We start from the raw sequence: 72,089 nt of genomic DNA, 5'->3' as shown, positions 1-72,089 counted from the left end.
TTCCTGCCTAGACTTGCTGTGAAGCTCAATCCTCAGATCTCAGCCTCCTGAGTGGCTAGGATTACAGTCGTGAGCCACTAGTTCTCACACTGGCCTTTGACCTTAGAGACCTGCAGAGCAGACTTACTCTGCCAGCCACAGTAGAGAGAATACAAGTGAGATCATTGGCCAAGTTTCAGTTCTGGGGGAGTAGCCACCCCAGGGATGGAAGGGGTCACAGGCTGGAAGGAGACTGAGCGCAAAGAAAACATATACAGTGGTAGTTATTAGTGCTTGAAACACTGCAATGCATAGCTTTGGAAGAAATTCAACAGTGCCCAGCCTTGGCCAAGCCAGCAGCCCTGAGGCCTGGGGCAAGTATCTGGCGTCTCTGGGTGGCAGAGAGAACGTCACCCGTCCTGTCTCCAGTGGAGGGTTAGCTTCAGGGTCAGATGAGATAAAGAAAGAGAAAGTGCTTTGCACACATGATATTCTAAGAGGCCAGTGCTAACTGAGCCTCATTCCCCTGCCCTGTCTGCCTGGGGCCCTGGCTTGGTACATGCCAGCTTCTGCCCCCCAGCCAGAGCTAGACCAAGGATGCCACACAGGCACTGGCCTGCACCCAGAGCGGGAACTTAGAGGGGAAGAAATCACCTCAGAATCCATTCAACTTGCTTATGTACACAGAAAATAATCACATTCCTTCAAGAAGTCTTTCAAGAGTAGGAAAGCTCCATGATTCCTTTCCAAACTTTGGGAATCCTGCAAAAGGAATGGAAAAAATGGAGCTGTGTGTTCATAGAGCTCTGAAGTCTCTTGTGTGCCTGTGTGAGGGTACTGGGGCTTGAACTCGGGGCCTGGGAACTGTCTCTTAGTTTTTTCAATCAAGGCTGATGATCTACCACTTGAGTCACAGCTCTGCTTCTGGCTTTTTGGTGGTGAATTGGAGATAAGAGACTCATGGACTTTACTTTCCAGACTGGCTTTGAATCATGATCTTCAGATCTCAGCCTCCTGTGAGCCTAGGATTACAGGTGTGAGACATTGACTTTTCTTTTTTTCTTTCTTTTGTACATTTTTTATTGTAAAAATGCTGTACAGAGGGGTTACAGTTACATGAGCCCGGTAATGAGTACATTTCCTATTGAGCACTGTTGCCTCCTCCTTTGTTTTCCCTACCATCCCTTCCCTCCCACCTCCACAACTACACTCACCCTCACCCCTCACCCCCTCCACTGAAGTTGTTAAGTTCCTCTTCAACATAGTGTTTTGTACATCTCATTTTTACAATGGGTCAACCTGTATCCTTTAAGCATTTTGTTTTTCCCTTCCCCTCCCCAAATTAGAGAAGTGTATATACAAGATGCAGGACACCAATATCAAATACAGTGAAAACGGGGGAGGGGGGGAGAAGGGAGGAACATACACAGAAACAAAAAAAATCACATGGTATAATATAAATACACTAGAAACAATAGCAAGAAAGAAAAAAGATATTTATGTCCTTATCTTGGGGTTCATTTCGCTTAACATCATCTTATATGGTCATATGTGCATAGCTTTTGGCCTTTTCTGCTTGTCTTACACATACATCATTATTGCAAATAAGGGAAACCATGGGACCTATGTTTCTTTGGGCCTGGCTTACTTCACTTAATATAGTTTTTCCAAGTCTTTCATTTCCTAACAAATGGGGCAATGTCATTCTTTCTGATGGAGGCATAGAATTCCATTATATGTATATATATCACATTTTCTTGATCCATTCCTCCACTGAGGAGCATCTGGGTTAGTTTCATATCTTAGCTAAGGTTAATAATGCTGCAATAAACATAGTTGTGCTAGTAGCCTTAGTATGTCCTTGTTTGTGATCGTTTGGGCAAATGCCCAAAAGTGGGATTGCTGGGTCATAAGGGAGCTCTATGTGGAGTCTTCTGAGGAACCTCCATATTACTTTCCAAACTGGTTGAACAAGTTTACACTCCCACCAACAATGCAGTAGGGTTCCCTTCTGGCCACATCCCTTCCAGCATCTGTTGTTATTAGAGTTCTTGATTGTAACCATTCTAACTGGGGTAGGGTGGAATCTCAATGTTGGTTTGATTTGTATTTCTTTTATGACTAGAGAGGTTGAGCATTTCTTCATGTGTCTATTGGACATTCTTATTTCCTCTTCAAAGGAGTTTCTCTCTAAGTCTTTAGCGCACTGATTTATAGAGTAGTTGTTTCTTTGAGGATTTGTTGTTGGGGGATTTAATTTTTATTTCTAAGTATATTTTAGATATGAGACCTTTGTCCATTGTATGGCCAGTGAAGATCTCTCAATCCCTGATCTTTCTACTGATCTTGCTAGCTATGTCCTTTGCCATGCAGAAGCTCTGCAATTTCATGCAATTCCATTTGTCCAACCTTTCTTTGATCTGTTGTTTCTGGGTCTCTATTAAGAAAATTTTGGGGCTGGGAAGGTGGCTCAGTGGTAGAGCGCATGCCTAGCATGCCAGAGGCCCTGGGTTCGATTCCTCAGCACCACATAAGCAAAATAAAAGAAAAAAGCTGGAAGTGGCACTGTGGCTCAAGTGGAAGAGTGCTAGCCTTGAGCTGAAGAGCTGAGGGACAGTGCCCGGGCCCAGAGTTCAGGCCCCATGACCAGACCCAAAAAAAAAAAAAAAGAAAAGAAAATTTTGGCCAGTGCCAAGAAGACCTAGGGTTTCTCCTATTCCTTCCTGTAATGTTTTCAAGGTGTTTGCTCTGACTCCGAGGTCTTTGATCCATTAGGAGCTGATTCTGATGCAGGGTGATATATAAGGGTCTAGCTTTAGTTTTCTATAGGTGATTAACCAGTTTTACCAGCACCATTTACTGAAGAGGCTGTCTTTCTTCCATTCTGTTTTTTTTAGCTCCTTTATTGAAGATAGGTGGCTATAGGTCTGTGGGTTCATTTCTGTGTTTTCAGTTCTATTCCATTGATCCTGAGGTCTGTTCTTGTGCCAGTACCAAGCTGTTTTGATTACTAAGCCATTGACTTTTCTAAAGTCTCTTTTGTCAGCCAAACTTAAAGTCTCAGTAACTTTGTATCTTTTATTTTGTTTTAATTACTCACATTAAAAAAGAAGCTTCCTCTCAAAAAAAATTTAAAAATCAAAATGCTTAACTATTTTCCTCTAAGGCAGGAATGTAAATGTCTGTCTTGGGGTGACAATTGGTGAAACACAAGCTAATCTGGGACCCCCAGGTATTCACTTCCATGACCCAGCATTTTTCACCTACTCTGATATACTCTGAAGCAGCTGGGAATCACATTCAAACAGAGCATCCCAACTCAAGTACCAATTCACCATCTTTAAAATGTATCTCTGAAACAGGAGATTGTCACTAATGAATATCTAAAACCACATGTATCCAGAACACCTCTTGTTACAACTGCTTTCAGAGGAAGAATTGAGGTGGAGCTTGGTGCCAGTGGCTCTCATCTGTAACCCTAGTTACTCAGGAGGCTGAGATGTGAAGGTTGTAATTCAATGGCAGCCTGAGCAAGAAAATCCATGAGACTCTTATCTCTAATGAACCACCAAAAATCTGGAAGTGGAGCTGTGATTCAAGTAGTAAAGTGCTAACCTTGAGCACAAAAGCATAGGGATAGTCCTGAGTTCAAGCCCCAGGACTGGTACACACATACCATTAAGTAGTAAAAAACAGGCTGTAGGTATAGTTTAGTGGTATTGTACCAGCCTAGCAAACACAAGACCCTGAGTTCAAGTACTGCAAAAAGGGAGAGAAAAATCTGTGTGGGAGCCAGATACCATCTTTACCCTGACTTAAAAATTATCATCATCATCATCATCATCATCAATCATCATTCTTATTGTTATAAAGGTGATGTGATGCAAAGAGGTGTAACAGTTACATAAGTCAGGTAAACAGCACATTTCTTTGGGGACAATGTCACCCTCTCTACTCTGACTTTTGACATTCTTTTAATCATGTATTTCTTGTATTAATATTTTTTAACTGTTGCATTAAAATATGATACATTTTGATCATTTGGACTTGCCTTTTTCTTGAGAAGTTTGTAGCTTCTCACCACTCGGAAAGAGAGGACAGGCTTCCATAGTCACTGTTAGGTCTCCAGTCCTGCTAACTCATTATCTGAAAGGAAGAATGGTGGGAGCAAGGCTTACGTACCATTTCAATTCCTTCCTGGTTTTAACTTCTGGGTCTGGTCCTTTTGATACTTGTTGAGGCGAATACAATTTCCCTGTCTCTTCCTCTGTCTATTTGGCCCCATCTTTTGCCTTTGCCTCTGGGTTAGATTTCCCTGAAGTATCTTAAGCTGGAGCAGAAGATTCTTAATCTCAGCTGGAAATTTCCACCTTCTGAAAAGCAACCAGGGCAGTGGAGCAGCCTCTTCCTGAAGTCTTTGTTCAAAGGAGCCTGAGCCTCCTTTTCCCCACATGCTGAGGAGCCCAGACCCAACAAGGATCTTCCCATTGACATCAGCTGACCCCGGAGACCCATCTCTCCCCAACCATGGACAGGAACAGTGGCCAGGTGAGTGAGTTCAGAATCAGGGATGGGCTGGAGACAGGTGGGGCCCTGAACCTCTGTACCTTCACTGTGGGGAAACTGCCCAACTGGAAGTTATTTAGGATTCAGATTTCTCTGGAAGGAGCTCCTGGGAGGGAAAGCAGATGAATTTTGGGGTCTAGTCAGTAAGCACCCCAGGGCTGAGTGCTGAATCTTGCTTTATGGTTTGTGAACACTGACCAGTGCTGCTAAGTGATCATGATGCTTCACTGTAGGAGAATGTCATCTAATTCAATCTAATTTGAAATCTAGCCTAGGTTTGGCCAGTTTGAGAACCAGAATATTCTAGTTGATCTTCACAGTCACCTTGTCCAACCTGTTAGTCTCTTAAGCCTTCCCAGAAAAACGTGATTTTCTATGTGAACTTAAAATTTTCAAGGATCCTCCGTTCCTCTCCCCCCAAACGCCCCCCCCCCCAGCCAACTTTACTTTTAGGCTTTTTCAAAATTTCTTTATGTTTTTGTGCTGAATCACAGGAGTCACATGACATGAGGAGGCTTGGAATCAGGTGAAGTGGGTCACATGAGATCAGGTGGCTGGGAATCATGTGAGGGGGGATCATGTGACTGGGGTCATGTGACAGGAGTTTTGTAACTGGGAATCATGTGACAGTGTATCACCTGATCTTGGGGTCATGTGACATGTGATTACATGACATGGGGCCATGTGATGAGCTGAGGGGATCATGTGATGGGGGGTCACAAGATATGAGTCACATGACATGAGATCATGTGACAAGGGGTCCCATGACAGGGCTACTGCAATATTGTGAGTATCTAGCACAGCACATATGGCCTTGAATTTTATATATGTTACAATGCACTGGTAAGATTCTCATTCAACCGTATCAATGTCAGGCAAAAACAAACAACGCAAAGGAGAAATACAAATATAAGAAGCTGAGGTTTCCTTTTTTTAATTGTTTTTTTTGTCACTTAAACTCAAGACCTTCTCCTTTTTCACTCAATGCTGGTATTCTTTAATTCATACCTCCACTTCCAAGAGGCTCTAAGAGATGGGAAAGGGTCTCATTAAATAATATATGCTTTCTTGAGCTTTATACTACCACTAAGAATTTCTAAACTTTGCAAAATAGCAGCCATATCTCAAACACTACAAATAGAGAAGGTAAACAACTCTCCAGTGCTTAATGGCAAAATCAACCTCTTGTTGGTTTCATCCATCTTTCCAACTTCTCCCTAGACTGGAACTGACAGACTGATGATTCTTTTCTACTTGCTCTTCCAAGAGATCTACTCTCCACCCTGCTTTGTGTTCCAGTGCTACAGGGTTCCTTTTCCCTGACTTCCCCCTGGAATCAGCCAGCAGAAGGAAGCAATAAGACTGGAGGAAAAGACTGGAGGAATAAGTGAGTTAGGCAGTTCTCCCTTGGGTCCCCCTTGCCTAATCTCAAGTTAAGGCATCTGTCTCCAGACAACTACATTGTCTAGATTTGGGAGAACATAACTCACCTGAGGCATTTTATAGAAATGTAACCATGTCAGGCTTTTATCATTATCCTATTAAGACAGAATGAGAGTTTCCCCACAAAGGACATTTCCTATTGTCAATCATCCTAACAAAAGCTATACAGAAGGAGAGAGGGGAAAGGAGTCGAGATATTAAGAATTATTAAGATAGTGGGAGAAAAACAAAGGAGAGGGTAACAATGCTCGACAAGAAATGTACTCATTACCTTACTGATGTAACTGTAACCTCTCTGTACAGCATCTTTACAAGAAAATAACATTTTAAGAAAAGAATTATTAAGAATTATCTGGTATAAAACCCTTTCCTTTTGTCTATGATGTTTCAGTAATGCCTAAACAATAACTATCATTTCAGCTTTAGTGTGATAATTAAGAAAGATCCAGTGCATTCATTTTATGGAAAATAAGATACAAATGGAAGAAGTTTATTTTCTTAGAGTCCAGAGAAAATATGTGTAAGGGTTAGGAAGAGAAATAGAGTGGGGACAGTGGAAAAATACAATAATGCCAGGTAGAGTGGCTGGTTCAGAAAGACCAGTGGTCAGGAAGAAAGATACAGAGATCACATGTGAGGAAACATGAATAGAAGACACTCAGAGTTTGTGCCTGAATACATGAGAAGCAAAATTCAGGAGATAGCTAGAAACAGCTGACATTCATTTTGATGAAACTCATTTCCTGACAATGAAGTCAATGGGAGGTTTATCAGAACAATTTGTGTATAAAGATAATGTTTGCTTTAAAGATTTAATAACAGATTTAGTAACTTGAGGCTCCATTTTACATAGAGTAACCATCTGCCCTTTGTCCAAGTCTGTCCCAATTTATGCCTATTTTTCCAGTGTAATTATGGAAATAAAACATTCATTTTCACTACCAAATATTCCAGATTGAATGGCAGAAAATGTGGTCATGCTATCTAATCACTGCAAAACAACACAGGAAAGAAACACAAATTCAGATAGGGAGATACCAATGAATGATGAAGATTGGGTCTAAAATGTGTCTTGGAAAAGAGCTAACCTTAAAAAACAAAATTAATGACTTTATAAGAAACATATATAAAAACATATATAAAAATAAATTCAAAGACATTTGACTTTTTCTGATACATACTGAATTTTACCCTGTGTCGTGTACAGTTGTCCATGTTTTCATGTGGGTTAACACTTTGTACTTCCTTAGATATCACTATGAGATAGGTACTATTAACTAGTCAATTACTAGTCAATTGGGAAATTTTAATTAATCAGTTAAGCTTATCATAGAATAAGGAGGTTATGGAGCAAAGGTGAAATACAAGCAGTCTATCTCCTCCACAGTTCCCTTCCTGACTTATTCGTCTAAACTTTTTGATAAGTTAATAATGGAAGATAAAGTTGACAAGATGGATGAAAGGGTGCAATACTGCCTTGATACACCATTTATATTTCATTCTTTAATGTAGAGCTAATAAAAGGTTTGAGGAATTTATTTTAGCAGGGCTTTTTTAAAAAAGATTTATGTTTTGAGAATTGCATACAAAAGGGAAGAAAAGAGGGGTGACGTTGCTTTAATCACACCAGTTTATCATCTCTGATTCATTTTGTTTCACCTGCTGTGCACAGTTTATGAACATACCTGATGGCTTTAGAGAATGAGTTCAACTATAACATGGAAACTATGATTAACAATCAGAATTGGGAATGGGAATAACCAAGAAGCATGGTGTGCCTGTATACTGGTACATGCAATCAATGTTTTTTGTTTACAGACATATCTCAAACAAAGCCTGGAATTGGAATACAAAAGCCTGTAAAAAAGGACTGAGTAAAGATGAAAGGGAAAGGAATTGTAGGGCTATGAAATGAGGTCAGTGTTACAGGAAACATAATGTTTACTGCTTCTTGGGAAAACAAGGATGATGGATAGAATCTGAAGTTTTGGTTTAGAAAAGAAAGAATTTCCTGGGTACCAGTGGCTTATGACTGTAACCCTAGTTGTTCAGGAAGCTGAGATCTGAGAATAAAGGTTCAAATCCAGCCTGGGCAGGAAAGTCATGAAACTCTTATCTCCAATTAACCAACAAAAAGCCAGAAGTGTAACTGTTGGAAGTGGTAGAGCACCAGCCTTAATCAAAAAAGCTCTAGGACGGTACCCACGCCCTGGGTTCAAGCAGGAAAGAAGGAAGGAAGGAAGGAAGGAAGGAAGGAAGGAAGGAAGGAAGGAAGGAAGGAAGGAAGGAAGGAAGGAAGGAAGGAAGGAAGGAAGGGGAATCTTCAAACAATTACACTATGAGGTTAAATTGATGGTGTGATTAAATATTATTCCAAGTGTCTCTAGTTTAAATTTAAATTTAATCTATTAAATGTTAAATAAAAATATCAGTGTAGTTGATCCACTGTGTACATAGAAAAAAAATGATACCTGTTACTGTTTGAATATGAAATGCACACACACTCACACACACACACACACACACACACACACACACACACACTCCTGGACTGAAGGATTGGTTCCCAACTGATGGTGCCATTTTAGAAGGTTCGGAAGGCAGGAGGTAACTTGCTTAGAGGCATTTCTTTGGGCAGTTATCTTGCCCTATATCTGCTTGTCTCTTGTACTTCCCTTCTGTCTCTCCTACTTCCTTCCTGTCTATCATAGTGTAAACTGCTTTCCTCTGGCAATCCTTTTTCCATGTTATTTCTACCTTGTTACAGCTAAAAGTAAAGGATCCAGATAACCACTGAAACCTCTGAAACCAGGAATCAAAAATTAAATCCTTCCTCAGTTGTTGTCTCAGATACTTGTCAAAACGATTCAAAAGCCTAACATATATTTATCAAGTAACAAAGAAGGATCCATTGCATAGTGCTGTGGGAGCTTAGGAAGAGATAGATGAATGAATTGGCAAAATACACTAGTAGATATTTTAGCTGGATAGATGAATATATGAACAGACAGGAACCAATATTACATTGCTTTAGAAAATTTTCCAGCAAGACATGGCAGTCACAATCTGAACAAAAGCTGTACTTGAATAATGATTCACATGTGTGTAAGCTATTAAATGAGAAAAGGGAAATGTTTAAAATCTTTAGTGCTTATTTCTAACTTCTTGGTTGAGACAGTTTTTGTTCTTGAAGTTGAAATTGTGTATTTTTTAATGTTTTTTATTGTGAAAATACTGCACAGAGGGGTTACAATCACATGAACAAGGTAATGAGTACATTTCTTATCAAGCATTGTTGCCTCCTCCTTTGTTTTTCCCTTACCTGTGTATTGTTTTATATTCTTTAAAAGTCTACTGAGTACTGGAGATTGGGGAGAAAGTGTTTTTCCCTTAAAAGTAAAAAAAAGCAATACCGGACTGTGGCTCAAGTGGTAGGGTGCTAGCCTTGAACACAGGGAGACTCAGGGATATTACTCAGGCCCTGAGTTCAAGCCCCAGGACTGGCAAAAAAATACTTTTTAAAAAAATATCTGAATGCATTCTTTCTCTACATGTCTTGGGATGGCATGTGCTACCTTCAGACCTGTCAGTATTTGGGACATTCTACATCCAATACACTGGGTCAGGTTTTGCTTTTCATTCTTTTCATGCATTGCTATCATATTTCTGTTAGTATAATTGATAGAATAATTGATCATTCATATGAAATAATAGAAAACCCACAATAGCAAAAATAATCCTTAACAGGAAGAACAGTGCTGGAGGAATATCAATAGCAAACTTCAAACTCTATTATAAAGCCATAGTAATAAAAAAAATAACTTGGTACTGGCACATGAACAGGCTTGAGGACCAATATAATAGAACTGAAGACCCAGAAATGCACCCACAGACCTATGGACAACTAATCTTAGATAAGAGAACTAAAAACACAGGATGGAAGAAAGACAGCCTTTTCAACAAGTGGTGCTGGCAGAATTGACTATACATGTGTAGAATATTCAAGTTATATTTTTATATGTTTTTATTGTAAAAATACTGTACAGAGGTGTTACAGTTACATGTGTAAGGTAATGAGTACATTTCCTATCAAGCATTGTTACCTCCTCCTTTGTTTTCCCCCCACCATCCCTTCTCTCCCCACCTCCTTGACTCCTCCCCACTCCCCAAGTTGTAAAGTTTCTTTTCAACATAGTGTCTTTTATATCTCATTGTTACTGTATCCTTATTTAAGCATTTTGTTATTTCCCTTCCCCTCCCCAAATTAGAAAAATGTATATACAAGATGTAGGGCACCGACATCAAATACAGTGAAAACAGGGATTATATTGTGGGGGGAGAACATACAAGAGAAACAAAAAAATCACATAGTACATTTTAAATACATTAAAAACAATAGCAAAAAAGAAAAAACCACTTGTGTCCCTATCTTGGGGTTCATTTCACTTAATATCATTTTATATAGTCATATGTACATAGCTTTTGAACTTTTCTGCTTGTCCTAAACTTATACTAGTTATTGCAAATAAGGGAAATAATGGGACTTACATTTTTTGGGGTCAAGTTAGATTTTTTTCATATCACCCTTCACCAGAATTAATTACAAATGGACTGAAGACCTCAGTGTAAGACCGGAAACTCTGAAAATATTACAGGAAGGGACAAGGGAAATACTAGAGCTCCTTGGCACGGGTCAAAACTTTGTAAGTAAAGATTCAGAAATATATCAAATCAAAGAAAGGCCAGATAAATGGGACCATGCATTTTACTACACAGGTTCTGCATGACAGAGGATATAGTTAGTAGGATAAGTAGAAAGCCTACAGATTGGGAGAAGATCTTGACTAGCTATGCATTAGATAAGAGCCTCATATCTAAAATATCCTTAGAGTTCAAAAAACTAAACCCCCAAAAAACAAGTAGTCAAAGAAACAACCCTATTAATAAGTGGGCTAAAGATTTAAAGAGAGACCTCTCTGAAAAAGAAACAAGAATAGCCAACAGATACATCAAGAAATGTTCAACATCTCTGGCCTTAAAAGAAATGCAAATCAAAACAACATTAAGATTCCACCCTACCGCTATTAGAATGGCCATTATCAAGAAAACTAATAATAACAGATTCTGGCAGTGATGCGGCCAACAGGGAATACTACTAAACTGTTGGTGGGAATATAAACTTGTTCAAACAGTCTGGAAAGCAGTATAGAGATTCCTTAAAAGACTAAACATAGAGCCCTCTATGACCCAGCAATCCCACTCCTGGAAATTTGCCCAAATAACCACAAACAAGGCCACACCAAAGCTACTAGCACAGCCATCTTTGTTGCAGCATTATTTACCATACGTAAGAAATGGAATCAACCCAAATGTGCCTCAGTAGATGATTGGATCAAGAAAATGTGGTGTATATGCACAATGGAATTCTGGGCTTCTATCAGAAAGAAAGACATTGCCCCACTTCTAAGAAAATGGAAAGGCTTGGAAAAAATTAAACAAAGCCAGACCCAAAGAAACATAGGCTCCATGGTTTCCCTCATTTGTAATAACTAGAATATGTCAGAATATTCTTACCAGAGGACCTCAGTGACTCAGTAGTAATGTGGACATAGCCATATAAAAAGATGCTTATTGAAATGAACTCCAAGAAATGAGAGCAAGAGGGGCTTTGCTGTTTACAGTTATTTTTTTCTCCTCCCACTTTAATTTATTCCCTGTTGTCACTGATTTTTAGTTCTATACCATTGTTTTGTATATAAGTTTATCTGATTTGGGGAAGAGAAAGGAAAATCACAGAAATGGCTGTACAAAGGGTGAACCAATGCAACAGTGACACTAGACACTGTTGGAAATAAATTTACAACTTGGAGAAGGAGGAGAATGGGCCAAAGGGTGAGGGGGAGTGGGAGAATGAGAGAGGAGGTAACACTTTTCAAAAAGAAATGTACTTACTGCCTTACTTATGTAACTATAACCCCTCTGTACACCACCTTTGTAATAAATTTTAATGCACTTTATACTCACAAAAGTATAAATTATACTAAATTGCAAATTTTTATATTGTAAAGGAGATGTAAAGAGAGATGAAGAGATTATTCTCTCCCTCCCCAATCTCACCAGCTCCCCAAACCCCTCAACTTGTAAAGTTCATTTCCAACATCGTGAGTATCGCTGTTGCATTGGTTCACCCTTTGTCCTTTGTCTCACCATTTTTGTGATTCCCCTTCCCATCCCCAAATCAGATAAACGTATATACAATACAAAGCGTACTGAAATAAAAAACAGTGACAAAAGTGGGTAAACCAAAGTGGAGGAATAAAAGGAAACAATAACTGCCTACAGTACACTAAGAAAAAAATCCTTGCTTCCATATCTTGTAGTTCATTTCAATTAGCATCATTTTATAAGATCATATGTACAATAGCTATTGAGCTATTGTGATCCTCTGCTAGAACTATCCTAGAAATATATTAATTATTTTTAAATGAGGGGGAAACAGCCTATATTTCTTTGGATCTGGCTTATTTCACTTAATGTGATTTTTTTCCCAAGTTTTTCCATTTCCTTATGAATAGGTCAATGTTATTCTTTCTAATGGAAACATAGAATTCCATTGTGTATAAACACCACATTTTCTTGATCCATTCATCCACTGTGGGTCCAGATGCCCCTCTGTGGATGAATGGATCAAGTAAATTGCAAATTTTTAAGTAATTTATTGAAATTTCTATGCAATGAATGAAAATAAAATTGCATTTTATTATTTATAATAAAATATAATAATTATTATATTAATAATTTCATTTGCATAAGTAGTTTATATATAATTGTGGCCTAGATAAAAATATCATTGTGGCCTAGATAAAAATAACAGTAAAGAATAAGACACCTGTCTTCTAATGCCAACATATTGTTTTAAGAAACAATTCTTTAGATAAACAATAAAAATGTTTTCATTTGTAAATCATTCATTTCTGCAGAAAACTAACAGGTTTGTAAGTTATATTTTTAGTCTACATAATGAGATCATTATTTTCAGAGAATAATTTCTTTTTCCAATTGCCTGAAACCACCACCATGGTAATTTGATTTAGATTGGAAAAAGACAATCAGTCTCTTTTCAATTAAAAGACATATTTCATTTTCCAATATCTCATTCTCTTCATTCCTTCTAAAACTCATTACACTGAACAATTTTTATTCACTACCAACAACTTCAAAAGAAAACAGTCAATGGTAACTGTACAATTGTGAAGTTTAAAGTTGTCCAACCTTTTGGAAAGACATTTAACATCAACAGGTTAAACTGCAGAATTTTGCCATGTTTCCTAAAAGCACTACCTTTTTCATGGAAGCAGAGAAACTACTGCTTATCTTCATAATTAATAACAATATAACACTGCCAAAAGAATTTTTGTAAGACCTAAATATATCAAGAAACATAATAATTATTATTATGTGGTTACATAGGGGGGAAATGCAAGGAAAGTTCAAAAACACTGTACATAATGCCAGAGGTATAAATTTTTAGTCAGCAAATCAAAATGCCTTCCTCCAAATATGTATGCCACTAAATTCAAACTATAATTTTAGAAGAAATTCTATTCTTCTGAAAATTTGCTAGTGAAGCAGGATTTTATAATAAAATGTATTGGACTAAAATAGAGCTTAGAAGTAAAATATTTAAATAAAATTTAATGAAGGAAAGAAAAAAAGTAACTACAACTTGTAATTTCAAGTGTTTCATCAAGCCCAAGGCCATTACTCCATGTACAATTCTTTTCTTTATGATTTTCAACTATCTAGAATGATTAATCTTTGCCTTATTTTTATTATTCTTAAGTAGTTATACAAAGGGGTTTCATTCAGCGTGTCAGTTTATGAGTGCAATGTATCATGGTCAAGTTGCTCCTTTCATAATTCTTCCCCTTCTCTCCCAAATCCATTCCCTTCTCTCCTATCCAATGCCCTAATGATAGATAAGGAATATGATGCCTCACAAGTAATTTATCCAAGATCACATCACTACTTAAGGGAAGTTTAAGAATTCTAGACCAATGTCAATGAATAATCCCTCCTCTACTGACATGATACTTCTTTCGCCCACTGTGCTATACCTTCCTAAAGTCAATCACATCAGAGTCAACCATGCCATCCTCTGATAAGGATGTACAAATAATGTAGAAGAATATCTATATACCCATTTTAGAGAACATTTGCCAATATCTATTATTATTTTGAGGGATCATATTTTTAACCAGTAAATTACTTTTAGGAATAAAAATTCTTGCTATGCCCAATTATTTCATTCCAGCATTGCTTATTATTATAACAAAAACTAGGAACAACATCATACCCACAAATATGTGAATATTTAGAGTGCAGCATCACAAAATCACATAAATGTGGTAAATCTCTATGTATTGACATAGAAAGACCTCTAAGATATTTTTAGGAGTAAAATCAAAATGCAGTTCTAAAAATAAGATGATTTCATTTGTGTAATTATGTTGGAAATACAAGTTTATAATAAATGATAGAAGACAGCCAGTCTGGAAACATCATCTTATGAAGCCTCTGGAGAAGGAGAACAGAACAAAAAGGAGAAATCAAGAAGTAGAGTAGAAGAGGAAGATAGAGGGAGAGAAGGGAAAAGAAGGATGAAGAAAGGGAGAAAGGTGAGGGTAGAGGAGTGGAAATATTTTAAGAGATAGAGTAAGACCTTCCTATATACCAAAGTCACATTTATTTTGAAATTGTGACCATGGTTTTTATTTTTACTCTAAGAATATCAATCTACATAACAGGTCCAAGACCAAGAATTAAATGTCTCTAAGTGACATATATGCCTTATGTTACATATGTGACTTATATGGCATGTATGACATAAGCGGAAGGTGTACCATATATGATATTTGATGCACGGGGCATGTATGACATGTGTCACATAGGAGCAGCATGTGTGATATGATTGTCATGCATTGCATGTGTGACATATATGACATGTGTGGCACATGTGATATGAATGGCATATGACATGTTATGTGTGTATGGTATATATGATTAATATGGCCTTGTGTGTAACATGTATGAAGTAAGTGGCATGTATGGCATATGTGACGTGTGCATGGTGACATATATGTGATGTGTGCATTTTGTGGCATGCATGTTATATGAATGTTGCATTATGACATATGAGTATACTGCAACATAATGCATATGTGTGACATATTTAACATATGTGACATGAGTGACATATGTAACATGTGTGATAAGTGTGACATGTATGATGTGTGACACATATATGTGGCACATGTGACAGTGGTGGTATGCATTACATGTGCTGCATGTATGATGTGTGTGACACGTTGGCATGTGTGTTGTATGGTGTGGCATACATGTGACATGAATGGCATATATGACATGTGTGACATGTGGTGTATATGTGGCATGATTGGTGCACCTATGGCATGCATGTGACATGTGACTTGAATGATGCCTATGGCACGTGTGACCTATCTAGCATGAGTGACATGTGTGATGTGTGGCACAAATGATGTATATGGCATATGTGTGGCATTTATGTTTAGTGTGTGATATGTGTTTGACATTTATGTGGCATACATGCCATGTGTGACATATATGGCATGAGGGATATATGTCATGCATATGATATATATGGCATGTGTGTGGTATGTATGTGACATGAATGACATGTCTATGGCCAATATGTGGCAAGTATCGCATAAGTATCATATATGACTATATGCATATATGATAAATATGAATATATGGCATATGGGGCATATATTGCATGTGTGTGGCATGTGTGATATATACAACATGCGTGTTCCCTGCATGTGACATGCATGTCAAGAGCAACATATATGTCAAAATGATATTCTAAGTCATGAGCAATATACATGTCAAAGATATAATTCATATCAAGAGTGATATACATTTCAAAAATGACAACCATGTCATAGGTGGCATACATTATCATTATCATGAGTCGCACACATGTCAAATGGCATGCATGGCAAGAGTGACATATATGTCAAAGTGATGTGCATGCCAAACACATGCCATTTGTGACATATGTGCTGATGTCTACATGGGTATCATTTGTGATGTGGGTTTTTTTGACACATTGGTGACTTGTGGCACATACATCAATTTTGATATGTATGTCCATTTGAAATGCTGATTTTTGACATAGGTGTCATATGTAACATGCATGTCGATTTGATGTGTGTTGTCTTGGCATGTGTCATCTGTCACATGTGAGTTGATTTTTACACGTCATTGGTGACATGTGTAGATTTTGGCATATGTATTGATTTTGACTGTGTTATTGTAACATGCATGTCAATCTTGACATATGTGTCATTTGTGAAATGCGTGTTGAATTTGATTTGTTAATTTTGATACACATGTCAATTTTGGCATGTCATTTGTGCCATGTGAAGTAAGGAGCTCAGGTCTGGCCAGCGCCATATTGGCCAGATGGTGGATGCTGGGGTCTGGCATCTTGTCTTCATGCTGAGAGAAGAAAAACCCCCTGCCTATCACCTGCCTCCCAGGTAATGGCCATGCCTGGATCCCTGGAGGAAGGGAGGGGTGCACTTGGCTGATAGGTTACTGAATTTTCAGTCCAGTGCCTGGGACTGGGAATTTCCTGAGGATCTGTCCCCTGCACCAACCTATTTAGGCTCAGACCAGCCTATTTGCCAGGACACCATGCCACATGTGTCTCTGTGATCATGTCCCGTGTCCTGTCTCCTGGCTTGTCTCCAGTCATCATGGCATCCCAATTCAGCTCTCCATTGAAGCTGAATTTGCTTGTTGGTATTGTTCTTGTTATTTCTTTCCTCTGTAGCATGTTTCCTAGCTGTGTTATGTGTATTTGTGTGCTGCAGGCCTTTGTAACAACTGGCAATCAGCAGCTTGTTAACTGTATAATAAAGACTCCAACATTCTATATTTTAAAATGTGGCTTCTGGGATGATTCACAATGTGTCAGTTTTGACAAGCTTGTCAATTTGGGTATGTCATTTGTAACATGTCACTTGTGACATGCATGAGTATCCAAAATAACATGTATGTCAAAATAACATGCATGTCATCAGTGAAATGAATGTCAAGGTCTGGTGTCAGTGGATTATACCTGTAATCCTAGCTACTCAGGAGGCTGAGATCTGAGGATCATGGTTCAAAGCCAGCCTGGGCAGGAAATTCCATGAGATGCTTATCTCTAATTAACCAGCAGAAAACCAAAAGTGGCGCTGTGGCTCAAGTGGTAGAGCACTAACCTTGAGCTGAAGAGCTGAGGGAGAGCACCCAGGCACAGAGTTCAAACCCCAAGACCAACCAAAAAAAAAAAAAGAGTGAAGCATGCATATAAAAAATGGAATCAATGTCAGGAGTGGCATACATGTCAAAAACAATTTATGAACTGTATGACATGTGGCATGTATGATGCATGTGTGACATATATGGCTCATGTGTGGCATATGTATGAACTATATGCATAAGTATCATACATCGCATATTTAACAGGCTTGGCATGCATGTATGTGATATGAGTGGTCTGTATGCTGCACTTGGGGCATGCATGTGACATGCTTGTGACACATATGACATATGTAGTGTGTTGTCAATGTGACATATACGATGTATGGCATATATAATATGTATGACATAAGTGGTGTGTGTTGGATGCATATGGCATACATGATAGAGTATATGTGTGGTGTGTAACATATAGTACAGGTGTATGTATGTGACATATGTAGCATGTGTGGCATATGTGATATGTGTGGCTTGTGTGATGTATTGTGGCCTGTATGTGGCATTGTGATCTATGTGATATATATGATATATGTAGTGTGTCTTGTATGTCTTTTGTTTTACATGTGTCATTTCATGTGTTGTGCTCATGTATGGCAAGCTTGTTACATATGTGTGTCATACTTGTGGTATGTACAGCATATGTGACATATGTGGCACATGTGACATGTGTGGCATGTATGAATAAGTGGAATGTGTAGTAAATGTGGATATATGACGTGTGTGTCATGTGTGACATGTATGTTGTATGTGACATGCATTACATCTATGGCATTCGTGACATGTATGGTGCAAGTGATGTGTGGTAAATGTGTCATGAATGACACACATGTGGCATACATGTGTGACATGTATGCTGCGTGTGGTGTGTGACATGTATGTTGTGTGTGGTGTGTGACATGTATGTTGTGTGTGACATGCGGTCTCTGTTGTTGTGGCATGTATGTTACATGTGTGGCATAAATGACATCTATGGCATTGGTGTATATATGTGACACATGTGCAACACATGTCATGTGGCATATATGATATACATGGCACATATATAGCATATATGTCATGTATATATGTCAATAAAGAATAATATATATTGTACTTTTGATCAATGTCTGTTATATTCATGTTGCAAATATCCAAATGGAATCCCTTTGTACAATTCCTCTATGCTACTACTATTTTTTAAAGAAAAATGGAAAAAAAATATAAACTATGTTTTTGATCTCCAAATACTTGGGGATTTTCTGCTTCGCTTTCTGTAATTAATATCTAATTTTATTCCACTTTATTTGGGAGCTATTTAATTTGAGTTCTATTTTTTTAATTTGTTAAAATGTGGTTTCTAGTGCAGAAATGATCTACAGTAATAATTCTACTGAGCTTGACAATGATTTGTGTTCTGCTATTGTTTTATAAAATACTCTGCAAGTGTTAATTGTATTCAGTTAACTGGTAGTGCACTTCAATTTAAATGTGCCTTTACTCATTTTCTACCTGCTGGCTCTTTCAATTACTAGCTGGGATGTTGAAATTTCTAGGTATTATAAGGAATCTGTCTATTTTTTTTTTTGTAGTTCTGTCACTTTTTTCCTCACACATTTGGTAGTTTACTGGCCAAATGCGAATTAAAGCCTTTTACATCTTCTTGCGTGCATATACATACATATTATGAATTTTTTATTATGAAATGTCTCTATTTAATTCATGATTATTTTTCTTGCTCTGAAATCTGATTTGCTGGAAATTAATAAATGCTCTCCAGCTCTGCTCTATAAAAAAAGAAAAAGGAATTAAATGTCTCCATGACTTCCTATTTGTCAGTCACTTGCAACTTCAAGGATCCTCTGTAATACTGTAAATTCTGATTTGCAGCTGTTCATATAACTGTATGCTTGTTTTTCAGCAGTTCTTTGGTGATCTTATCAATTCTCTAACATTCTATTGTGCAGTGTGATCAAGTGACAAGGTCCAGAGAAGCTCCAGAACTTAATCTGCCACTACTGAATTAATCACAATGTCCATTTGACATTTACCATTTTAAAGCTCTTCCACTCTAATTACCTATTCTGACCCTCACTGGAATGAAATATGTGTTACTCAGAACAATAATAAAGTTCTGGTCGTCCCCCATTTTATACCAGTATAAACACAATTTATACATTTGACAAGCACTTACTGAGGGGCTTCTATGAGTCAGATTCTAGTAGGTGTTGTCAGGATAAAAAGATGACCCAAATTAGACAAAGATCATTCTCTGAATAAAATAAGCAGTCAGGGTATATTGTTAAGGGAGGTGGTGAGTATTAATATATGTATATGCATAACATATTGAAAATAAAATGTTAATAGGCATGATATTTACAGAGACAATAAAAGCAAAAACTATGTGTTAGTAACCTGCAAAGACTGAGTTCTGAGAAACTTCAGTAGTATTATAAACTCTGAACTTCAGCTGTTTATGTAACTATCCCTGCTTCTTTTTCAGTGGTTCTTTAGAAACCTTATTGACTCCACAACCTTCTACAATGAGGTGTGATCAAGGAGCCATCACAAAGTTAAAGACAAATAGATCTGATCTTGTCAGTGCTGTTCCACTCACTCACTGACTCAAGGAGTTGTTTATTGACCTCTCAGCCTCTATAGTAAACTACAATTTCTAAAAGTGTTTCTCTTCCAACCTTACCACACACCATCAAGAGAAGTCAATTTTTCTCCCTTTGAAAGTGAGCATTATTTGCAGTAACTCAATAATAAGCTAAATAAATGTGGCAAAAGTTACTGCTACCATAATATTCAACATTATTCCTAAAAATGAACATTTGTTTCCCCTCCCCTCTTGTATTTTGTTGTCAACAACACACACTTTTCTAATCCATCCACTATGCTTTTAGAGAATACAAACTAACCATGAGACGCTATCACCAAGAGATCCAGAGCAATATCATAAACAGATGCACCTTTCAGCATTAACTGTTGGACCTGAGAGTGGCTAAGGCTTCCATTCATTGCTAACCTTGCCTTCAAACTTCCTTCCTCAGACATGAGGTGGAGAGACAAGCCATTCCTGTTTGAATTTCTGAGCCACAAAAATATAATAAATGACTATTTAGTGGCATTTGTAAAAGACTACAATAACTGGAATACTCTCTAACCTTGAAGACCTATAGTACAAGATGGAGGAATATACAGTATATGACCAATTAATATGTCGGATGAAAAACACTTCTAAAAGTAAATATCTAGCTAATAAATTTTCATTATCTAAGCAGAAACATACTTTTCATCATTCCTACTGCCAAGTCAACATCATCCTTTTTTGTCTTTGATTTGAAGTCTGCACAGCTTGGCCCTGAACTTTTGGCTTAGAGAATTACTCTTGCCTCAACCCCTTGAGTAGCTGAAGAGTAACTCTTGCTATTTTTTTCCTTCACTGGCACTTTGAAGACTTGCTGGCATAAGAGATTAATTCAGCATTCTGAATCTACCTTTCCTTCTGGACTTCTTATCCCCTTCACTCCTACTCTCCAAATTTCATTTGTGCCTGTTGGCATTTCTACTCATATTATTTTAGTTAGGATTATACAGGTAAGTCTTGTTTTTAAGAGATTGCAAGAGTAAGAGGAAATAAGTGTCAGTTATTGGGAGTAGTCTTAAACATAGCAGTGGCAGTAACTTTTGTCGCATTTATTCACTGAATTACCATGCACAATGTTCAATTTCATGGTGGGGCATGCCTGGTAGTAGTGTTTTCTAATTGATGGATTGAAATAACCTTTTAACTAGTCACCCTTTTCTCTCTCTTCCTTCAATTTTTCCTTCCTTTCTGAGCTTGTTCTTCACATAGCAACAAGAGGGACTTTTAAAACTGAATTGCACTTGCTTGCTCGCTCTCGCTCTCTTTCTCTCCTCTCTCTCTCTTTCTCTCTCTCTCTCTCTCACATGTACACACACACACACACACACACACACACACACACACACACACAACACTGCCAGATAGAACCTCTTGGTACTTGCCTGACTCATGAATTATTTTATATTTTTATTATTGTTTTCTATTTTTTATTATTGTACAGATACTGTACAGAGCAGTTACAGTTACATGAGCAAAGTAATGAGTCCATTTCCTATCAAGCATTGTTACACCCTCCTTTGTTTTTCCCATACCATCCCTTTCCTCCCCAACTCCTCAACTCCCCCCTCCCCCAAAGTTATAAAGTTCATTTTCAGCACAGTCTTGTACATCTCGTTGTTGCAATGTGTCATCCTGCAAACTTATTTCAGTATTTTGTTATTTCCCTTCCCCTCTCTAAATTAGAAAAATGCATATACAAGATCCAGGACACCAGAATCAAATACAGTGACTACAGGGGTTATACTATGGGAGAAGAACAAACAAAAGAAATAAAAAAAAATCACATAGTACATTATAAGTACATTAAAAAGAACAGCAAAAAAGATAAAATCTCTGTGTCCCTGTCTTGGGGTTCATTTTGCTTAGCATCAGCTTATATGATCATATGTACATAGCTTTTGACCTTTTCTGCTTGTCCTAGACATATACTAGTTATTGCAAATAAGAGAAACCATGGGACCTATCGTTCTTTGGATTATTTTGTTGTTCAAATAAACTCTGCTAATTTTAATTTCTCTAAAAGCATGCTTTTAACAAATAATTCAAAATAAATAATACAGTATAAATAAAGGTCATAAAAGAGTGCTTGCTATATTTAAGTATGACATGTGTTAACTATTATATTAGGTATAGTGGTAGATTTAAATCACATCATCAAATTCCTTAACACTCTTCCTAATAAAAGAGTTGAATTTGTTTTTCTTCAGATATATGCTAGTCTTGTAAATAGCATATAGTGTCTTCTTTGAAGGCTAGTTAGAAAAAGTGATATGATTTCGAAGTGATTCTCTTCCCCTCCCTCTCTCTGAACATCTACTTCTTAGAACCCAGTTCCTATGTTATGAAGAAACAAGGAAAAAGAGACAAGTAAAAGCTATGTGAGGTGCTTTGGTTCCCAAGCAATGTGACTATCAATTGGCTGACATGCATCTGAACCAGATTCTTGGTGATCCCTGTCTCCAACCTTTGAACCACCCCAACTATTTTGATGGAGAATTGGCCTGAGCTGTATCTTCCATCTTATTTGCTTTTATGACAAACAGAGCAAAATAGGCATGCTTATTATATATCTCTAACTTATGTTGTTTAGTTATGTATCAGTGGATAACCAGTTAGGCCTACAACCTCAAAATAAAAAGAACTAGTTTCTTCTCTCGAAGAATACAGTCTATTACAAACGAAAACATTATCTAGTGAGAAAAAGGTAGACATTTTATTCAAACTGTTCAGGAGCCCTGTTCTCTGTGTTTCTGACAAAAACATACCTGAGCTTTACTTATAAATCTGTCAGGGATTGATTCTAGACACCCCAACTGATAGGAAAAAATCTACAGATATTCAAGTGTCTTATATAGAGTGATAAAGTAAGGCTGAGACTATGGCTCAGTGGTAGAGCACTTGCTCAGTAAGAGAACTCATACAAGGCCCTGGCTTCAATCCCTAACATTGGAAGAAGAAAATATAAAAGGTATTACATTTGTGTATAATCTACGCAATCCTCTGGCAGACTTAAATGTAAATGTTTTGTATAGATGAAATTTTTTCAATATTTTTGTCCGAGGTCAGTTCAATTTATAGATATAATACCACAGATACAGGATGCCAACTGTAAAACATGTGCCTGGCATGTTGGACAAGACCACATCATTGAAATCATTTTGTGCTAGCTACAAGGCTATTTCATCTCATAAGTGACTGAAATAATAAAGAACTGTGAAAAGATGAATTGTAGCATAGATACTTTTATTTCTGGAATGTTCACTGTCACATCAAAGTGGAGACTAGATGTCTAGCATGGAGAACAGCTGAGTGTGAGTGCCTAACGAGTGTATTCACAATGATGACAGAAGAGAAAGTAATATCAAAAATAGTGAGCAACAATAGGAAATGTACTCATGTAACTATAACCCCTCTTTACAGAATCTTTACAATAAAAAAAATTTTAATTTTGAGCAAACAATTGACAGATTTCTTCTGACGAAGGTAAGGGAAATCTAGCATTATCCCAAATTTCTGGCTTTGGTTGATTGGGTTAGGTAACAATACCAAACAATGAAGAAAAAAAAAGGAAAACGTAGCTGGAGAGAAAGAGACTCTAAAGAAATGATCTGTGGGACATATAAGCAGAAACATTTAGCTAACTTGTAGACATAAGCCTAATGTATGCTCCTGCTTTTTCCTGTCCTCTTCCAGGGAAGGGAAAACTGAGGGTACAATCAATATCATTGTTTCTCTGTGAGAAGTTTTGTCAGCAGACAGGCAACAGATGACTATTGTCATCATCACTAAGCTGCTACAATGAAGTCAGAACCTCTGCCACAGGGTCAATAGAGCAACTATTCTTCTTTGGTCCTTCTGGACACCACCTAACTTGAATTTCATTGCCTACAAATCCCAATGAAAGTGTCGGTGGGCCTTTGTTGAGAAGTTCTCCAACTATTCCAACTTTTCTGTGAATTCTGCTCATCTTTACTTGTGCAGTTAACTGGGGCACTATCTAAATTCTTCTTCCTAGATGGATTCGAGTATGTCTCATTATTGATCATCCTTCATAAGGACTTTAACTCTCCTTAAAGAGAACATTACTGATTTTCTAGCATTTATGCTCTGTTCTTTCTTCCTAATAGTTGTGTGTCTGTGTGTCTGTGTGTGTGTGTGTGTGTGTGTGTGTGTGTGTGTGTGTATGCCAGTACTGGGATTTGAACTCAGGGCTTGGATGCTTCCCATTAGCTTTTTAGCTTAAGGTGAGCTCTCTACCACAACTCTACTTCTGACTTTTCATTTTCTTTTCTTTTCTTTTGCAGATTAATTGGTGATAAAGGTCTGAAGGACTTTTCTTGCCTGGGCTGGCTTCAAATCACTGTCCTCAGATCTCAGCCTCTTGAGTAGTTAGGATTACAGGTGTGACCCACAAATACCTAGCATTAATAGCTTTTTATTTTAATTCAGATATCCATCTGTACAACACATGTAACCTTGCATAAAGCTGGTTCATGCCCCCAAATCAGGCATACACAATGTCTAATCAAGAAATCAAATACACTCTATTCCATTGGCCACAGTTACTATTGTTTTGTTCAAAGTGTGATTTAGCTTACTAGGGATAAATATCAGACTCTTGTTTAGAATATTGAAATAGAATTAATTTCTCTTGTTAAATAAACAAGGAAATATATGCACTTGATTACTATCAGCATCCATCCTACATCACAAGGTTAATTAGCCACAGAAAGCAGAATGGAGTCATTAAGTCTTGCAATTAACCAAACCTAAAATCTGTTCTACTTCTGTATTTTCTGGTAATTTAGCCAATAAATTTTCTTATTTACATTTCATCAAGTTTGAGTCATAGATTCTATTACTTATACCCCTAGTACTATCTAATTTAAAACATAATATTAAAGTGTGAAGTCGACTGAGAGAAGCATTATAAAGAGTAACCTTCCAGGTTGAGAAGTTGGCCATCTTGATTATAAGACTGAAAAATATTGGTTAAACTAAGAGCTGTTGTAATGAGAAATCCTCTTTCACAAACAAGACATTCTCTAAGTAAACACTGCATCTTCTCTTCCTAAATCTCTTTTGATAATGCCTGGGTGATCTTGGTAATTGGGCTAATTCTCTGATTTTAATTACTGATATGTTATAACCTTAAGATATGCAGTACTTAGCAAGTTGTATCCACAGCTTTGAGTTTCAGCTGCCATTCAAAGACAACATAGAAATCTTATTTGACACCCTGTTGTGCATCCTTATATTTATAGACATAACTATACCAAACTTATATCAATATACATGCTTATGGCTCTATTTGCATAAACATATCAATATGCATATCTAGATATAAGTGTATGCACACAGTTTTATATATAGTTAGTTAAAATATAGGTTTAGTATGATTAAAAACATTGTGTATAGGTGTTAAATGAATAAAAAGTTCTTGTAATATTTTAAAGTCAACCATTATTACCATTATTATTGTAGTAAAACTAATATCAATAGAAAAATCCCAACTTAGGCTTGCTTATCACTAGGAAATTTGTTCAGAAGCACAGTGGCCTTGAGGTACAGCGCAATCAAAGGCTCAATGATATCTTTATTTATTTTTATTATCTTTTAGTAGTTGTAAAAAAGAGTTGTCATTCAACAAAACCATTTATGGAGTCAATGAGACATTTGATCAGTGTTACCGCTTTCAATATTCTCACCTATCCCTTTCAACCCACACATACTTTATCCCTCTTTACTCTTCCAACCTCACAATGGCTTCATTATGAAGTGATTCCCTTGAAGTTCTAAGATAATAACCAATGGCAGTCAGAAATCTGTGCTTCCATGTATATACTTAAGTGGAGAAAAGATAGTAATTTCCCTTAGGACCAAGAAATAAGTCTTTTCCTTCTCTTCGTCTTTCTCTTGACCTGTTTTTTCACATGCCTATGGGCATGCTCTGATATTTTTTGAAAGAAACTAAGTAGCTCCCATAACTTCTAGGAAGCTTGGGGACAACACAGCCAGGAACAAAGCTTTAAGCTAAACCACAAAACTGACCTTGGGATGTGCTTTACCATTAAGCATTACACCCTATATCTCAGGCACCTAGGTGGCAGGCACTTAAGACTTTTACAGGGGGATGTGGGCTCTGATTTCTTACCAGGGTTCATGAAACAGGGATGCTCAAGACACAGAGAAATTCAGAGTTGGCAGCCAATAAGGTCTGCTCCATAGTTATTACAGGAACTTCTGCCAAATGAGCCCCCCCATATGCAAGGTGCTCCCTGGAGAAAAGAGGATTGTGAACAAAATCAAAAGAGCTGGCTGTTATGGACTCTGTTACACTTCAGGATTCAAGCAAACATGAAAAAAGCTTCTTCATTTCAATTAACAGCCGATTGCTGCACTGTGGGTCTCTGGATCAGGTAGCATTGCTGGAAGACTTCCAGCCTGAAGCCATGGTGTCAGAGTGTAAGTCAAGAGACACTGCATTTCTAATCTCCCTTAGGGCAAAGGCTAGTGTAGAGCTGTCAAGGCAAGCATGAATCAGCCAGCGGTGAAGACAGTGACAGCAACTCATCCAGCAACTGAGACAGAGAGCAAAAACCAGAACAGGTTTCCTGGAGCATTGAATGTACCCCTGCAGACTATGAGAATACTCAGGAAAGAATGCATTTCTTAGCAAAGAAGTCAGAATTTAAAAAGAGCAGGAAGTGAGTATTCATGTTTAAAACCCAGTGACTCCAGAACCTAGGGATTTCATTTACCATTAAGGAAATATGTGGCATCTTATTTCCTGGAATCATAGCTTTTAGGAGTAGGAAAAGGGCATTCTTTTTGCTAACTAATTTGCTTCCTTTTTATCGCCTAAGGAATGTATGAAATAAACTTCCTGCAAGGCTAGACCACATTAGAATCACAGCAACTCAGACATATTCCCTAAGACACTCGGTTTGATGTCACAACCTTACAGTTGTTTCATTTTTCCTTGACACCCTTATCACATTAAGCAGTTCTATTTTCTTCAACAAATATAAAATATACATTCAGCTATAGCTTTAAAAAGTTTATGTTTATTGAATATCCCTGAATAAACATTCACTAGAACCCCATTGGAACAATGGTGTTGCATTATCTTTTCACTAGGAGATTCCTGTAGGCTGAGTCTAGTAAACTGGCACACAAGGTAACACTCAACAAATATTTACTGAATGAGTAATAAGATCTTCCAACTCATATAAGCTAGCTGCCAGAGGTCTATCTGTTCTCGAAATCATGAGTAGGTGAAGAGAAATTCTTCCAGTTGTTCTAGGAAATGCCTACCTTGCAAATAATAGGCATTTGCAAGTAGTGGCAGTAGATAATGGTGGGCGGCAGGAATCAGCTATGGGAGCTGCGCGCCTGATCCCAGAGTTTCTGGGCTTCAGGATCAGCCCTGAAGCTTGCAGTATTACGGCTCTTTTGTACTTCAGGCTGGACAGTGGTAGGAAGTATCTCCTAGCCATTAATCTCAGCGAATGTCAGATTCAGGTTCACTATCATTACTGCCTGCCCTCTGTCAATTTCAGCTTCCCATTATCGGGATTCCTCTTGTTCCAATGGGAACTACTTAGTATCACTGCTGATATGGCTGCCTCTCTATTGCTACTACCTCTGCTTCCTAGCCTGATGGCCACTCTGCCATTGGCTCTGCTGAGGTAGCAGTTGCCTGACAGCTTCCACTTTCACACTCTGCTCTTATCACTGTGTTCAGGTCTGCTATGGAGTGAGTCTAACCATTCCTCTTGCTACTGAGGCTAGCTCTGCAACCACTTCTCTTTGTCTTCATGTTACCAGTTCAGCTCTTCTACTAATAATAAGAAGCAAACCTAGGCAAAGAAGTCCACCAAATAGTAGTCTTTATTAGACTTGCTAAGAAACACCAGAGGGCAGCAAACAATGATATTTCCTGTATGCTCATCAAAGCAGAAAAGAGGTATGACAAAGAAATCTGTACCCATCATGATATCCCTTATGCAAAGGAAGGGCTATGTTGTGCTAGTCACCAAGTTCATCTTCTACTGAGCCACTAAGAAGAGCTTCCCCTCTGCCCAGGGTAGAAGTGGCTGCAGTATCATCTAAAGTTCACCGAAGCTTGTAGTAGAAACACTCTAGCACATGCTGTTTCCTGGGGCAAGAGTTAGGGTCCTGTTTGGGGTTCAAAGGAGCCAGTGCTGGCAACTTAGTTGAATGCTAGAAGTTCCTCACTCAGGACAGTTGATCATGAAGAGAGGGCTGGAGAGGTGTCAATTACTAAGCTGAATCTCCCTAACTTCCAATGTCTCGGCACATTTACAGGAAAATAAACTTTCAAATTATGCTCACAATAAAGGCTTATCAGCATCAGTGCTTATCAATATTTAACAATATTCCTACAATGTTTAATTCCTGTGCCAGTGCCTTAGAGCTGAGACTTTACCATCTCTTTCCACATTAGTTTTCACAAATACATAAAAATTCAAATTTCGTTTCTATAATCTTTCATAGATACAAACAACAGTGTCTCATTCTAATACATTTCTGATTAATATACTTTATGCCCTTCTGTCTGGGATAGTCCTCTCTCAACTATGACCCTAATCTGTGCTCTAAAAATGTACTTTGCCTTGTCAACTTCTTCTCAATATTTCTCCCCTCTCTCAACAAGGAAAATTAAAGTAACATCAGACAAATGCCAGATAGTGAAGCATAAAAACCATCAAAAAGCTGGGGATAGAACAAGCACAGGATAACATTTTCCGAGACCAAAAAAAAACAGAGTGAGCTATAGCTAGGATGAATGAACTATGTTACAAATAGCTAATGGTCCATGGGAAAGCAAAAAACACTTGGCCTAGATATTATTATGTGTGTTAATAATGTGAGAGGCACCACAATTCCTGGAACGGGGTCAGAGATGAGTTGTCAACCAGTGTCTTGTCAGTATAGCTATTCGAAGGTCCAGCCTACGCCCTTTATGATCATTATGCTTTGTTAGTTCTAAGACTATGACTGCTATTTGTGGAAATTATGTATTATTATGTTCCAGCAGGATTTCTATACATGCTTCAAAACTTTCCTGGTGTAATATAAGCAAAACTCACTAATCAATGGTAGCTGTTTTAATGTGCTTCCATCTCTATTATTATACACATCATGTAGTTCCTGCCTTGGATAGGTCACAGATTTATTGAGATAAACTGAGCTATCATGTTGCCATGTTACCGACTTTGGTTACCTCTCATTGCTCTAATAATAGATCACTGTGGTTCTTTCTCAGGGATCATAATTCATGACGATGAGAAGGTAGAGGGCAAATAGAGTGCAGATCCTAAATTTAAAGCTAAAGAAACACTACCTATAGAAAACAATATGCATGAATTTGGAAATCTATAAAATTAAACCAAAATAATTAATGGAATTATTTTTGATAAATTAATTTTACTTTATTCGTAAGTTATTGAGCAAATGTTTCTTCACATCATAAGCAGATAGATCACAAGATACCACGCTTTGTTTTAAAATCTTAGTTTATGAATGTTTATGAATAATTGACAACTATTTGAACAGATAGGAAGTAGTTTTTACTAGCATTCATTTGCAGTTTACATCACCTCAACTTACTGTATTTCTTGCCCTTTGGTGTTATGAAAACTAACTCTGGACAGATTTAAGCAAAATGCTAATATACTGAAAGACCATTAGGTTATCTATTAAGAGTTCAGGAGAAATTTGAGAAAAGGAAAGGATCTAATAATTTCAGAGGAAATAGCTGTGGAACTTCACAGGCCTTATCACAGAATTTTCTTTGGCCTGACTTCAGGTCTATTGATTTCCAACTGGTTTATTTCCTCAATTTCCAAATTTAGCTATTAGGAAAAACCATTGTTGGAAATACAATTTCCAAATTTAGCTATTAGGAAAAACCATTGTTGGAAATAACTTATTCAAATGTTCTACTTAGGCTCAGCTAACTATGATGAAAAGCCCCACAGTATAGGAGAGAGACTAATTCCTAAGAAAGAAAAAGTGTTAGAATCTAGGAAACCATTCAAAAGATCTCTACTCAATATGTATGCTTTATTTTATGCTATAATTTTTAACTCTTCCTTCCCTTTTCTCCTCCACCAACTCCAGTTACTATACCACTCAATGATTATATAAATTTATGCCTTAGGTAAACTCAAAATGTCCGTTGAAGGATATATAATCTATATAAAATTATAGTAATGAGGCATAAAAACAACTTGATGTTATTCTTCAAGTTAAACTCAAACAATGTAATTTGATTATGGGCACTATATGAGACAGCTCAGACCTGAAGAAAAGAAATTGTACAAACAGTGACTAACCATAAAATATGGTTTATCGTAATGTGATATTTTTAACTTGACTACTCAAACTTGGTTACTGAATCTGTTTAATCATTTGAAGAAATAATATTTATCAATGCCAGAAAACATGTAGTGTATAGATTTTGTTATTCTTTGCTTAATAATTTGTACATGATTCAATGGTCCTTGGATAATTTAAATTCCCCTTTCTAGATCGTTATCCTCCTTATAACAGTGGTATTTGTAGATTCATATTTTCAATAGGTATGAATGTACTTGTTCATTCTTTTCCTAAATATTTTCCCTGCCTTCCTATGCATTCAATTGTCAGATTTTCTTCACTACAGGTTTCTTTTTGGAACTCAGGCAGGATAGATCAGAATAAAATGAGACATGGGAAACAGCCGCCACAAATTCAGAGATACTGTATTAATGAATAACAACTAAAAGCACAAGATGCTATTTCTTTCCTTTTGGTTTTACACTGTCTCATAAGCTTCAACATTTTGAAAGAGTCTTTCCTCCAACCTTGTCTGCTTGCTCAAATAATTTCTAGTATACTTTAGAAACCTGGAAATGATATCTTAAAGAAAAACACGTAAGCTAGGGAAAAAACTCTTAAAAATGATTTCATTCCATAAAAAGTGTTTGTAAAAAAGTCATCTCAAGGATGGAAACCTGTCATAATAAACCATCTGGAAGAACTCATTAGGGTGAGGAACTTCTGGTCTGCAGGGCTATAGCCCAAGAAATCATTTAGTTAAACATAGCCAAGGCAACTTCAGGTGGGACTCAAAACTCAATAACTTTAGGAGCTTTTTGTCAATGTGAGATTCATTCTAGACCCATGAATGATGTTATAAGTATTCAAATGGCTCTTAGCCAAAAAAAAAAATGTTTCCCCATCCCTAGAAGAAAGGCTTTAACATCTTATGTCATATGCCCCCAAATTTACTAAATTGATCACTATTGAAATCACTAGGCACAATTGGTAAAACAGTGTAATTGTAATATTGATAAGATATACCAAGTGTCAAATAAAATGGGAGCATTTATCCTCTGGAAAATTTGAATAAACCTCCCAGCTTAATCTTTTACCATAAATATCTGTGATGTTGGAGCTGTTTTGCATCTGCTATCAGATATGCATGTCCAAGTCATGCACTGTCCTTCTTTTGCTATGCTTTACTAATAATTTTTTTGTCTCTACCCTGGTGTGTCCTAAAAACTCGAGGCAGAGGATTAACATTATGAACTTGGTACTCAAGGACCAGGTAGAAACCTCTTCCTCCTTGGGGAATCTCTCCTTCAGGTAACAGTTTGCCTAGATTGCAGCATTTCCAATTACACTGCCATCAACAACCTTGTCAATGATTGAGGATATTTTTTTTCCAGTGGTAGGGCCTGAACTCTGGGCTTGGGCACTGTCCCTCAGCTCAAGGCTAGCACTCTATCACTTGAGCGACAGCACAATTTCCAGCTTTTTTTTCTGCTTATGTGATGCTGAAGAATCGAACCCAGGGCCTCATGTATGCAAGGCAAGCAATCTACCACTGAGCCACTTCCCCAGCCTGAGAAAAATTTTTAAAGTCTCATTTTTCTTTGCTCTGATTTTTTTTACTTTTATTCAGTGACATAGCTCAAGATATGGACACAAGAGGTTTTTCTTTGTTGTTGTTTTTAATGTACTATGTGATGTTTTTCTTAGTTCAAAGCTAATACTGCCAAGTATATCATGAAATAACATCTATAATCAATCCCCAGTTCCCACAGAACACAATTTTATGTTTCATTTATATTTAAAGGCCAACAGTTAGTTCACAAACCAAGCAGACTATTATGACACATTTTCCTTATTGCATTAACTCTCATTTTTCCGTCTCAGAAATGCTCCAAAGCCCTAGAAATCATAGAATGACCTTTAAATCATAGAATGACCATAAAATCCTTTAAATAGAATGACCTTTAAACCCTAGGATGACCAGGCCTGTAGACTTATCTCAATCTTGATATTTAACTATCAAAGAATGTCGTGATTGATAACTTTGTGAGTTTTCATATGAGCAAGTGTAATCAGTCTATTTATTTAATCATTTGGGATAAATTACTCCCCAGAATATTTTTTAATTCAACAATTCAAAAGTCTGTAACTTTTGAATTACATAAGGCAAATAGACAATAGTGAAGAGCTCTGTCTGCCTACTCTTCCAATCAGTCGCTATCCCTTAAGGCCCTGTCAATTCTGGAAAATAATCAATAACCTAGCAGAACCAGCCCAAATAGGTGGAGACTACAAGTCCCATGATGCAAAGCTAGAGTCCACGCTAACGTCGCCCATAGTGCCTCCTGGGAAATGAAGTCTTCTAGTCAATTGCTGGGCAAACTACTCGTCGCACCGGATTTCCCAGAAGCTACCACAAAGAAGTGCCAACTTCCTACCGCAGGATTCGATTTAAACCCCCAGCCAGAGAGCCAGGAGCGGACACTTCAACTGTGCGCCTCCCGGATGGTCGTCCTGGCGTGGCGTCACTTCCGGAGCGGCACTCCGGACGCCCGCCCTCCACTTGCCGGGAACCGGGGCCCAGTGGCGGGCGGAGGTGAGGAGCAGCCGTGTTCGGGGCTGAGGGTCACGTGTGGCATCCCGGTGCCGTGGGAGGCGGCGACCAGCTGCGGTTGAGGACCGGCCGGCTTCACCTCCCCCGGGGAGCGCCCTGGAGCCTGGTGGTGGAGTGCTCTGAGGTACGGACTGAGAGGCGGGCGTGCGGGGACACCGGGCGGGCGTGCGGGGACACCGGGCGGGCGTGCGGGGACACCGGGCGGGCGGGCGTGCGGGGACACCGGGCGGGAGAGCGTGCGGGGACACCGGGCGGGCGGGCGTGCGGGCGGGGGACCCCGGGCGGGCGGGCGGGCGGGGGACCCCGGGCGGGCGTGCCGGGACACCAGCACCTGTCGAGGGGAAGAGACACCCCGGGACCTCTCCCCAGCCCCGAACCCCTCCGCATAGACGGGACCCCCGGACTCCGCCCGCGGTCTGGAGCGCTGGCTCCGCCCCGGCCAGGGCAGACCCTAAGGCCTCCGCCCCCGGGAACCACCGAGAGCTGCAGATTTTGCCGCCCACGGAGCCTGAGGCCGGAGCCCGGGCTCCCCCTGACCATATCCCCAGGGGGTCGGTCTGTGCCCACCGCCTAGCGTCTGAGTACCTCACCTGCCCAAGGGGAGGCCCAGGTGATTCTTCCTGGAGCATCTCCTGGGGAGGACCAAAGTAGAGGCCCTCCTAAGGAGCACAGTGCGTTTTCTGAACGTTCAGACAGTGTCCCCTCCGATGGGAGTTGGTGGTTGTGTTGATATGCCACCTTCCCCTGGCCTGGTGACCTCAGGTGGCGGAGGGCAAGGTCATCCCGCAGACGTTGAGAAGGTAGAGATTTCGACTTTTTAAATTTTACTTTGGGGTGGGGGGCGTAGGAAGAGGAGGAAGTGAGGAGAGGCCATCAGGCAGAGCCTCAGTTTCTAGAATCCGTGATAATAGGGAAGGTTATTCAGAGCCACATGCTGAGTTTAAAAAAAAAATTCAGTTTCAGCATCTTTCCAAATCCTACATTTCTCACCCTAGGTGTTGCGCGGATAAAATTGGCCAGGCAGACCCATTGTTGCTATGTGCAGTCCTGTTTGGTTGGTCTGTGGTCTATTAATTGATTATGAGTTTATTAACAGCCTAATGGTTAAACCATTACTTCTTTGTATTGTTGTGAAATTATTCTGGTACAATACTCTAATCCTTTTAATAACATCAAGTATGAATTACAAAGATTTGCTAAATGTTCTCTTGGTTACAAAGCAAACTATTATCAAGTTTACTCTTCATTGAGTTTTAGTAGTTTGATTAGGTTAATTTTTAAATATGTTTGATCCTAAATTTACAAATTGTTACTTTGGGGACAAGGCTCAAAGATTTGTACTCAGGAGTCCTCACCCACAAGAGTAGCAGGTACTCTACCACTTAGCTATACCCCACTCCTTTTTGCACTGGTTTTTGTTTTTTTGCACTAGACTGTGATCCTCCTATTTTATTTTATTATTTTTTTTGCTTTTCTATGTAGTTGGAATGAAAGTTGCATACAAATACATCCAGCTTCTTCCTCTAAGGTGGACTGTGTCACAGATTTTTCTGTCCAGCTGATCCTTTCACATAGCTTAAATGACAGCACGACCACACCCAGCTGTTGGTTAAGAAGGGGTTTCATGAACTTGGCTACCTAGACCAGCCCCCAACTGCAATCCTCTCAACCTCCATCTAACCCTGGCTAAATGTTACTTTAAAAGCAATTGTTAGATATCACCAGTATCTAAGCTTCTGACTGATTGGTGGTATTATCTATAAATCCTTAAGAGTTTCAACTACCTAAAAGGTAACGATGAATAATTTTCCTCTACCTTCTTGCCTTTTAATACTGTATACAACACTGTCAGGATAAAGCTTCAGGAGCTTCTTTGCCATTCTTTCTCATTCTAAGCTACTTTTCTCCCTCTTCCTATAGGGGATTGAATCCAATCCTCACACAATCCTCTTTTGTGGTTCTTAGGACCAAGTCTCTCCTTCACAATATAAAAAAATGGGATAAGAGCAGCAGGAGGATCAAGAAAAGGAATGTGGAATCATTTTATTCTTTATCTTGTAAACCAGAGTCCTTCGAAATGGTTTGATATTAAAGGAAGGGGTTCATGTTTGTTTTTATTTGAAACAAATTAATAGAGCATCACAAATTTAAAAGAATGTTCTGTTTGCTTTGGATTAGTCTCCCTATTAATCTTTCATTGTGTTTTTCTTATTTTTAGATAATGAATTCCTAGGGAAAGAAACAATGGATTGCATATTAGTTGTTGTCTAAGTGTTAGGACTCTGCAGAATACAGGTTTTGTTGCAAAGGCCAAAGAAGATGGCAACTCCTTATGTTCCAGTTCCTATGCCCCTAGGAAACTCTGCTTCCAGTTTTACAAACAACAGAAATCAGAGAAGTTCTTCTTTTGGCAGTGTCTCAACAAGCTCAAACTCTCAAGACTCAAATATGGGTAATTTTAAACAGACAAGTGTTCCTGATCGAATGGATAGTACTTCATCTGTCTGTAGCAGTCCTCTCATTAGAACTAGATTTACAGGAACTGATTCTTCCATTGAGTATTCTGCTAGACCAAGAGAACCTGAAGAACAAAATCCTGAAACAGTGAATTGGGAAGACAGACCATCTACACCTACTATACTGGGCTATGAGGTGATGGAAGAAAGAGCCAAATTTACTGTAAGTATTGCTTTCTGCTGTACACCAATGGAAAGTGAAAGACTGGATAATTCTGTATTTAAACTTGTGCTAATTGATATATACCTTTACTTAGAGTTCCTTGAACATACTTTTATTGTTATATCCTTGAAATCTCTCATGCTATCTATAATAAACTTTTATTTTACCTTAATGAATTTTCACAAACCAGTCGCACATATATCAAGAGAACAGAACAGACACACCTATGCAATCGCACATATATCAAGAGAACAGAACATTATTAACATCTGAAAGCACCCTGTGCCATCTGCCAGTCCAGACTCACTCACTCACCAAATACTTTTCTGATAGCCTGGATTCATTTTGCCTATTTTGTACTTTATATAAATGGAATTGCTCTTTTGAGTCTAGTCTCTTTCCTTCAGCATTATGACCCCCAGCTTTAGAAGACAGAAATGGAAGTGTTCCATAGTGCTTGTACCACTGCAGTGCATGTGATTTATAGTTGCTCCTCATCTTCACAACATGTGTTTTTCTTTTTTCATTTCCTGTATTTTAGTTTAGTTATTTAGAATATCTCAGTGCTATTTTGGATTTTCCTATGACTAATGAAATAATTTTATTTTATTTATTTGCTGGTCCTGAGGCTTGAACTCAGGGCCTGGATGCTGTCTGTAAGCAATTTTGCTCACGGCTAGCACTCTATCACTTGAGCCACAGCTCCACTTCCAGCTGTTGGAGAGACGAGTCTCAGTTCAAGATGGCTTTAAAACAGGGTCCTCAGCCTCTTGCATAGCTAGAATTATAAGCATGAACCACTGATACCCAGCTAAGAATTTAAGTTTTAGCTTTTAGATAATACCTTGTGAGATAATCTGTTTAAGATTTTTCAGTTTGTTTCCTTGTCTTTATTTGTAGTTTCTATGCATTGTGGAAATGTTTTTTATTGTTTTTTGGGATACATGCATTACAGTTCTCACATTCTTAACAATATGTTTGGTAAAATCTTTTTTACTATTCCAATTTATTAATATGTTATGGCTACTTTTTATATTGCTTTTTTTGAGGCAGGGTATATGTAGCCCAGTTTGCTCTCAACTTTTCAGTTTTCAAATTTTCAAAATTTCCATTGCCATTCTGCCTGTGTTTCCCATGTGCTAGAATTACTGACATGTACTGCCGAACCCAGCTTTCACTACCACTTTTTCAAATCTGTCTATACCAAAGTTATAAAGATGTTCTTCATGTTTTCTTCTAAGTTTGTTGTTGTTTTGTTTTTTGGGGTTTTTTTGGTTGGTCATAGGGCTTGAACCCTGCTCCTGAATGCTGTCTCTGAGCTCTTCAGCTCAAGGCTAGCACTCTACTACTTGAGCCACAGTGCCACTTCCGGTTTTCTGATGGATAATTGGAGATAAGAGTCTCATGGACTTTCCTGCCCAGGCTGGCTTTGAACTGTGATCCTCAGACCTCGGTCTCCTGAGTAGCTAGGGTTACAGGCATGAGCCACGCATCCAGCTTCTAAGTTTTTAGTTAGGTCTTTCACATTAAATCTGTAAATCATCCAGAGTTATTTTTTGTCACTGGTATAACATAAGGGTCAGACTGCTGAGATCAATTAATCAGGCTTTTAAAAGAATCACTATTGGGAGAATTATGGAAAGTGCTACTCTAATCAAACTGCGTTGTATGCATAAATGTACATATTAAATTGAAATCCCTTTGTACATCTATTTGAAGATGACAGCACAAATGAAATTTTTAAAAAGCAAGTTCAAAAGAACACCAATTTGAAAATGAGAAAAAAATGTTAACAACACATATCCCTCTGCATTTTCAATGTTGTCTGTCGCATTAATCATGTGACTATAAATGTATACCTCTATTTCTGCATTGTTTTTCTATCCCACATTAATTTCACAGCCTTAATTAGTAAACCTTCATTATAAGTCTTGAAACCCAGCAGTTTAAGTATTCTAGCTTTGTTTTCTTCATGATTGACTTGGCTGTTCTTGAACCTTTGTGATGAGATTGGTTAAATCTGTAAATAAGTCCAAAGAGAGCTGATATCTTTTCAGTATTGTCTTCTAATATATGAACTAGGCCTTAAGTATTTAATTTTTTTCTAAATGGTGGTCAATACAGAGATTTTTTTTTTCCTCTTAGTTTGATTTACTTTTGGATATGGGTCTTGTTTCTTAGGGGTTTTTTTTATTTGTTCATTACTAATTTACATACTTTGACCTTGTATGTTGACCTATGTACATTTATGTATGTTATCCTTGCTAACATTAGTTCAAAGAGTTTAGTTTTTGGAATTTCTTTAGTAAACTTAGTTTGTCTTAGTATGTCATGCCACCAGTTTATGCCAAGATGAGAGAGCCTCTAAGGAAAAATGTTGACCCAAATTATGAAGAGATAGTCTTTAAAATTATTATAAGGAAGAAAAACTACATAAAACTTCCTTTCGAGAACAGTTTTAGAAATTATGTAATGGCTCATTACCTTTCATTTACCTACCTTCTTTATGAAAGAATGAATATTACTTAGGTAACATGATTATGTGAATGTTTATGTCCTCCAACCCCTCAGAATTCTAAACTCCAAGATGATGGCATTAAGATGTAGGGAATTTGTGGGTGATGGAGGACGAGCCCTCATAAATGGAATTAGTACTCTTATTAAAAAAGGCCCATAGAGCTCCCTTGTGTGTCCTTTATGCCTGTCCCAGGACACAGAAATTGAGCCCTCCTCAGACACCAAATCTGATATTATCTTGATTTTAGACTACCCACTCTCTAGAATTGTGAAAAAAATTTATTTCTATTCCATATGAAGTATCTGATTTATGGTATTTTGTAGCCTAAATGGACTAAATTGTGATATGTGTGAAAATGCTAGTTTGTAGCCAGTAAGGCAGTAATTAATAAGGCAGTAATATGTAATTAATTAAGTAAGTAAGGCAGTAATATATAAATATAGGTGTCTTGCATGACGTAGAAGAATCCATAGTCTTCCTTGATAGTACTATGGAAGAAGATGTAAAAAGATAAAAGTACTCCTATTCATATGTTCCTTAACTCAGCTTTTTCAATTACTACTCTTTCTGGTGATGGTAGTTTGGCAATTTAAGTAAATGAATCAATCAATAAATGATAACTAAAGATATTGCTGGTATCCACTTTAGAGAAATGACAGACAAAGATTTAAATATTGTTGCCAGTCATGATTTCACAGGGAAAAAAAATGTTAATACTAATAGGCACTATCTGAGGCAAGAGCTTTCCATGTAGATGGAACAGGTTCAACAACTCTTATGGCTGACAGAATAAGCAAATGGATAGGTCTAAGATGGTAGGTAAAAGGCAGGCTACACAGATTGTAGCACACAGATAGCTCACATCTTTAGAATTTTGAATTATACTCCAAGTAAGATGGGAATATTTATAAAGGATTTTAAAAGAAGAATCATGTAATATGGCTTAATATTTTAAAAGGCTTATTCTGGCTGCTGAACTGAGATTAGATAATATGAGGACTTTTGATAGCAGGAAGCAGTTAGGTCTGAAATAATACAGGGAGGCAGAATGACATAGACTAGGATGATTAAGAGGCTTCAAGAAGTTATTCTGAAAGTAAAATTCCTAATATTTTGGAAGTAGAATGTTGAAAGAAGTCAAAGCTGGCCTCAAAGTTGGCAAAGTCAACAAGACTAGTAAAGATTACTGTTTAATCAGATGGCAGATTTTTGAGGTAGATGAGGATTTGTTTTTGAAAATGATGCATTGGAAATGCCTAGTTGGTTTCAAAGTCCTATATGTGTGTAGAGATACACAGGGAGGGCTGGGAAGGTGGCTCAGTGGTAGAGCGCTTGCCTTGCATGCTCGAGGCCCTGGGTTCGATTCCTCAGCACCACATAAGCAAAAAGAAAAAAGCCGGAAGTGGCGCTGTGGCTCAAGTGGTAGAGCGCTAGCCTTGAGCTGAAGAGCTGAGGGACAGCGCCCAGGCCCAGAGTTCAGGCCCCACGACCAGACCCAAAAAAAAAAAAAAAAAAGAGATACACAGGGATACTATGTATGTATCTTGATTGAGTTGAAGAAAAGATATGAGGTGGAGATAATAAGCTGAGAGCCTTAGATGTTCAAAATATTTTTTTCCTAGATATGTTCCTTTGATCTTTTGTCCTTTGATCCTTTGTTTCTCTGATCTCTCAACCTTTGAATTGGTAGCTTAAATAAATAAAATTTAGACTGTTAAGATCTTGTCTTTCACATTGTTAAGTCTTTAAGGGGGATAGTTAGAAACTGAAGGTGGCTAGGAGGGATGGGGATTAGGATCTGAAAGGCAACAAGAGGGTCTTCAAGGGATAATGTAATGTATCAAGTTATACACTTAAAATTATACTTTGTACTTTTCCATATATATTTTATAATTTCAGGCATGCTTCTATATACGTTAAAAACCTTCTGTATATACCTTATATACCTTATAAATAAGGACTTCACAGCTAAGCTTCAAATGAAATAATAGCTGCTATTAGAATATAAAATGATTAGTACTGCATATAATTCTTTTTCATTAGAAACACTGAATACAAAGTTAGAAAGAACTTTTTAGAAAAAGTAAGATACAAAGATCAATATTCTTTCTTTCTTAGAAAAATAAGACTCTTCACAGGCCACAGAAGAGATCACTTAGTGTGTGTAAGAGGGGGCTACTTTCTAAAATAGGAAAACAAAATCAATATATGTTATTGATAGTTTAAATCTAACTATCATATGCCATTGACTTTTATTATTCATGAGTCATTCTCAGAAATTTTGAATCAATTTATCTCTTCAATCTTTTTGTGTCCTCATTATGACTTTCTTGCATCAAGACTTTTTTTGCATTCTTTAAAAGGTATCCTAGTCATCTCATTTTCCATCCTTATATTTTACAAAGGTAAATGTTTTTCACTTCTAAAAGATTGATACTATACCCTTGCTGATTCTTCTAGTTAAAAGCTGAAAGGATAGTCCATAGAGGAAAAAATTCAAATGGCAAGGATGGTTCACAGTTCTTAAATAATGATTTATCTTTATAGCAGCATTGTCCAATAGGAGAATAATTTGAATTACAAGTATGAGTCACACATCTGATTGTTTTCTTTGATAGTACTGGGGAATGAATTCAGGGTTTTGCATTTGCTGGTGCTAGGTAAGCACTCTGTCTCTTGAGCCACATTCACCAGTATTTTCGTTTTGTTTTTATTTATTTTGTGTGTGTGGAGGGGGGAAACCAGCTCACATTTAATTGTGAGTATTTTCGTTTTTAGTTTGTTTTTTCAGATAGGATCTCTTGCTTTTGCCAAAGCTGACCTTTGAACCTCAGTCTTCCTACTTTACCTCCCATGAGGCTTGAATATAAGCATATACTACTATTCTTGGCTGAATCACATTTGTAATACACACACAAATACATGCAGATACACATACACATATTCATATATATGGGCAACATTAGAGTTCATACTTAAAAAACTTATTATACTTACTAGGCACTTGAGATACACCTCTATTTTTTTTTCTTATTTTTCTTATATCATGTCGTGTTTTATGCCCAGGCCAGCTTGGACCACAATCTTCCTATTTACTTTCTCATGACTATCTCTGAGATGATATTCATAAACCAACATATCTAGCAAGTTGGTTGAGATTGGGGGGTGTCTTACGAACTTTTTGCCCTCAAACTATGATTCTCCCAGTTTTTGCCTACTCAGTAGCTAGAATTTCAAGCATGAATTACCCCTTCAGCACATTTGTAATTTTTAATTTGATTTTTTGGTTCATTTAATATATCTAAAATATCTCAAAGTATAATCAGTATAAAATAATTTTAATTAAAAACTACATAGTATCTTCACCCTATTTTGAAATCCAGAGTATGGTTTGCACATACACTACATGTCATTTTGGACTTCAGATTTCAAGTATCCGTTAGTCTCATGTGGATAAGCACAACTGTAGAGCTGTTGAAAAGAATTCAGCAAAGTATTCAGCAGATTATATTTTAGCTTACATATAATCCTATAACAGACTATTAGCATATGCTTCTCTTGAAATGTTGTCTTAAAGAACAAATCCACATATTAAATTCTAAACATAAACTTGTGTGTATGTTTGTTTATCTGTGTATGTGTGTTTCTCTGTCTGTCTTGTCTGTCTGTCTGCTGGAGCTGGGGCTGGAGCTGAGGCTTGAACTTGAACTCAGAGCCTAGAGTTTTTGTGCTCAAAGCTAGCACTCTATTACTTGAGCCACAGCTCTACTTCCAGCCAGGTTATTAGAAATAAGAGTCAGACTTTTCCTGCCCAGGCTGGCTTTAAACTGCCATCCTTGGATTTCAAGCTCCTGAGTAGTTAGGATTACAGGTGCAAGCCACAGATACCCTGCTTATACTCACACTTATTTAGTTATTTTTGTCTGTCCTGGGGCTTGAACTTGACCTGGGCGCTATCCCGCAGCTCTTCAGCTTAAAGCGAGTGCTCTACCACTTGAGCCACAGCACCACTTCTGATTTTCTGGTGTGGTTTATTGGAGATAAGAGTCTCATGGACTCTCCTGCCCAGGCTAGCTTTGAACCATGATCCTCTGATCTCAGCCTCTTTAGTAGCTAGGATTACAGGCGTGAGCCACCAGCGCCCAGCTACTCATACTTTAAAAAATAAAATATAGGCTAGACTTTGGTGGCTCACGCCTGTAATCCTAGCTACTCAGGAGGAGATCTGAGAATCTCAATTCAAAATCAAACCAGGCAGAGAAGTCCATAAACTCTTACCTTCATTTAACTTCTGAAAAGCTAGAAGTGGAGTTGTGGTTCTTTAGTAGCGTGCTATCCTTGAGCAAAAAAGTTTAGGGACAGCACCTGGGCTAGAGTTTAGTCTCAGGATCAGCTCATAAAGAAAAAACAAACTGTTTTTCTAATGTTTTTTGAAGATGTTGGCTTGCTTCAACTGAATTTTTCTACATAGTATCCTAAATAATTACACATAGTTACAGAAATGGAAAGTTTTTATCTACTATGTATAATTTTTAAATATTTCTGAATTTACTTGAGAATTTAGTTTGGTATTAGATTTAAAAATTAAATTACTTATGTAGAACAAAAAGAGCTATTTTTATAGCTTGTTCAAACATGCGTGATTCTTATTTCAATTTTAGAATATGTTGACAAACATTATTGAAGCTCATTAGTTTATTATTATGCATAGAAAAAAATCTCAAATTTGTTCTATTAAGAACTGTTGCTGCACCTCCATTAATTTTCTGTACATTGAATAATCTAAATAATTTCTGATTTTTTTTGCAATAATTGTTAATAGTTTGTGTTCTCTGTGTATGTGTGTGTGTGTGTCTCTTTCTCTGTCTCCTTTCTCTTCTCTCTCTCCCTTCTCCCCTCTTCTCACCCCAGGTGTACAAAATATTGGTAAAGAAAGCCCCAGAAGAAAGCTGGGTCGTTTTCCGGAGATACACTGACTTCTCTAGGCTTAATGACAAAGTAAGTACTTTAATGCCTTTAATACAAACTGTCTTTTTATAAATTATTTACCTGCTTCCTATGTCTGTCATAGTTGTACCTTTTCTTCCTTATTAGTTGTGCCAAGTCAAATCTTCGGATAAGTTTTTAAAAATTGTTTCATTTCAGTGTAACAGTATTAAAATCATCTACATTTATCTTAATTTTATGGAAGAGATCACAATTACTTTAGTGCAAATTGTATCACTTGAATTATTATAAAATGACTAGAAAAGAATGAACAAAAAAATAACATATTAGTTTTTTCTTTTAAGCATTATCTCAGACCTTGTTAGTTTAAATAACACCCATTTGTTTAGTTGGGTGGATTCCCCTTGGTTTGGTTTTTTAGGATCATCAGACAAGCTCAAAGTCAACCTTGTGTCTGAGTTTCCTCTTATCTCCAGTCTCTGGGGAAGAATCAGTATCCAAGCTCATTGAGGTTGTTGGTAGAGTTTAGCTGTTTTAAGTTGTAGAACCAGGGTGCTATTTCCCTGCTGGCTGTCAGCCAGAGATCATTCTTTGCTTAAAGAAACTGATCTTTGTTCCTTATACTTGGCCCTTCCATCTCAAGCCAGCAACAGAGACCTAAGTCCTTCTGGTTCTAACTTTCCCTTTTGCCACAAGCCAGAGAAAATACTCCAAGGGTTCAAGTGATAATATTAGACTCACCAGGATAATCCCTGTATTTTAAGGTCAACTGATTAAGAACTTAAATGCAGCAGCAAAATCTTTTTGCTCTAACATAACAGAATCACAAAAGTCATGGAAAGCCAGTTAGAATAGGATAAAAACAATCCCTAATATATTAAGAACCCTTAAAATTAAAAAGTGAACCCCACAGTAAAAAACAAACAGTGAATATGAATACATTATTTCACAGAAGAAATATAAATGACCAACAGATATGAAAGCATGTAATACCACAAGCACATTAAGAAACGTAGAGAATCAGACTGGGAAGGTAGCTCAGTGGTAGAATGCTTGCCTTGCATGCATGAGGCCCTGGGTTCGATTCCTCAGCACTACATAAGCAGAAAAAGCTGCAAGTGGCGCTGTGGCTCAAGTGGTAGACTGTTAGCCTTGAGCTGAAGAGCTGAGGGACAGTGCCCAGGCCCAGAGTTCAGGCCCCAGGACCGACCAAAAAAAAACAAAAGTAAGAAATTATGTCTGTCAAATTGACAGGTATTTAACTGGTATTACATAGTATTGGAAGTATACATTTTCCCAAAGGACACTAGAAATTTTACATGATTTGACATGTTATAGGTAACACTTTAAATATTTAGTCATGTAGATAAGAAATAACATAATGCCTACATGGGATATACATGGTATGAAGGAAATGGCATTATAACAGCTCATAATATTATTCCTCCAAATAAGAGGTTCTTTGATCACAGGTACTACACTATAATGATAATAAGATAAAACAAGGAGGGTAGCTAAGTGACAGCTTATTCAATGTGGATTCATGTATCCAGGAATGATTGGCACCTTGTCAGAGCAGGATGGCATGAAATTTCATCATGTTATCCAAAGCAACACGTGATTTAAATTTAATTTAAATTATGAATTGTTTGTTTACACAACTTTTCAGTTAATAGTTTTTGAACCACAGTTGATCATGGGGATTCTGAAATCAGGGGAAACAAAACTATGACTAATGAAGGACTATACTAGGTACCAGAAAGACTGGTACCCATCACCTACTTTTGCTGACAAGATTAAAAATGTGTGTCAACTCTAGGCATATGCATAGGTTAAGCTATAGTTCTTTCATAATAGTTACATATATAGTAAAATCTTGGTATCTATAAGTTAAATCTTGAAATACTAATGAAACAAGTACTTTCAGGACATTCTTGTACTTAACATAGCTCAAACAATATTGGTTAGAAAGGGAAATTTCTCTGTTAATCACTAATCCTACCATTTTTTTTCAATCTCCTGGATTAAGGTATGGCTCCAAAGTCTGGAAGTCTGCTGAGGGAGCTCTAGAACGTGGGGCTTACCTACAGAGGCATCATGGCAGCATTAGGGTTAGAGAGTGGCCTGGGAGATGCATTGGTTTAGCCTTAAGAGTGAGTTTTTATAAATTCTTCTGGAGAAGTCAGTATTTTTTAGTTCTGTGTCACAGCAGTCAAAGATGAATGATTCTGGATAGTGAGAGTGGAAGAGTCCAGCCAGCAGAGAATAAGAAGCAAGGAAGTGGTACTATTAGTTCAGTCAGGGCCAGGTGATTAATTCCTCCTATTTAGTCATCAAAATAGAAAGTTCAGTGCTAGTCCTTGACATGTCTGATTCCTTAGACAAATTGCTCTGTCCTGAACTATTTTACCCTTAATCTCAGTTTATCTGTAATCTCAATCCTGAGATTGACTGTCACTGTTTTTCTAGGGGAATTTTCACTTCTTTTTCATTGGATAATTTTTAAGGGGAAAAAAAAAAATGAACATAGATGGCATTTAGTTGTTAAGCCTCAAGCTAATAAAAAGACTGAATTTCCTCATTCTTGTGTTTATTACTTTATTTTCATTGCAAACATGTTAAATAACATGAGGTGGCTAACATGGGCGACATTGTGAGAACCTGTCTTAAAACACCAAAAAGAAAAAAAAAATTATTTTTTCTGTTTCTAGAAAAGGAAAAATGGATGGTTGGATTAGATAAACTAAAAATTAAAATATCTGCTCTGGCATGACTTGAAGTCAGGCCACTATCTGGGGGGATATATTTGTAATACATATAAAGACAGTTCTGTTATTTTTAATGGAAGTCCTATTATTTTTAATGTTCTAATCAAATATTAGGACAGGTAATTTAAGAGAAAATATGCAAAAAAAAAGATAGGGAGAAAGAAGCTTTTCTACATTGTTTTTCAGTAGAGAAATGCAAATTACAGCCACAATGAAGTGCTGCTTCACATCCACTCAAAATATTAAACAGGAAGAAGATGACTACCACCAGGATTTGGCAAGGATGTGAAGCAACTAGAACTCACTTCTAGGTACAAAGGACTAATAGAAATCAAGACATAAAACAAGGCATAAAAAGCTTAGCCAAGCTTGACTATTTTAAGTTTATTTCATGAATGATTTCACATACTCAACATGATAGACTTTATAGAATTTATTTGACTTAAACTTTTTTTTTCTTTTTCAGTTAAAGGAAATGTTTCCAGGCTTTCGATTAGCACTTCCGCCAAAGCGTTGGTTTAAAGATAATTACAATGTCGACTTTTTAGAAGACAGACAATTAGGATTGCAAGCATTTCTTCAAAATTTAGTAGCTCACAAGGACATTGCTAACTGGTATGTAACAAAGTGAAATAAGAGATTATAAAAGCATTCTAACAACTGACAAACTAAGAGTAAATCTGGGACTATAGTTATTTAAGCACATAATGTAAAATAGTAGTATAGTTACTTATCTTCTGCAATAAAGCACTACGTTGGATTTTCTTTCTTTCGTGGAAGATTTTAGCATCTGTTTTTCATTAAAAATTTTAAAGTTAGTGAAGATAAAAATTCATTGTACCATATATTCAAACTACCCAACTGTAAACTTGATTTTAGGATTTAGCTTCCTAGTAATCCTTTGAACACAATGACTTACATATTAGTCATCTTTTGGGTAATATGACACTAAATATGTTTCAGACTACAATATCACTCAAAAATAATGTAAAAATATGAAAGTTGTAGAAGTTGTGTTATTTATATAGAGTGTGATGTGAAAATGTAGAAGAAAAGATCCATATGGGGTTCTTTTTTACCTTAAATGAAAGAAAATTGCTAATAATTACAATTAACTATTTCATCTGAAGACTCACTTTACCAGATAAATTTTGGAAAATTTTTCTTGAAAAAAATCTTTGATTTAAAAAGTAGAGAGCAGCCAGGCACTGGTGGCTCATGCCTATAATCCTAGTTACTCAGGAGGCTGACATCTGAGTTTTGCAGTTCAAAGCCAGCCCAAGCAGAAAAGTACATGATACTCTTAACTCCAATTAATCTCCTGAAAAGGAGAAATGGAGCTGTGGCTCAAAGCAGTAGAACACTAGCCTTAAACAAACAAAAAAGAAAAGAAAATGTAGAGAGCAGAGCCAGACATTGTTGGCTCATGCCTGTACTCCTAGCTACTTGGGAGGCTGAGCCTTGGTTCAAAGCTAGCCCTAAAAAGAAAGCCATGAGATTCTTATCTCTGATTAAACTCCAGAAAAGCCAGAAGTGGAGCTCTGGGTCAAGTGTTAGAGTACTAGCCTTGTTAGGAACAGCACCCAAGCCATCAGAAGCCCCAGGACTGACACCAAAAATAAAGTATAGAGCATTTTACTATGTAAATAGTGTGGCATTACTGGGTGATTCAAAATTAAAGCCCTACCCCGACCCTCTTCATGTGGTTTGACAGCCTCTTAGTAGTTTGGGAACTCTTACTTGTTTTGATAAAGACAGGTGCCTGTGAACTTGATATTCTTTGCCCCTTCTAGCTTAGCACTTTCCAGTAAAAGGTAATTTACTCGGGAAACACATGCCCAGCCCTAATGCAGAGAGTGTGATCTATAAGGAGGATATAAGACCATAATCATGAAATCTGTCCAGAATGTTAGCCATCTGGGTTTAAGAATGGAATCTTTTAAACAGGGCATTTCCTCCTAATTGCTCATGTCCACCTCTTTGCCTCGTAACATCCCTTTCTACCCCACCCACCCACCTTGCAAAAGCATTCTTCAGTTGTTTAGAACCCTGAATCCCTACATACTTGAAGGAGTATGTACTGTGAGGTCTCTCATTGACATTTCCCTCCGATACTCAAAAGTTTCATCAAACCTAAAACAAAAGCATAGTCTCTAAGCAATTTCCCCCTAATTTTTAGCATCTTCGTGTCCTCTTTCACACATCCCTCACTAGTGTGTATGTGTGTATATGTAGTGTGTGTCTTCTAGTCCTAGGGCCTGAACGCAGGGCCTGGATGCTGTCCTTGAGCGTTTTTGCTCAAGGCTGTCACTCTACCATTGGTGGTTAATTACCAAGACTGGCTTTGAACCATAATCCTCAGATCTCAGCCTCCAGTAGCTAGGATTCAAGCATGAGCCCCCAGCACCTGGCCATCCTCACTATTTTTCCTTCCTTTATGTTTTACATTCCACCAGATTATCTGTTTTACTCTATCCCTGCCATTACCAACCTAGTCCAAGAGAGTATCTCTGTTGTAATTATCATAGAAACCTTAGCCGCTGGATTTTCCTTTTCCAGTTTTTCTTTTTTAATTTTATTGTGCAGGTGATGTACAGAGGGGTTACAATTAAATAAGTAAGGTAATGAGTACATTTCTTTTGGAACAGTGGTACCCCCTCTTTCATTTTCTACCACTTGCCACCGACTCCCCTCCCCCCCAAGTTATAAAGTTCATTTCTAACATAGTGTCTAGTAAGTAGCGCATTGTCCCACCATTTCTGTGATTCCTCTTCACTTCCCCAAATCAGATAAACTTATATATAAGACAAAGGGTACAGAAATCAAACATAGTTACAATAGAACATAAACCAAAAAGGGGAAAAAGGAAAGAAAAAGAACTGCAAGCAGTACACTAAAAAAACCTCTTGTTTCCATTTCTTGGAGTTCATTTTGATAAAAGATCATTTTATATGGCCACATGCACATATCTATTGAGCTATTGTGATCCTCTCCTAAGAATATCTAGACATATTCTAGATATTACAAATGAGGGAAACCATGCAACCAAGTTTCTTTGTGTCTGAGTTTCTTTGGGTCTTCACTTAATACAATTTTTTTTTGTCTTATAGCCTATTAGAATACTATTGACCTTTTGTGATATGCTTTGATTATTTCTGATCCCTATCCACTTGCCTTTCTAGTCCTGGATCTATTTTTCCTCCCCACCCTCATGCCCATTTTGAGAGGTCATATTAGTCCTTTATAATCACCAGAGTTACTTTACTCCTTTATCCTTCAAAGATGCTGTTTCCTAGAAAGGCAACACTTGATACCACTACTTCACCCAGCAATAGCCTAGGGATTTCCTAAATAGTCTTATATTTCAACATCTTTATTTCTTTGGATAACTTATTCAGCACACCTTTAAGTCTGATGTTTAAAATGTTGTGGTAATGGGCTGGGAAGGTGGCTCAGTGGTAGAGTGCTTGCCTTGCATGCATGAGGCCCTGGATTCGATTCCTCAGCACCACATAAGCAAAAAGAAAAAAGCCAGAAGTGGCGCTGTGGCTCAAGTGGTAGAGTGCTAGCCTTGAGCTAAAGAGCTGAGGGACAGCGCCCAGGCCCAGAGTTCAGGCCCCACGACCAGACCCAAAAACAAAAAAGATGTTGTGAGTTATGATCCCAGTTTATTCTCTAAATGACTATACTGTATTTTTACCTAATCAAATACTTTGACTCCTTTTTTGAACTCTTGGTTTTATTTAAGTAGCAAAAATGTATCTTAGTTGAAATATTCACATTTTTTTCTTTATAATCATTGATAATAAATCTTAGTCCTTAAAAGTCAAATATTGCATAACTAGTGTATGTCTAGGACAAGCAGAAGAGGTCAAAAGCTTTGTACATATGACCATATAAGCTAAAGCTAAGCGAAATGAACCCCAAGATAGGGACACAAAGAGATTTTATCTTTCTTGCGGTTCTTGTTAAAATACCTATAATGTACTATGTGATTATTTTGTTGTTGTAGTTCTATAACCCCTATTGTCACTGTATTTGATTCCGGTGTCCTGCTTCTTTCTAATTTGGGGAGGGGAAGGGTAATAACAAAATGCTGAATAAAGATACAGGATCACCCATTGTAATGACTAGATGTATAAGACACTGTTGAAAATGAACTTTACAACTTTGCGGGGAAAGAGGGGAGTGGGGAAGAGTTGGGGAATTGGGGAGGAAAGGGATGGTGGGGGAAAAAGAAAGTCAGGTGTAACAATGCTTGATAGGAAATGGACTCATTACCTTGCTCATGTAACTGTAACCCCTCTGTACAATATCTTTACAATAAAATATATATTTATAAAAAACTTAAACATTGCAGGCTGAAATCGTAGTACTCAGGAGGTAGAGGTTGGAAGATTCAAAGTTGGAGACCAGCTTAGGCTGCATAGTGGACCTTGGCTCAGATAAATAAAAAAGGAAAAAAATTACTATCTCTGCGTGACTAACTCATCATTTAATATTACCTACATAGGAGTTTTTGTTGTTCTTTCACTGTCCTTTCTGATGTGCTTCACAACTTACAGCACAGTGATTTCTTAGCCTTCAAGTTGGCCAAGAGCTTGACATTGCACAATAGCATTTCTTAATAGACAAGAGCTTCAACTGTAACAGGGCAGAAAGCAGAAAAATAAGAAGTGAAGGGGCTCATGCCTATAATCCTAACTACTCAGGAGGCTGAGATCTGAGGATCTCGGTTCAAAGACAGCCCAAGAGGAAAGTCTGAGACTCTTATCTCCAATAAACCATCAGAAAACTGGAAGTGGCATTGTGGCTCAAGTGGTAGAGCACTCACCTTGAGCTGAAGAGCTGAAGGACAGCGCTCAGGCCTAGAGTTCAAGCCCCATGACCGACAAAAAAAAAAAAAAAAGAAGAATGAAGGGATAATAAGGGTCTTATTCTGAATGTATTAAGAGGCTATTACTATTATATGCACTTATAAAATAACAGGTATTTCATAATAAAAGAATTCACTAGAGATGTTTATTTTTTAACAAACATTTATTTACAACTTATTGTACCTACATTATGACCACATAAAGTATTTGGATGCTTCTCTTGTTTTATTTAAAAAAAAAAAAAAACTGGCCAGACCCTGTGTTAGAAATGACCTATATACAACTTGGGGGGAGGGGAAAAACTGGGAGAGAATGAGAGGGAGATGACAAAAGAGGATTTCAAAAGGAAATGTGCTCATTACTTATGTAGCTGTAAACTCGCTGTACGTCACCTTTACAATAAAATTTTAAAAATCTAAAAAATCTGATTGAAACCTGACAGAGTGATAATAGATAAAATTTAAATTTATTTTATTATTTATTTGAATGCCAATACTGTGGCTTGAGCTCAGGGCCTGGGAGCTATCTTTTAGCTTTTTTGTCAAGGCTGGTACTGTATACTTTAGCCACAGCTCTGCTTCCAGCTTTGAAGATAAGTGTCCAATGGATTTTCCTGCTAGGACTGGCTTCAAACCACAGTCCTCAGATCTCAGCCTCCTGAGTAGCTAGGGTTATAGTAGTGAGCCACCAGCGTCTGTCCTTAAATTTCCTTTAGAGAAAAAAAAATACAGAACTTTTTATTGAGAGAATTAGAAAAGACTTCCTAGAAAAATGGCATTTTAGGTGAACTGTAAAGGTAATATTTATGCCATCAAATAGAAGGTGATAGGACTTTCTCAATGAAAGGATTTTCTAAAAGAAATGTAGATGGTATAGGTCTATTTTGTTTATGTAGGTTGAAAGTACATAAAGGTTGTCTTACATTCTATAATCTGCCATGGCTAAAATGTAGCTATTGTTTTATACTTTCATGTACTACTGTGAAATTCTTAGTGAGGACAGCCAGATTTTAGTATTCTTTTTTCGTGTGTGTGTGTGTGTGTGTGTGTGTGTGTCCGTGTCCGCGCGCATGCTCACGCGCTAGCTGAAGACTTAAACTCAGGGCCTTGTACTTTCACTTAGCTTTTCACTCAAGGCTGGCACTCCACTTGAGTCACACTCCACTATCCTCTATTTTCAAAGTATTTCACATATACTCTATTTACCGATATTTTTCTCTTTTAGGTGCTTTAAAAAATACAAGTTATAGCATAATAAATCCAGTGTAAAGGATATGCAAGGTACTGTGATAGTATGCAGAAGACCATCAAATCTGGTAGATAATAGAGAAAGGAGAATTAGTCAGAGAAGGCTTTGATGAATGAATAATACATAAGGTGAGTCATGAAAAATAAGAGCCACTTAGAAGTGGAAAGAATGGGCCAGGATATTATCAGCCAACATAAGTTAAAGGCATGTACACATGAAATACTACTATAAATGTAAAAATGCACTGTTGGCCAGGGTATCAAATAAATCAAATGCACTGTGTGTATGTATGGATATATGACAATGAAACCGTGAGGCTACAAATGTATACTAATTACAAATATTTTCATCTATAACTGATAGTTATAGATGTCAGTGAGCTAAAAGTGTCTGTGAGGAATGATCAGTATCTAAAGTAGGTTCTCTTTGCCAAACTTAAAGTGAGTCCTTCACGCTCATCTCCTCATATCCTGACCACCTCTGTCATTAACTTCATCCTCAAGGTTATATTTAATACCTGTTTGTTTGTTTGTGGAAAGGTCCTGCACTATTGCCCCCACTGGTCTTGAATATGTAATGCTCCTGCCTCATTCTCCCAAATAATGGAGTACCTCCACACAGCATTTTACCTATTTTTTTATTGGTCTTTTAATGAATTGTAAGCTTGGTTTTATAGTTGGGTTGTTTTTGAAATTTAAACAGATAAAAAGCACATTTAGCTATTAAATTACTAATCTTTCAAAAAGATTACTGACATGTAAACAAATACATAGCCATGAAAGAACGTAAAGGAGAGAAAAGCAGCAATAAATATAAGGTGAAAGTTCACCAGATAGAATACTATGTTAGGGAAATAGTTAAAAATATAACAAGACTCTTTGAAAAATATTTTTTTAAGAAAATAAAAGGAAGAGTTTTAAGTGTTAATGCAAATTTTCTCTAGATGTAAAAGTGCAGAAAGATGTGATCCCTTCTTCAGGTAGTTTAAATAAACAGCTGGTCTCCACTTTGAAATTGCTTCTTTGAATACTTAGCCAGAACTCTTGGTAATAAAAGGGAAAGAATGTTACAGATCTTTGCCTTTTAAATCAAGATAAGTTTCCCTTCAATAAATTTCTTTCCAGTTATTTTAGTTCTATATCCATTATCACAGTCCAAATAGAAACAGAGATTAGGGCCGAATTGAGATTAGAGGGTTATCTTGAATCTATCTAAAAAGTCCTAAGTCTTGAACTCTAGGACTGCTGTCTGGCTTTTTGGTGGCTAATTGGCAATAAGAGTTTCATGGCCTTTCCTGCTCTGTTTGGCTTTGAACCATGATCCTAGATCTCAGCCTCCTAAGTAGCTAAGATTGCAGGCATGAATTACCATCACTCAACAAAAGGGTTAAGACTTTTTTTATATATACATGATTTCAATTTACTCCACATAGCACCTACTGATATTAAATTTGTGCTAATGTACTACTAAAAATTCCTTGATTTGTTTATAACTCGTACATTAATAATATGTTAAAATATATAACCAGAACCATGATTCACATAAACAATTGGTAAGTATTTATTGACTCTATATAAGGTTTTCTAGACAGTGACTCCCAGGCAGAAGTGAGAGCTTCCTTTCTGAGAAAAGAAAGAATGAAAAAAAGAAGGAAGGAAAGAAAAAAGGAACAAAGGGAAAGAGAAAAAAATGTGAGACAGAAGTAGGAGGGCCATGATTCCAAGACAAGCCTGGCAAAGTTTTTGTAAGACGCTACTGAAAGACAAACTAAAAAGCAAAAGGACTAGATGTGTGGTTCATGTGCTAGAGCACCTGCTTCACAAGCATGAGGCCGTGACTTCAATTCCCAGTGTCTCAAAAAAAAAAAAAAAAAAAAGTTCAAGGACTGCTTAGGCTACATAGCAAAAGTCTATCTTGAAAAATAATTTTTTAATAAAGTATAATGGAATCTGGTGTAAATCAGCATAAGTCTTACATTGGCTTATTATATACTGAAATTGTTAAACATCATATACTGTGTTTTCCTTTCAGTCTGAATTGTTTTCTCATTGTTTCATTCATACTTTTATCATCTCCAGCCCAAGAACAAGTTATTACCTGTGGTTCGTTTTTTATCTAGTAATAGATACTCCATTATCAATAATGAGTGCATGTATTCTATGCTGTTAAGCCAATTGCAGTATTCTAACCACCAGCATACATACAAGCAATACATGCAGATTGAGCAATTAAGAGAGATGTGGGCTGCAAGGACAAGGAATCCAGACAATCCAAAACATAAAAAAATGTACAACTTTTACAAAAGGACACATTTACAATTTGCACTATATATGTGTTGACTCATTCTAACTTGGAACTTATTAGTAAAATGCATAGAAAATGGCTATCCTAACCACACATTATGGCTGTGAAGACATAAAAGTCCTATGTGTACAATGCACTGTGAAGTACTTCTGTTACTAATATTGTTTCTTGGAGACGTAACGTTTTTGACATGCAAAAGAGCTCTAAATGACACCAAAAAACATAACTAAGCCTCATAAATAGCAGGTACAAGGAGAAAAAATTCCAATTTAATGAAACAATTTTTAGTTTTATTCACACATAGGATACTTTATGTAAAGGGGAAGAATATTATCCATCTCTGATAGTGTTCAGATATACTCTGGGGTAAATCATATAAAAGGACAAACTGTATTATGGATAGTTTGCATTTAATATCTCTCCATTTCTTATTCTGTGATGATGAATACTCAAGTCTCTTCTCAACCTCCCTAAATGTGTATTCTTTTGTACTATGTTGTTAAGATTTTATAGTCAACAGCTTGTTTTTCTTGCTGCCACATTATTGCCAACCAACTTCGTCTGTCTTTGAGATCTTTTTTTATTGACACTACTTCTCTAGTAATTCATACTGATTCTTCTTTTGGAAAAATTTCACTTAAAGTCCCATTTATCTCTTCATGCTCATCCCTGTCATAAACCTTTCTGGTCCAGTCTGAACCCACGAGCCCTATTCCTTTTCAGTGTAGACTAATATCTTTTTTGTGAAGTACATCAATTATATCTTGTCCTTATATAAATTTAAAAAAATAATACTGAATATCTAAATTTTGTCACAAGCTGTCTTAGACCAAATCTTGCTTTTGAAGAAGAGGTGGGATATTTTTATTAGAAGTTTGGTTACCTGCCTTCTTAACCTACTTCTGAGTATTAAAATGTACAAATGTAACAAGAATACTTCATTATTTTCAATTTCTTGGTACAACAAAAATGGGAGGGTCATTTTTTTTCTATTAAACTACCTCTGAAAAATGTTCAAGTAAATTAACACAATGAATATGGCAAGGATAATCTTAACATTATTTCAGATTAGATGCTTTTTCAGTTCCTTTACAAACATCTACCAAAGAAGACATAAGTAGCACATAATCTAAAATTCTATTTGTTCATAATAAGACAATGACTTTGTTAAACTAATTGGAGCAAACAATTCTTTGAAAGTCAAAAAGAGGTAATTCATAACTTAGGTTAGTTTCCTGTTCCATCATGCTGAATTATATTTTTTGTCCTGTAGCTTATATGTAACAATCTACTTGTAGTTTTTATTTATGTCCATAAGATTTTAGATAATAGCTTAACATACTTTCATCTTCTATACTTGATATTTGAAATTTGTTACTTCCAAGTTGGCACATAACCAACTTGTTAAAACACTGTAGCTTCAAAGTAATTTTTGCTTTTTACTATCTTTTGTAAACTTCTTTGTATGCCAGCTAACTTTTCTTTTTTAACTTTTGAAAAGCCTTGCAGTGAGAGAATTTCTTTGTCTGGATGACCCACCAGGTCCATTTGATAGCCTAGAAGAAAGCAGGGTAAGTGATGTATTGTATATCACATGAAAGAGGAATGAATAATACAGTACAAGTACTACATTGTTTCTTGAATGAATTAGCTAAAGCAAAATATGATCATTTTGCTTTATTTTTTTGTATGTTTTTTATGGTAAAAATTTTGCACAGAGGGATTACAGTTACATGAGCAAGTTAATGAGTATATTGAGCATTGTTGCCACCTTTATTTTCCCCTTACCATCATCCCTTCGCTCCCACCTCCACAACTACCCACCCACTCCTACCTCTCCCACCCCCTATCACCCCCTCCGAAGTTGAAAAGTTTGTTTTCAACAGTGTTTTGTACATCTCATTGTTACAATGGGTGAACCTGTATTCTCATTTAAATTTTTTGTTTTTTCCCTTCTCTCCCCGAATTAGACAAGTGTATATATAAGATGCAGGACACCGACATCAAATACAGTGAAAATAGGGGTTATACCGTGGGGGAAGAACATACAAAGCAACAAAAAAAAAAAATCACATAGTATATTATAAATACGTTAGAAACAATAGCAAGAAAGAAAAAAGATATTTTTGTTCCTATCTTAGGGTTCATTTCCCTTAACATTATCTTATATGGTCATATGTACATAGTTTTGGGCCTTTTCTGCTTTTCCTACACATGTCCTAGTTATTGCAAATAAGGGAAACCATGGGACCTATGTCTTTTTGGGCCTGGCTTACTTCACTTAATAAGTATAATTATTTCCAAGTCTTTCCATTTCATAACAAATGAGGCAATGCCATTCTTTCTGATGGAGGCATAGAATTCTAGTGTGTGTGTGTATGTGTAAAATATACATCACATTTTCTTGATCCGTGTGTGTGTGTGTGTGTGTGTGTGTGTGTGTGTGTGTGTATGTAAAATACACATCACATTTTCTTGATCCATTCATCCACTAAGGAGCATCTGGGTTGGTTCCATATCTTAGCTATGGTAAATAATGCTGCAATAAACATAGTTGTGCTGGTAGCTTTAGTGTGGTCTTGTTTTTTTGTTTTTTTTGTTGTTGTTGTTGTTTTGCCAGTCCTGGGGCCTGGGCTCTGTCCCTGAGCTGCTTCTGCTCAAGGTTAGTGCTCTACCACTTGAGTCACAGCACCATTCTGGCTTTTTCTGTTTATGTGGTACTGGGGAATTGAACCCAGGACTTCATGCATGCTAGGCAAGCACTCTGCCACTAAGCCACATTCCCAGTCCTAGTATGCTCTTGTTTGTGATCATTTTGGTAAATGCCCAAAGGTGAGATTGCTGAGTCATAGAGGAGCTCTATGTGATGTCTTTTGAGAAACCTCCATACTACTTTCCAAAGTGGTTGAACAAGTTTGCACTCCCACCAACAATGCAGTAGGGTTCCCTTCTAGCCACATCCCCTCCAGCATCTGTTGTTATTAGAGTTCTTGATTATAGCCATTCTAACTGGGAAAAGGTGGAATTTTAATGTTGTTTTGAATTGCATTTCTTCATGTGTCTATTGGCCGTTCTTATTTTTCCTCTTTAGAGAAGTCTCTCTTTTAAGTTTTTAGCCCACGTATTAATCAGGCAGTTTTGTTTCTTTGAGGATTTGTTGTTGGGAGATTTAATTTTTTGTGTTCCAAGTATATTTTAGATATGAGACCCTTATCCGATGTGTGGCTAGTGAAAATCTTCTCCCAATCGGTGGGCTTTTTACTGATCCTGCTAGCTTTATCCTTTGCCATGCAGAAGCTCTGGAGCTTCATGTAATCCCATTTGTCCAACCTTCCTTTGATTTACTGTGTTTCTAGGCCTCTATTAAGAAAATTTCAGTCTGTACCAAGAAGACGTAAGGTTTCTCCTGTTCCTTTCTGTAATGTTTTCAGGGTGTCTGCTTTTATTTCGAGATGTTTAATCCATTTGGAGTTGATTCTGGTGCAGGGTGATATATAAGGATCTAGCTTTAGTCTTCCACAGATGAATAGACAGTTTTGCCAGCACCATTTACTGAAGAGGCTTTCTTCCATTCTATTTTTTTTGGGGGGGGGGTCCGGTCGTGGGGCCTGAACTCAGGGCCTGGGCGCTGTCCCTCAACTCTTCAGCTCAAGGCTAGCGCTCTACCACTTGAGCCACAGCACCACTTTTGGCTTTTTTCTTTTTGCTTATGTGGTGCTGAGGAATCGAACCCAGGGCCTCAGGCATGCAAGGCAAGCGCTCTACCACTGAGCCACCTTCCCAGCCCCTTCCATTCTATTTTTTTTAACTCCTTTATCAAAGATTAGGTGGCTATAGGTCTATGGGTTCACTTCTGGGTTTTCAGTTCTATTCCATTGGTCTTCAAGTATGTTTTTGTGCCAGTACCAAACTGTTTTGATTACTGTGGCTTTGTAGTAGCGTTTGAAATTTGGTATTGATAATCTTCCACCACTGTTCTTTCTGTTAAGGATTGTTTTTGCTGTTGGGGTCTTTTATTGTTCCATATGAGTTTTTGGATTGCTTCTTCTATTTCATTGAAGAATGGCGTTGGAATAGTGATAGGTATCGTAATGAATTTGTAGATAGCTTTTGGAAATATTGCCATTTTCACAATGTTGATCCTTCCAATCCAGGATCATGGGAGGTTTTTCGACTTCCTAAGTTCTGCTCTGACTTCCTTTTTCAGGTTTTTAAAGTTTTCATCATAGAGGTCCTTCACTTTAGTTAATTCTTCGGTATTTTATTTTTTGTGGGGCTATTCTGAAAGGAGTTGTTTTCCTGATTTCAGCCGCACTCTTCTCATTGTTGGCATACAGGAATGCCATTGATTTCTGAGGGTTAATTTTATACCCTCTACTTTGCAGATGTTTCAAATCAGCTCAAGTAATTTGGGAGTGGAGTCCGTGGGATTCTTTAAATACAAGAACATGTCATCTGCAAAGAAGGAGAGTTTGACTTCATCTTTTCCTATTTGGATCCCCTTTATGTTTACATCCTGTCTTATTGCTGTAGCTGGCATTTTAATACTAAATTGAAGAGAAATGGAGAGAATGGACATCCTTGTCTCATTTCTGAGTTTAGAGGAAATGACTTTAGTTTTTCGCCATTAAGTATAATGCTGGCTGTAGGTTTGTGATATACAGCCTTAATTTTATTGAGGAATGTTCCATGGATTCCTAATTTTTCCAGAGCCTTCATCATAATGGGGTGTTGAATCTTGTCAAATATTTTTTCTGCATCTATTGAGATAATTTTGTGGTTCTTATCCTTGCTCTTGTTGATGTGATGAATTATATTAGTTGATTTGAGTATATTGAACCAGCTTTTTGCATCCCTCACATGAATCCTGTTTGATCATACTGTATCATTTTTTGATGAGTTGTTGAAGTCAACCAAAATTTTGTTGAGAAGTTTTGCATAGATGTTCATCAAAGAAATGGGTCTATAATTCTCTTTCTTTGATGAGTTTCTGCCTGGTTTGGGGATGAGGGTTATGATGACTTCATAGAAAGAGGTCGGTAGTGAACTTCCACTTTCAATTTCATTGAAGAGTTGGAGGAGTATTGGTGTGAGCTCTGCTTTGAAGGTCTTGTAGAATTCTGCTGTAAAACCATCCGGTCCTGGGCTTTTTTTAGATGGGAGGTCTCTTATTGTTGTTTGTATTTCAGTGCGTGATATGGGCCTGTTAAGTTGGTTTAACTCATCTTGTTTAGTTTCAGTATGTCGATATTTGCTAGGAAATTGTCCATTTCTTCCAGATTCCCTAATTTATTAGCATAATGATTAGAGAACTATTCCCTTACACTGTTCTGAATCTTAGTTGTTTCTGTGATGATGTTTCCATTCTCATCTCTGAGTTGGTTTATTTGGGTGTGTTCTATTCTTTTTCTGATAAGATTTGCTAAGGGTCTATCAATTTTGTTAATTTTTTCAAAGAACCAACTCTTTGTTTTGTTGATTCTTTGTTTTTTTGGATTTTAATTCTGATTTAATTTTAATTTTTTGTTTTAGTCTACTGGATTGGGGTTTAGCTTACTGCTCTTTTTCAAGGAGGTGGAGGTTCAGATGTCTCATTATTGTTGGTTTCAGATCTCTCCAATTTGTTGATGTAGGAACTCAGAGCTATAAACTGAGGACTGCCTTTGCTGTGTCTCAGAGGAGCTGGTAATTTGTGTGTTCATTTTTGTTGAATATGTTGAACATATTTTGTTGAATATTTGAATATCCTTTCTAATCTCTTCCATGACCCACTAGTGGTTCAACAGTGTGTTGTTCAACCTCCATGTGTTATAGGACTTTGGTGGCTTTTGGTGTTGAGTTCTAATTTTATTCCCTTGTGGTCTGAGAGAATGCAGGGCATAATTTGAATGTTTCTGAATTTTTACAAGTTTACTTTGTCACCTTAAAATGTGGTCTATTTTGGCCAATGCTCTGTGTGCTGCTGAGAAGAACATGTATTCTGATAGTGCTGGGTGAAATATTCGATAGATGTCTGCTAAATCTAGTTGATCTGTGCAGTTGTTTAGATCTGTGGTATCTCTGTTGATGATTTTTTGCTGTTTTGATCTGTCTAGTGGGGATAGTGGTATGTTAAAATCCCCAACAATTAATGTCTTTAGTTCTATGTGATATTTGAGGGAAAGTAGTGTTTCTTGGATGAATTTGGGTACTCCATTGTTTAGTGAATAGATATTTAGAATTGTAATATCCTCCTGAAGGAGAGATCCCTTAATTAGTATGTAGCAACCTTCTTTTTCTCTTCTCACTAATTTTAATTTGAAGTCTATTTTATCTGATAGTAGGATTGCATCTCCCACCTATTTATGGGGGCCTTTTGCTTGGTAGATTTTATTCCAGCCTTTCACTTTCAAAATATGTTTTTTTTATGGGCAAGGTGTGACTCTTGAAGGCAGTGGAGAGAAGGATCTTGCTTTTTAATCCAACTAGACAGTCTGTCACTTAATTGGAAAGTTAAGTCCATTAATATTGAGCATTAAGACTGAGAGGTGTTTGGTAGTTCCTACCATGTTATCCACCTTCTTGGGGGCTGTACCAACTGGGTTCTTCCTATGATTCTTGGATTCTCAGTTTGGGTGCAGTTTCTCAGCCTTTATTGTGGTCTTGTTGGTTTTCTATGTGTAGGACATCTTTAAGTATCTTTTGTAGGGAAGGTTTGGTGGAGATATATGTTTCAGTTTTTCTTTGCTTTGGAAGGTTTTTATTTGACCTTCCTTTATGAAGGAGAGTTTAGTTGGTTACAGTATTCTCAGTTGATAGTTGTTTGTCTTTAGGGCATGGCATACATCATTCCATGCTCTTCCTGCTTCGATTGTCTCTGCTGAGAACTCTGAGGAGATTCTAATTGGTTTCCCTTTATGGGTAGTTGATCTTTTCTCCTTGACAGCTTTAAGGATCCTTTCCTTGGTCTGAATTGATCCTGTGTATATTATAATATGACAGTGGGATATCCTTTTCTGGTCTGGTCTAAGCTACTTGTATCTGAATAAGCCTATCTTTTTGCATGTTCGGGAAGTTCTCTGTCAGGATCCTGTTAAATAAATTTCCTAGACCATTAACTTCTGTCTCTAGGTACTCCTCTACACCCATTATCCTCAGATTAGGCCTTCTGATGGTGTCTTCTAGATGTTGAATAGATCTATCATATTTCTTGGATTTGTCTTGGATAGTTGTATGTTCTTTCTCTGTCATTTCTAGGCTGTCTTCAATCTCAGAGGTTATGTCTTCTGAGTGGTCTAACCTACTGTCAAGACTTTCTACTTTGCTTTTCAGTTCCTTTCCTTCTAACTGATCAGCTTTGATGGCTTCAAATTCTTTGTTGGAGCTTTGTTTTAGATCTTGAAGGGACATCTTTACTTCCTTAAATTTGTTTTCAGTGTTTATTCTCAAATCCTTTAGTTGATTGGTTATGATTTCATTGGACTCCCTTTCCTTCTGTTGGGCTCCATTCAGCATTCCCTTTGTGGCCTCCCTGGATTCCTTCAGCTGTCTGTTTATGGATTCCATGAATGCCTCCATTGATCTTTGTCTATTCTCAACCTTCTCCTGCAATTCCTGTATTACTCTTTGATTGGCTTCTTCACGCTTACGCAATTCCTATATTACTCTTTGACTCTACTCAGCTTGTTCATGCAATTCCTGTATTAATCTTTGATTAGCTTCTTCACGCTCACAAGATTCCTGTATTAATTTTTGGTTAGCATCAATATGCTCATGAAGTTCCTGTTTTAATTTTTGGTTAGTCTTGTTTTTCTCCCTATTATGCTAACACTGAGTACTTTGCAGTCTTTCAATTGTTTCATTCACCACGTTTGCCAATAGTGTTTGTAGAGCTTTTGGGGAATTCTCCTCTGGATTATTCATTAACTGTTCTGTCACCTGATTATCATGTGGGAGTTGAGATACCTGGACTTACCATTTTTCTTGTGTTTCTCCAGCTTGTTCTGCCCATTATGTATGAAAGTAACACCAATTTTGTGCTAGAACACTATTTTAAGGCAAGCGTCAACCAGATATTGGACAGATTGATTGATGCAGTCAAAATGGCTGCAGATACAATCTGTTCCAACAGATACAGTCTGATTCAACATCAAACAACTATGGTTTAATTGGCTAAGCATCAAAGGGGTTTCAGCAGAACAGAAATTCATAGTTTTTAAGAGAATTGTGGGGCTGGGAAGGTGGCTCAGTGGTAGAGCACTTGCCTTGCATGCTCCCGGCCCTGGGTTCGATTCCTCAGCACCACATAAGAAAAAAGCCAGAAGTGGCGCTGTGGCTCAAGTGGTAGAGTGCTAGTCTTGAGCTGAAGAGCTGAGGGACAGCACCCAGGCCCAGAGTTCAGGCCCCACGACCGGACCCCCCCCCCCCCAAAAAAAAGAGAATTGTGGGGGGAAATAGGATTAGAGGAATGTGGAGGGGTAAAAGGAAAGAGTGAATTTAGCCACACCCTAATTTCAGAGAAGAAATGGATATAGCAGAGTGAAAGGAGAGAAAGAAACAAAAAATGAAAAAACAAAAGTTTAAGCTTAAAAATGAAACACAAAAATTATGTAAGTATAAATACTGATAGAAGAAAAGGACAGGATGAGGAGAGATAAAAAAAATTGTGAAAAAAATAGAAAAACAATTTAGAAGCCATTAGGTAGAAAAAAAAGCTCTTTGGGGTTTTTTTCGGGGTGAGGGTGGGGGGAGGGGTGAGAAGAAGATCTTGTGTCTCCCCTCTGTCCATAACCAGTCTCTTGTTGGGGTCTGTGGTTTGCTGTGGTGTTTGGTTTTCCTGTGACTTTATTGGTTTCTTAAGTCAGTTTGTTTGAGCTGGCAGACAGCTCTAATTTACCCAGGACTTTGTTATCCTCCTCCCAGGCTAGTTCAGTGGGAAGGAGATCTGCTTTGAGTATCACAAAATTGGGAAATGGCTGTTTCTTCTAACTTGGAGTTACTGTGGTGAAGCTTGGTTGTGGGTATTGTATAAGCCTATCAGCAATCAGTAGCTCTTCCCTGAGAAGCTAGCTCCCGAGACACTCGTAGAACCCAGCCTGGAGCCATTCTCAGGATTTATGTTTACTGAGTTTCAGTTGTTTTGCTTTTACCCCTCCTGCTGTGGAGCCTAGGCTGCAGTGGGGAGGGGCAGCCTCTGGCTCTGTTTACCTAGTGAATGAAGTCACTTTTCCAGGGGCAGAGCTGCCTCTACCTGAGCAACTTCTCCCTGGGTGTAAGTGAGCAGGGTGGGTCAGGTTTCTGTGACCTGTTGAATGGCCTCTATTGTTTTCTTCCAAGGCCTGAATTGTCAGTATCAAAGATGGAGTTCTTCTCTAGTAGTGGGGGAGAAGCACTTTCCCACCACTGCTTAGTGAGAAGGAATGAGGATGTCTTGAGGTTACTCACATTAGTCTCTTGGTTTCTGGGCTGTCCATGGTCTGCAGTCAGCCAGATGAAGATTTCTGCTCCTTGTCAGTTCTTGCTGATGGTGAGTAAAATTTGCTCCCAAACCAAGTCTGGTGCCTTTGTCCTGGGCTCTCTCTGTTAATACAGTGGCCATGGCCACAGCCGCTGCCGCCACCACCACCACCAACACCAGCAAGTGCTCAGTTCTGTCTCCTTAACCAAGCTGCCTGAATTTTCCCTCTCTGGTCAAATTCTCTGTACTGTGATGGCACATTTGGTGTGATTCTCTAGCCTAGAACTGTTCACTGGAACACTAAAACTGCTTTCTGTTGGAGAGCTTGTTTAACCTCCAGCTTCTCCACTATCTTCCTCCAGTCTCCATCTTCATTTCAGACTAGTAGTTTTTACAGCAATCTTTTAATTATTAGTCAAAGGTTTTTTTCATTGAAATATCTGGACTTAGTTCATTGGAAGAAAAATTTTAAATCATGCCATACAGTGAAAGATAAAAAATTAACTGTTGCCTTCTTTTTTGGGGGGTGGGGGTCCGGTCATGGGGCCTGAACTCTGGGCCTGGGCGCTGTCCCTCAGCTCTTCAGCTCAAGGCTAGCGCTCTACCACTTGAGCCACAGTGCCACTTCCAGCTTTTTTCTTTTTGCTTATGTGGTGCTGAGGAATCGAACCCAGGGCCTCTGGCATGCAAGGCAAGCGCTCTACCACTGAGCCACCTTCCCAGACCCTTGCCTTCTTTTTACTATTTCAAAAAGTATAAAGATGGAGAGACTTAGTTTTGCTGCTTTTAATTGTATTATTTATATGCTGAGTTTCTTTCACCTAAGTATCTAAGTAACAATTATTGAAACTTGAATTTAAAGTTCTTCAGCAGCAGAAGTGATTGTCTTGTTACCAGTTCAGTTCATGCTTGCTGCTATTCAGATTACATTAATTGACACATTAAAGTGTCCTATTTCTTGAAGCAAGAGGCTAAATACACAAAGCAGATTTGGAAATAATAGATTAACTAGGGATTTTATGCAAGTTTTCTCTCAAAATGTTTAATGGTATTTAAATGAAACAAATTTAATTGATAGGTTTGTGATGTTTTCCAGTTAAACTGTGACAGTTCTTTATGTTGTAGTAAATGCCATAGCTTAAAAAAAAAGCTTATTTGCCCAACCAAAGTAATCAACATAGAATCATTGTTTCCTATTTGTTATTCCATTATAATTGTACAGTTTAGTATTTTAAGAAATTTACAGATATGTGCCACCATCATCATGTCAGTTTTATAATAGTCACATCACTTCAATAAAAACATTTTCAATGGGTACTAGTCTCTCATACCTGCAATCCTAGCTCCTTGATTGGCTGAGAACAGGAGAATAAAATGGTTTGAAGACAGCCTGGATGAAAAAAAAGGTACTTGAAACCCCTTTTAAACCAATAGTTGAACATGGTGGCAAATGCTTGTTATTCTAGCTTTGTGATGGGCTAAGATCAGGAAGATGATGGTTCCAGACAAGCTTCAGGCAAAGTCTACAAGAATCCATGTCAATGGAATAAACTGAATATAGGTCACATATCTATCATCCTGGCTATAACAGGAAGCCTAAAATAGGTGAATGACAGACAAGGTACATTCCTTAGCAGGCATTGATACCATCTCAAAATTAACCAGTGCAGTACAGGAATGGAAGCATGACTCAGCAGTAGAACACCTGCCTAGCAAGCACAAAGCCCTGAATTCAAGCCCTGGTACTGCAAAAAAAATTTATAAAAGCCATTTTAAAAGCAGTCTATTACTCTCAATACTAGACAACCACTAATCTGTGTTTAGACAATAGAAATATTATTTTTCTGGATACATTGTTTACATAGAATCATACAATATTTATGTGGGTATGTATTCATATAACTAGCATACAGTGTGTATAATCTTTTACTTATATAGTTTGCACAATATGTAGTCTATTATCTGTAATCTTTTGTATCTGCCTTTTTCCACTCAGAATATTTTTGAAGGTGATCCATTTTATAGCCCCTATTGTTTCATTATTTTAAGTTATAAAATGGTTTCATTTATTAAGTTAACATGAGAAATATTTACATTGTGTCTACTTTTGTACTATTATAGATAGTGCTATGAATTATTATTATTGTTATTTGGTAGGATGTTTTTTTCTACCAGTTGTAAGCTTGAACTCTGGGCCTAGCACTGTCCCTGAGCTGCTGCTTTGCTCAACGCTAGAGCTCTACCACTTTGAGCCACAGTGCCACTTCCTGCTTTTTCTGTGATTTAATTGGAGATAAGAGTCTTATAGACTTTCCTGCCTGAACTGGCTTCCGAACTGCAATCCTCAAATCTCAGTCTCCTGAGTAGTTAGGCTTATAAGCATAAGCCACTGCCACCTGGTTCTATGAATTATTTAATAAAATGTTTTGTATAGGCAATTATTTTCACTGCTTTTGAGTTAGTACTTACTAGGGTTATTGTTTAATTTTATAACAAGTTTATGTTTCACTATTTAAAGAATCTGGCAAAATAATTTTTTTGAAGTGGCAATACCTACTGTAGGCAAGTTTCAGTTTCTCTTCACAATACTATCTTCTTTCATTTATCTTGTTGACAGTCTCTTCTTCCAATGCATTCAAGATGTCATTCCACTGTATTCTGTTTTGCACTGATTCTGATGAAAATTCAACCTTTTGTCTTATTGTTGTGTCCATGTATGTGATGAATCGTTTTGTCCTTACTGCTTTCCTGATTTCTGTCATTGACTTTAATTTGATTAACATGTGTTAAAGTGTAAGTCAATTTGAGCGTCTTGGACTTAACAGAGTAATATTCTACATTAGATTTGGGAAATTCTTCACCAGTTTCTAAATTTATATCTTCATATTGTGCCACATATCCTTGAAGTTCTGCTCAGTATTCTTTTTTTTTTCACTTTTTTCTCTGACCTCAAAATTGGATAATTTCTTGAAGTTGATGGTATTGGATTTTCTGTCATGTGAGATCTGCATCATAAACCCCTCTTGTTAGGAAATTTTCATTTGTTACTATATTTTTCAACTCTAAAATTTCCATTTGCTTATGTTTGTATTTTTTTATTTTGAATTACCTGTTTATTGAATTAATTTTGCCTTTCATTTCATCTTTTGCTGAACTTATATAATAGCTGTTTCAAAATCATTCTCTGATATACCTAATATTTGAAGTCATTTAGAGATGGATATCTATTGGCTGCCTTTTGTTCCTACAAATACTTAAGATTTTCCTTGTTTCTTTTTATGTCTCATCATTTTTGTTGAACACTAAGATTTCTCAAGTAATTCATTTTAGTAGCTAATGTTTGGAATCCCAAGATGTTATTTTGTCTGTATGTTTACCCACTTGTCTGCACCCATATGTGATGTTGTCTCCCCAGCAATATATAATCTCTGATTCTTTGCTCATTTTCTTACTTTGATCTAGAATTTGTTTGAACAGTTATTCTATTTTAAGTGTAAATTGGGCTGAAGAGATTATTGTCATTCCTTCCCAAACTTACAGATTCCTTGAGTTTCACTGCTTTGAAATCCAGTATTCTTTCTTTTTCAAAAGTTTTCGACTCATTTTTAGTTTTTACATATGCCCTTTTACAAGCAAAACCGTTTATCTTTTCAATATCTTTAGTGCAGAATATACAGTAGTTAATGCATAAGGTGTTGTAACTGGGTAGAGAAAGACTAGAAGCTGGATTGAGCTGGAGTTTCAGCTTATGAGGGACTGAATAATTCTTTGAAAAAGAGGATGACCATCAGTACATTATGAATAGGTTTTCTTAGTTTAAAATCACCCTGGTTTGGTTGGAACAATTGAATTAATAAATTACCAAAGCCATATTAAACTTATATACTCAACAAAATAATATGGAATATCTCCTAGAATTTTTTTGTAAATTTATATTCTTAAGCTTTACTTTATGAAAATAAATATTTATTTGGACAATAAATTTAAAGAAATTCTGCATTAGCTCTTTTTTTTTTAAATAAAATCTATGTGGCCTTATCAGTATCTTTTTAGTCTAAAGAATTCCTTAAACAGCCACTCATTTTAAGAAAAATCTCCAAAAGACTTCTTTCAAGTATAGTGACACTTCCTGGACTTCAGTCCAGTAAGTCTTATTTCTGACCTACTTCTCCCAACCCCCTATGAAAGCAGTGTGTCTATTGTATACCTATAGTAAAGGAGGAGAGTTAAGGCTAGGGACATTAATTTAGTCTATCTTCTATTAGGGATATTCAGATCTATTACTTATATGGACAGAATTTGAAGAAATAAGGTCTTACTATACTAACATTTTAATGGCTTATAATTAGAAATTACTTAATTTTTTTTTGGAAAAAAGACACAGGTAAAAATGAAACTAAAATCCTCAAACCTTATATTCTCCACCTAAATTCCAATCAGTTAGTATACAGGTTAAGAACCTAATTTCCTTGTTCCACATATGAGCAACTCAGGCAAGTGAAGAATGTATTGACACTTGCTTTTTAGGTTCCTTGCTAGTAGACTTTCCAGTACTGATGGAGCAGTGTGACCTCTCTTCTAGAAGTAAATTACGTATATAACAGTTTGTTTTCTTTTTTGTTTTTCTTTGTTGTCTGTGGTGGTTGCTTGAACTCAGAGCCTGGACCCTGTTTCTGAGCTGTTTTTTGCTCAAGGCTAGCATTCTAGCACTTTGAGCCACAGCTCAAAGTTCTTTGATGGTTAATTGGAGATAAGATTCTCATGGATGCTGACTTTTGAACCACAATCCTTAGATCTCAGCCTCCTGAGGCATGAACCACCACCACTACCACCACCCCCCACCACAGTTTCTTTTTAATTGATATGATTCATTGTAAAGTACAATTGGGGGGGGAAGGTGTTTCTAAGAATACAAACTTGCTTTATGTTTTCATTTATAGGATTAAAAAGTTCTAGCAACATGAATTTCTAATGACTATTCTAAAACTGCAATCTCCTACTTTTACATATCTTTCCTAATATAACACTCCCTTACTGGAATGGCTTTTAATTTTGGAAGAAACAGGATTTAGGTAAGATGTTGCTAGGAATGGAATTATTTCACTATTACATGTTTTTGTCTTCAATACACTTGCAGAATTATTTGCCAAATATACTATGCAAATATACACTTCCACATCTTTCTACTGTTGTATATCATCAACATATAATACTGTGCATCTTTTAATTTTAGGCTAAGTTTCTTGATTTCAAGCTGGCTTAGAAATCTTTTGTATATATAGTAATTGCTGAGGACTTGGCAAATTTCCCATTCTTATATATTTTCTATGATTGTTTCTCTGCACTCCAAGTTATCTCTTAAATTATTTTCTAAGAGCTTTTTTTCCTTAGGATTTTATTAACATATATCAGTTGTTACAAAGGCAGTTTCTTTGTGAGATTTACATACATACATTCATACATACATATATATAGTAGCTTTAACTTTTGCATTTCATACTTGGCCTTTAATTGACTCATCTCTTCTGTATGTATGACTAGTGATCCCAACACCACTTTCCCTTATTGAAATCTTCCCTTCCTTTCACTAATTGGAAAAATGTTCTCAACTCTAAATCATTCATCAAAACTACCTTCTGTTTCAATTGTTTCTTTGTCCTTCTACCAGTGCTCTAATATGTTAATTATAATAGTTTTATAAATAATCTTAGTATCTGTTCAAACAAGGGTTTTCATTCATATTTTTCTTCAAATTTCACTACACTTTCAAATAAATTTCATTGATTTTTTTCATGTGAATTTTAGATCTGCTCATTCGTTCCTTATAAAATCCTACTGGTATTTTGTTTGGAATTATAATACATTCCTTTATTAATTTTGAAAAGCATTGTCTTCATTGATTTAAATCTTATCAATAGATCTTTGATCACTTTGGTCTTTAAAGCCCTTCAATGAAATTATAATTTTTTCCTAAACTCTTAACTACAACCAAGCCATTCTTATTTTGTGGATATTGTAATTAGTGTTTTTACTACATTCTAAAGTATTACTGTTGAATTATTTATTTTGTATGTTTGGGTTTTTTTCTTTTACACCCTTGTTGAAAGATTTCTGTAATTATATCTGCTTTCAGTCTCACTGGCTTACTACTATAATAGTTCTCAAGAAAACAACTTATATGTCCCCCTTGGACATAAGTACTAAGGGATGTAATATATCTGTAATCTATAAAGGTGGTTGAAGAGAACAGATCATTTGTATTGTACGCATATTATTTTAATTGTGTTTCTTGACTCTTCAATAATGCTCTTGAGAAAAATAGTACTTCAGTAAAAAGTGTGTTCCTTTTCTTTTGTGCTTCTTTTCAAGGCTTTCTGTGAAACTTTAGAAGAGACTAACTACCATTTACAGAAAGAACTACTTGAAAAGCAAAGAGAAGTGGAATCACTAAAGAAATTGCTCAGTGAAAAGCAACTTCACATAGAAACATTAGAGACCAGAATCAGGTGTGTGGTGATAGTTGCATTTGCAGTTGGACTGGTTCATCTCCTAGTATTTTGGGCTAACTGCCAGTTAGGTTTTGATATCACTTAGGAAGCTTCTGATTCTAAAAGTTAGAGACTCTTGGCTTCCTTTTAAATTGGAGAAATTGATTGTTAAGTTAGAAAGCTAAACATTGGAAACATGGGCAACAGGAAAATCAACCTATAGCTGTCCAACCTGGTATTTTTCTTTATTTATTTCAATCTGGTATTTTTCTAAGCTTTTGTATTGACTTCTCACATATAAAAGTTCTATATGAAAGTTCTGATAATCATTTACAGTTAACTATAGCTACTGAATTTCTCTGTCGCTCCCACAGTATACAATTTATTAGCCATGTTGGTCACATTGGACTTAACAGTTAAAAACTAATAATGTTGTATATATTCACAACAACAAATATATATATATAACTGTTTATTAATAAAAATGACTTTATTAATAAAAATGACTTTATGCTATAATGTACTTTTAGAACATTGTCTTTAGAACCTGAAGAATCACTGTATGTGTCAGGATCAGATAATGGACAAAGTCTAAGAATGGAATCTTCTGCATTTGAAGTTGATCAGGATGTCTTGGATGAAGAATCTAGGTATATGTTTAGTTTATTACAGCCTAATTTATATAATCAGGGGGTTTTCTAATACTCTGTAAAGTATTCTCTACGAAATTCAGTGTTACTGTATCATAAATCTGATGAACAGTTAGATAAAAACCGTTAAGTTTTCTTTCTCCCTAAAAATTCATCTCTGGCCACAGCCCTAAGTTTTTCATTGCTTACTTTGAAGCTATATCTGAATCAACAGGGGTCTCACAGAATTCATTAGATTTTTGAATCTTGACAAATGAATCCTCTAAATAACCTTCTTTTTCCATTCAGAAGTAGGAAGTATGATAGGAAACCACTCTGCCTAACAGAATGATTGAAAGGTTATCTTTCAATCATTGGATATAAATTGAAGGTAAAATTGCTAATACATAATGATAACATTTGAGCTATAGTATGAGACCCATGTTTAGACTGGTTAAAGGTGAAAATAAATTAGAATCTTATTGGCAAATGGTAGTTTGAAGAGCTAAATTTAAACATATATTCATCAGACTGGGTGGCACTTATCAGCTACTTAAAAGGCTGAGGCAAGACTCCCATTCCATAAGAAACCACATGTATAGATCTCCAAAGATATGTACATGGTCCTTAAATTTCTCGTTGAATATTTAAATATTTTTATAGTAAATGTTTAGTCATTCCATAAAGTAAAAGATTTTTAAGGAGAATAATAAAGTGAAATAGTATGGTTCTATTCTCTTCATTGACATTTTCTCTATTTTTGCAGTGCTAATAATAAGCCACACTTAAGTTCCCATGAAGCTGAAATTGCTGTATCAGACATAGAAGTGGCAGAACTGGCATATAATGCTGAAGAAGACTAACACTATACAAGCAGTGTCCTCCATTTCCACGTCTCAGCAACTTGGAATAGAGAGGCAAATACTGTTTGAAAAGAAAATGGACTGTGAAACCCAGAAAAGCAAGAATGCACATGTATAAAGTTTACATTAAAGAAACTTTAAAAAAATTATTGGAATAGGGAATATATCCATTGCTGCTTTTAATTGTCTTCTATCAGCCTTGTATTTAATACACTGAAAAAAAGTTAGAATTCTTTATCAAGGCTTATGTCTTTAAGTACTGTGTATAAATTATCCTGGTGTTTTGCCTGTATATTGCTTCAGTCTAGTGTGCGTGTGTGCACATGTGTATGTGTGTGTGCGAGAGAGCAAAAGTGTGTTTTAAATTATCATATTTTTGTCAAATGAAAGTTAATTGCATGT

General features: G+C 36.9%; 1 protein-coding gene across 1 annotated transcript; it reads left to right on the top strand.

The window, feature by feature from the left end:
- The first annotated feature begins 32,807 nt into the window (after positions 1-32,807).
- On the top strand, positions 32,808-71,754 carry Snx16 (sorting nexin 16). Its single transcript, XM_042680702.1, has 8 exons — positions 32,808-33,054; positions 35,149-35,609; positions 43,039-43,125; positions 46,309-46,457; positions 55,773-55,842; positions 70,077-70,213; positions 70,726-70,845; positions 71,591-71,754. Exons 2-8 carry the CDS (start codon positions 35,250-35,252, stop codon positions 71,685-71,687), a joined length of 1,020 nt encoding a protein of 339 aa, XP_042536636.1. The 5' UTR covers positions 32,808-33,054; positions 35,149-35,249; the 3' UTR covers positions 71,688-71,754.
- Positions 71,755-72,089: the final 335 nt, after the last annotated feature.

The sequence above is a fragment of the Dipodomys spectabilis genome, unplaced genomic scaffold (genome assembly GCF_019054845.1).
Source record: "Dipodomys spectabilis isolate Male_0828 unplaced genomic scaffold, ASM1905484v1 ptg000063l, whole genome shotgun sequence".
Lineage (NCBI taxonomy): Eukaryota > Metazoa > Chordata > Mammalia > Rodentia > Heteromyidae > Dipodomys > Dipodomys spectabilis.
This window is presented reverse-complemented; position numbering and strand designations above follow the sequence as displayed.

Bases quoted from the DNA above. Each gene is read 5' to 3' on its own strand.
- Snx16 (XM_042680702.1), top strand. From the start codon at position 35,250: ATGGCAACTCCTTATGTTCCAGTTCCTATGCCCCTAGGAAACTCTGCT. The intron at 43,126-46,308 runs GTAAGTACTTTA...TTTCTTTTTCAG, and splicing joins TCTCTAGGCTTAATGACAAA to TTAAAGGAAATGTTTCCAGG. The intron at 70,214-70,725 runs GTGTGTGGTGAT...ATGTACTTTTAG, and splicing joins ACATTAGAGACCAGAATCAG to AACATTGTCTTTAGAACCTG.